Below are 72,089 nucleotides of genomic sequence, written 5' to 3'. Positions count from 1 at the left end.
AGGTCTTATCCCATACCGTGTCAAACCCCATGGGCGTGTCAAGTGAACCAGTGAGCTGACACGGCCATCCGTGTCAGTTGACACGGGTCGTGTCAGCCCAAACCCAAAAAATTTCCTTTTCATCGGGCTTTGGATTATCGGGCTTGTAGAGAGATTTTTGGACATATCCATCTATTGCTTGAAATTTTCACTATATAAGAGAACCTTCTACCAAAGAAAAGATCATCTTGGAACGAGGCGAACACAGTATTGTCAGAGAAAGAGGATTACATAGATCAAGGAATTCGGAGAGCGAAAGGTTTTCATGAGCGGAAGCGATTGAAGATCCACGTCATCCAATTACTTATAATGTGTATTTTTTATCTTGAATTTGTTTTGAACAACATGAGTAGCTAAAGCCCCCAATGCTAGGGGGGTTCCCTGATTTAGAATTGTAATGACTATGAGTTTACGATTGCATTTATAATATTATTCTTACGGTAACATTTTGATGTGTTTAATGCTTTCTCTTTCGGACCAATCGAGATTGTTTTGTGGTTATCAATTAGGCTGGACCATCATTGGTAAGTTTTTCACAAGGTTACTATGCAGTAGATATCACCTAGAACTAGGGATACCATGTATGAATCAGAGCATTCTTGATATAATAAAGCTTAACTTCATCCTAATTGCCTATGGACATAGAAATTAGGGTAGATTTATTAAAGGTTTTCTCACCAAGGACTTGGGAAAAAATACCCTTGAGAACTGGTAGTAATTGATATTTATTGATGCAGTAGTGACTCAGAGTTGTTACAGGGATAAACCATACACTTTCCCTGGCATTGTTCCTTTTTCCCTGTAAACCTTTATTTTCATCCTTATTTGCCTTTACCTTTATTTTTATATTGTTACATCTAAAAACTAAATTAATACATTTTTTTAATTGAATGATAATTTGAACTCGATATTGACGTGCAGTCCTTGAGATCGACATTCGGGGAATTTCCCCATTATTACTATAAAAGGTAAAATAGTACATTTGCTATTTTTCCGATCAAGTTTTTGGCGCCGTTGCCGGGGACTGCCAAAATATAGAGTTTAATTTTAAGTTCAATTAAAATTTTGTTGCTCTGCAATAAAATTATTTTTCTGTCATTTATATATTTTCATTCACTAATCTGTGTATGCGAGGAGAGCCCTCAGCAAAATTTATTTTTGATGCAGAAATTGAGAGAACCCTTCACCGGAGACATAGAAACTCTAGATTGGATTCCAAAGAAGAAGTTCCCTTTGATCACTCAGATTCAGAAAAAGAAACTATGGCTGAAATTCCTCCAGTTCCACCACTTCCACCTTCGGAAAGACTCATAGGTGACTATGGAGGTGCAAATGCGCTAGGTGGTAGATTGACCATTGTCAACCAACCGGTGAATGTGATGAACTTTCAACTGCATCCTAGCACAATCAATCAACTTGAGAGAAAATCTTTCACCGGAAAGGTTAATGAAGATGCCAACAAGCACCTGTAGAGATTTTTGACCATGAGTACTACTTTGAAAATTGATGGTCATACTGATGACGCAAAGAAGTTAAGAATGTTCCCGTTCACCTTATCTGAAGAGGCGGAAGAGTGGTTCTACTCTCTTCCAGCTGGCAGTATTACATCATGGGAAGAGATGGAAACAACTTTCTTAAATGAGTATTTTCCCGCATCAGTATTTCTGAGAAAAAGGTATGAAATCTTGAACTTCAAACAGAAAGATGGTGAGTCTTTGGGAGATACCTACAAAAGATTCAAAAGAGTCCTGATAGCATGCCCAACTCATAATATGGATCAGACTGAACAAATGCAGATGTTTGTGAATGGGCTGGAAAAAAAAGACAAAACAATTAATTGATACAGCAGCCGGTAGATCAACAAATTTCTCAACAACCACCGGTATTAAAAGGATCATTGAAGTGATAGCCGCAAATGAGCATCTGGAATTATATGATTGGTGTACAAGCAAACCTGAAGGAGTCATTGACCTGCAAGTAGAAGCAAATAAAATTCGTTTGGAAGATACAGTCGCTGCTGAAATGGAGAAGAAATTGAAAGCGATGAATATAGGTACTCAACAGGTAGCTCAAATTCAACCTGCTCAAACCATCACTTGTGAAATCTGTAATGGACCTTACCACACTATGTATTGCTTTGTAACCCCTCAACAAATTGAAGAGATAAAATTCTTACAGCAGAATAACCCCTACTCTAACACTTACAATCCAGGTTGAAAGAATCATCCAAACTTCTCCTGGAAAGATCAGAAAGGGAATGTTGCACATCATGGTCAAGGTCAATATCAGACTCAATATCAACAACAACAGCAACAACAAGCTCCAAGCAAATCAGACTGGAAGATTGCCATTGAAAACATGGCAGCTCAAAATAGGCAATTTGAAGAAGAGACGAGAAACAATCAGAAAAACACCACCGCCTCTCTAAAGAATCTTAAAGTTCAGCTGGGGCAGATAACACAACAACTAGCAAGTTCTCGAACACCTGGTTCCTTACCAAGTGAAATAGTTCAAAATCCAAGAGGTCAAGAAAATGTTAGTATTGTCACGACGAAAAAGAAAAAGGTTGCTAAAAAGAAAAATATTATATCACCGGGCGAGCCGACTGAAGAGGAAATTACAAAAGAGACTAAATCGATGATTAAGTTGCCCTACCCCCAGAGAGTGATAAATAAGGAACCAAGCGAGTCAGACTTGGAGAAATTCATGACAATGTTTAAAAAGGTTGAGGGTCATATGTCTTTGTTTGAAGCACTCGAAAGAATGCCCATGTACAAGAAATTCATGGAAGAGGTAATGGCCGAAAAGAAACCAACAACAGAAGAACAGGTAGCCTGGAAGGAAAAGTATAGTGCAAACTCACTAGGGCAGAAAATTCCTAACAAACAAAAGGATCCGGGAACGGTAACAGTACCATGCACAATTAAAGAAAGAACCTTAAAAAAGGTACTAATAGATTCTGGAGCTAGTGTGAGTCTAATGCCATTATCAATCTATCACAGGTTGGGTATTAAAAATGTCATTGATACAAAGACCAATCTGAATTTTGCGGATCACTCAAGAAAGGATGCATATGGTATAGCAAAAGACGTACTTGTAACAGTAGAGGACTTAATTTTTCCTATTGATTTTGTAATCCTAGACATACCCGAAGATGATGAGGCACTCGTCATTCTGGGTCGAACTTTCATGCAGACAAGTCGATGCAATCTCGACATGGATCAGGGCAAGTTAACCTTGAAAGTTCACGACAAAGAGATAACATTGAATGCTATTGAAGACTAGGAGCTAGAGGAAGATACAGAATCTCACTATCAAGTAGGTTTAATCAAGGCAGAGGAGAGAAGGCAAAATAACATGCCAACATCAGAGAAAGATGCAGGAAGGCCATCTCGACTCTCATCACTGCCATTAGCCACCCTGAATGGAAAGACTCCCATCTTAATTCCAAAAATCAAGAGAAAGAAAAGAAAACGAAAATAAGGTAAGGAAATGGAGGTTAAAGAGGACTTGTGGCACAAAGGAATCCATACTGATGAAAGAGACAACTTCCTAGTTTTGGACAAGAGGTGCAACAAGGTTTGGAGGCTGAAGTACCCCCCATAACAAAGGGAATGAACCGTCGAGCTATGCGACGTTAAACGAAGCGCTTAGTGGGAGACAACCCACATGTTACTAGTTCTAATTATTGTTTGTGTTTGTTTGTTATTTTAGGTTTGCACAGTGCCTTGCATAAAAGGGAGAAGATACTCACATGAAAAAAGTTGGAAAAATGAGCAGAACAACAGCCTGACACGGCCATCCGTGTTAGGCCTGCAGATTTGAAATTTGTTTGGAAAATTTGAATTTCGTGTGGGCATGTTGCACTTTCCGCCGTCAGCCTCCCCTCAGTGGGGTACTGTGAGTCACCCCTTTTCTATCTTGTTCTAAAACATTAGGGTCAATGTTTAGTTCAAGTGTGGGGGAGGTTTTCTATGCTTTTTGTCTTTATTTTTGTTTTGTTTTATGTTTTATTTTATTACCAATTTTTACCATTCACATTTGGTTTAGTTTTACTGTCGGGTATCATGTGTTACATATATTTCAGGTTCTTGGTATTATAGTCGGATGAGGTAATGATCAATAGCGGTAGTGGATGAAATGACCACTCCACTTATTATTTCTTGTTGTGAAGGATCTTCCCAGAAAGTCGATATTGCTGAAGAAAAGATCGGACGCAATTTCTAAAGCTCAACTAACGTAGGTTCCCTGTGCATTCCGAGTTAAGTAAGAAGCCGCACCATACTCGAAGTACTGTGGATGATGTCAAGCTTTACCTAACATGGGGAGTGCATAAAAAGCCAAACACATTTGTCATCATGAGTGATATTCAGGTATGTCTTTATCACTCTGACTTTGCGTAGGTTCTCTGGGAGTTTCACTTCATGTATACACACACTGAGGCACGTTGTTTGATTATAGCCCTGAGCCTTTCTAGCCATCTCGTTAATATTATCCTTTGTTAACCCCATTTGAGCTTGTACCCTTTGTTTGTCTAACCACATAAATGTAACCTGCGGCCCAAAACAATTCCTTACCCTGTTCAGAGTCAATGTGATGTCATTAAGCTGTGTTAAATTCTAAGCTTGGGGTAAACCCCATAAGTATCAAAAACCAAGGTGAGTATGAAAAAAAAAACGACCATAAAAAATTTGAGAAAACAAAATATAGTCGATGGTTCGAAAGAAGCACTCACCGAAGGAAGAACACTCAGTTGGAAAAAAAAAAGAGAATATCAAAGAAAAATTGAGCAATTGAAAAAGAAAAGAATAAAACACAGTGAAAATAATATGAACATTGGCTATGAACCCAAAACCACTTGTTTTCCTTTTTGTTTGTATTTACCACACCATAACCCAAGCTCCGTTACAACCTGAAAGACCTCAAAAAGTGTGTGTTGTGTGTAGTTGATATGAAATGAGAAACTATTCAAACTTATGAGTTGATATTGCATATTCTGCATTGGGAGTGAAAACACTTTAACCCCAAGAGACTTGGTGAGAGTGTGATGTAAGCTGACAAGTGAAGCGGTACCTCGATGAGGAAGTGCGACAGAAAACTCATTAGGAAAAGCAGGAAATATAAAAGGGAGAGTGAAGGCGTTGGCGAAAGATCTCAGCAGTATCACGGTAAGAATACAAATTTTGGGAAGTGACACTTTGTCATATAAGACATTACTTGAGGACAAGCAATGAGCTAAGTTTGGGATTGTGATCAGTCACCATTTTCACTATATTTCTGTTGCTTATCCAACAAGAAACCAAGGATTTTGAGACACTGTGTACGCATTATGGTACCTTTAAAGTTAATTTTCATTCCCGTAAGTTATTTAAGCAATTTTATTAATTGTCAGTTTTATTTTATATTTTCGTGATTTTACGCGTAGGATATATGTGTTTTTGTCCAACAGGTCCGGGTGGAAGAACCGAGGAACTCAGAGCGAGACAATGCGGAATTCCGACAAGCAAAGGAATAGAAAAATCCCAGTACAGGAGGCCTGACACGGCCACCCGTGTCACCAGACACGAGCCGTGTTAGGCAGAAGGAGAATGAAGCAAAAAACAGTAGCCTGACACGACCCGTGTCAGGCCTTATCCCATACTGTGTCAAGCCCCATGGGCGTGTCAAGTGAAGCAGTGAGCTGACACGGCCACCCGTGTTAGTTGACACGGGCCGTGTCATCCCAAACCCAAAATTTTCCCTTTTCATCGGGCTTACAGAGAGACTACCTCGAGATGGCTTGCCCCAAGTGTTTGAAACTTGTAATGGTCTGAACTTGACTAACCAAATGTTGGAATTGTAGACTCTTGATTGATTGTCCTTTGGATAGTTGGACTCATTGAGCTCTGAGGTGGCTTGCCCCGGTCTGAGTCTTGAAACAAATTACTCTTGGCGAGATGACCCTTAGGGTGATTAGCTCGAATTAACTGATGCTCAAAGTGATTTGCCCCTGACTAGACTTCTTTCACTTTATCAAGTTCCTCAAGTGTATTTGGAATTTCTTGATGCTAAGTGTTGATTCGCAAATAAGATTGTTCATTCAAAAGTGGTAATTTTAATTCAATGCTTATGCAAAAATTTGAAATCAAAATTTATTGATATGAATGAGTGAAATATAGTGAGCGGGTCAATGATAAGAGCACAATGGTGATCAAGTCATTCACAGTATGCAAGTCGGTGCCATCAAATGATTAACAAAAATCGTTTGGAGTCAAGTTAACACAACCTTGTTATAGTATGCTTTCAAAATAAACCCTGTCTCAATTAGGACTTTTAAGGGTTGTAACGTGGCCTGGTTCACGGTTTTTTGAAACAAAAGGATATGAGGCTCAAAATTTATTTTTACCCACCCCTTCTTCTTGATGATCTCCACATCCTACGTTCAGCTAATTCGATACACGCATTCGACTTCCAAGAGGGTTCGAAGGTGTGATGAGGATTCAAGACGAATTTTCTTGAAAAGGTAGTCACCTTATTTTGTTTTTGTTGAGGATTTAATTACCTCTTTTGATTGATTTTCCTTCATCCCTGATTTTGCCTGGACCGCTTCTTTGAAGCTTTCGGTCCATCGGGATGCCCTGACTTTTGCCTAAGTCATTTTGTGGTATTTGACTTAGGGAGATTTTTTCAAGCTTTTTTTTAAAGGTGTTGACTGCCATATTATTGGTGGATAAGGATCAACCAACACTAATTTTAGCTTTTCTTAACTTCTTCGACACTTCAACATGTGCGTGAAGGATAATGTCATACCCCAAAATTTGCCCATTAATATTTCAAGACATTTTTCAGGGCACTCCGACTCATTTTTATGACACTGATCTTAAAGGAACAAAGGCCCAGCTCACGAGTGGCCCAATCCAGAAAATGGCCCAAACTGGCCTGCTCGCTAGGCGAGCAAATCCTTTGCCTAGCGAACGTTCGCTGCACGCTCGCCTAGCGAACGTTCGCTACACGCTCGCCTAGCGAAGCTGGCAGATAACAGAAAATTCTGGGCTGCACTCTGAGCCCATTAGGTCATGAAAAAAAGGCATTATAAATACCACAACTCCAGTCAGAAAAAGGGAGGACGAAAGAGGACGAAAACGGAGAAAGGAGAGCCCTGGCAAGCAAACCCTGATACTCACTGGAGACAAACCCTGAAGGAAAAGCCGGCGGTAGCAAGGTCACTTCCGCTCAATTCGATCCGATCGGCCAATTCAAGGTTACAATTCGATTACAAACAGGTTGGCATTGCTATTACTACCTTATGTTCTTAATTTGCACATGGTATCATGATTGAATTTATGAAACTATCTTAAGTTTTACATATGAATTTAAGTATGCATGAACATCTGAATGTCTAACCACATAATCTCTGTAATGGATGCTATAAGGTGTGAAGCTTGCTGACATTATGCCGTTATCAAAACCAGAATCCGCAGCCGCTCGCTAGCACATCGCTAAGCGAGCATGCAGCGAGTATTCGCTAAGCCTTCGCTAGGCGAGGCAGCGGCGACCGGGACAGTCGCTGATTTCTCTGTTCTGTCCTTTGCTAACCTGTCATGTTTTTATCATAGCCATGCATTGTTTATCTGACCCTACTGCTGTTCTGGTTTCTTTTGCGGTGCAATCCTTGATTGCATCCTGACTTGGTACTCTAACCCGTTTGCTGAATTTTGTAAAGGTTCACCTTTCCCAGGAAAAGATTGTTGTCTAGGTCTTCCACTTTATTTGTGGGATACCCTTGTGGAGTTTCACCCTAAATTACCTAATTAATTTTAATGTATTAATTTTAATGTATTAATTTTAATGTGGAGATTCATCCTAATTACCTAATCGATTGTAAAATACGGCCTCTAAATATGTGATCTTGGACCTCTCTTTTGCCTTACGATATTACGATACCACGGTCATGTCCCGCGAATGTAGGGATACACTTAGTAATGGCCCTTCGATTAAATCATCATAAAATAAATCATAGTCCCTCGGATGTTGCCTTCGAATATATGATTTCGTCCCTCGATGACCCTTCGGTGTAGCCTACGGTTAAATGATGATCGTCCCTTCGAATGCTAAGGTATCCTTACAACTGTTGCCTTCAATGACCTATCGATGACCCTACAATGACCCTTTTACATCCAAAGGATAAAACTACTTACTTCTCAATAGTAAGGACAGTTTTACCCTCATAAGGATAGGAAATGCCCATAACGACCTTAGGAAGGTATAACTCTCAATTACTGGACCATAACCTAAAACATTTTCCACCCCTCACACTTTGCAAGTCCTAGAAAATCACCACTTGGTATACATTCATACTAGAATCATTACCAAGTTATATTTTTCTAAAACTGTTTTTCAAAATCAAACGAGATAAATACTTTATATACATTCATACGAGAATCATTACAAAGTTAAACTCTCTTTTCGAAACATTTTTAAACAATTCACCAACACTTTTCAGACAAAAATATAAGTGATCCAGCAATTAAGAGCCCATGGATAACCATGGATACAAAGGGTGCTAATACCTTCCCTTTGTATAATGTACCTCCCGAACCCAAAATCTATTGAGGTCTTTCCTGTTCTTTTCCACCTTTCCTTATTGGATAAAAGAAAAGTCGGTGGCGACTCTTGCTATCCGCGACATTGCGATAAAAAGCAAAATACCCCAAGTCAGTTCACCGTATGACAGAACTGGCGACTCTGCTGGGGATAAAGGAAGAGAGGTCACCTTAAAAATCATTTATGTTTTAAACTGTTCCTTCTTTCAAGGGTATTGTTGAGTGAAAGATCCTACACCCGGATCTAGTGTGCCTTAGGTAAGTAGCAATAGATCATCGCGACTATCCGGCGTATACTGGAATGGTTAAAATGATGGCTACGGTTAATGTGACACTTTGGATGTCCTGATGTTCCTCATGTTTACTTGAGGAAAAATTTGGCATTCGCGTGGTGTCATCAAAGCATTAACAAGACCTTTAGAACCCTAATTGACTCATCCTAGCCATTAGAAAGTAGTGAGATAACTGACTTCGGTTCCGACTGGGGTTGGTTGAGACTCGATACTACACTCTTTGAGATTGGACTTTAGGGAAGCTTTGGTCAACCACTTGGTGTTGCACTGAAGTGGACTTAAAGAAAGGTCGATGATCTGAGATCCTTCTAGAACCCGGTTACTATTCTAGGACAGGTTGAACCAACCAAACTTCAGTGGGGAGGGTACTTACCTATGGAACTCATGCAAGCCCTAAAACTTAGGAATGATTGTTGTGTGACTTGCTTGTGCTTGTTATTTACTTAACATCATAACATCATGACATCATGGCATTGTACTAACCATTTCGAGGACTTAGGGATTTAACTTTGCTCTATTTTGTAAAAAAAAAAAAAAAAAAAAAAAAAAAAAAAAGTTTCTTTTTTTGGTAGTTTGTGCAAAGTTAAATTCCAAAAGTCCTTGAAAACATTTCATACATTGCATAGCATAACATAACATTCCATAACAGGTACTCCAAAGGGATCAATGTTCTCACGGTTTTCCTGCAAACAGAAAAATGGACCTCGAACAAACTGTCAAAGATCTCCATGCTCAGAATGCTCAACTCCAGGAGATGATCTTGAACTTATCCAAGGGGCAGGAGGAACTGAAGGCTCTCTTGCTCGAAAAGAAGAAAGACAAGAAATCTGTGAGTTACATTAACCTGGGAAGAAGGCTTAGAGGACAGGTCGCAGGAGTCAAGATCAGAACGCCGAAGGATCAAGAAGAGGAAAATGATGATCTCTTCAGCCAGGAGGATGACGATGAAAATTATGAGAATGAGCAGTACTCTCCAAAAGGTGATAAGTATAAGTTACTGGAAGAACGTATGCTAGCTATGGAGGGTCAGAAGGCGCCCAGTCTGGATTTCGAAAGCTTGGGTCTGGTCTCTGATGTGATCATCCCCCGCAAATTCAAGGTCCCCGCTTTCACTAAGTATGATGGGGCATCTTGTCCTCAGATGCATCTGAGAGCTTGCGTGAGAAAGATTCAGCCGTATACCACTGATAGGAAACTATGGATCCATTTCTTCCAAGAGAGTCTGTCTGGCACATAGTTAGAATGGTACTATCAACTCGAGAGCTCTGACATCCACACCTGGACTGATTTAGCGACAGCTTTCTACAAGCACTACTAGTATAATTCTGAATTGGCACCTACTCGGTTACAGTTGCAGAATATGACTATGGGATCTAAAGAAAGCTTCAAAGAATATGCTCAGAAATGGAGAGATTTGGCTGGCAGAGTCAAACCCCCTATGACTGATCGAGAATTAGTGGACATGTTCATGAGCACACTGACTGGCCCGTTCTACAGCCATCTATTGAGGAGTTCTTCATCGGGTTTCACTGAACTCATACTGACAGGCGAATGTGTTGAAAGCGGCATTCGAAGTGGAAAGATACAGGCGGCTACCTCTGATCCTCCGGAGACTCCTAATGTCGTCACTGCTCCTCTGCCTAACCATGACGAGGCTGTCAATGCTGTGGAAGATGCTAATAACGCTCGTGACTTGGATAGCTGGATTTTCCCAACAATTGGTGACAGACTCAATAATTGGAAGGCTGAAGACACTATCCTGATTTCCTTTAGTCAGGAGTAATTGTTATTGCTATTTTAACATTCTAAAGCATTGTGTCTATACCCGGAGCACAATAGCTAATTTTTCAAGGGTTTTGTCATTTCATAAGCATATTCATATTCAATAAATCAATGGACCTTTTTGCATTCAAATATTGCGCTCTTTATCTTTCCTGTCATTTTTCAAATAAGCTATGTTTTTCTTGCACACACTCACGTAACAAATTGCGTATCCATATCCACTCTGGGTCCTGTTGATAATAGTTCTGCTACTGTTCATTATGACTTTGAAAATCCGATCTACCAAGCCGAGGATGGTAGTGACGAAGATTGTGAAGTCCCCGGAGAACTCGCCAGACTGTTACTGCAAGAAGAAAAGACCATACAGCCGCATGAGGAATCAATTGAAATTGTAAATCTGGGTACTGAAATGGACAAGAAAGAAGTTAGAGGTTTCTTGGGACACTTGAATTACATTGCCCGATTCATTCCACACTTGACTGCTACCTGCAAACCCATCTTCAAATTACTAAAAAAGAAAAAATCAAGAGATGGTATGGAATGATGAATGACAAAATCAAGAAACATCTCCAAGAACCTCCAATTCTGATGCTACCAGTTGAAGGAAGACCTCTAATCATGTATTTGACCGTGTTAGAAAATTCAATAGGGTGTGCTGGGGCAACATGACGAGTCTGGTCGAAAAGAGCATGTCATACACTGCCTTAGCAAAAGGTACCGACTGTGAAACAAGATACTCACAACTCGAGAAAGCTTGCTATGCTTTGGCTTGGGCTGCTCGCCGACTAAGACAGTATATGTTGAATCATACCACTTTATTGACTTCTAAGATGGATTCTATCAAATATCTATTTGAGAAGCCTGCTGTCTCCTGAAAGAGTTATCACTAATTTGAACAACAAGATGATTACTGAACTCTGCACGCAGTTCAAAATAAAACACCATAACTCTTCTCCGTACCGGCCAAAGATGAACGGTACCGTGGAGGCTGCTAATAAGAATATCAAGAAGATCATACAAAAGATGACGGTGACGTACAAAGACTGGCATGAGATGTTACCGTTTGCTCTTCACGGTTATCGCACTTCAGTACGCACTTCGACAGGAGCAACTCCTTTCTCTTTAGTCTACGGAATGGAAGCCGTTTTACCAGTGGAAGTCCAGATTCCCTCTCTAAGAATCATAAAAGAGGCGGGCTTAGATGAAGATGAATGGATTCAGACTCGACTCGATCAGATAAATTTGATTGATGAGAAGAGACTTGCGGCTGTTTGTCATGGGCAGATATATCAGAAGCGCATGACCCAGGCATTTAACAAAAGAGTCAAGAGGCAGGTGTATCAAATTGGCGACTTGGTGATCAAGCGTATCATTCTACCACAAGGTGATCCCAGGGGCAAATGGACTCCCACATACAAAGGGCCATTTGTAGTTAAGAAGGTATTCTCTGGTGGAGCCATGATGCTTGCTACGATGGATGGCGAAGACTTCCCACATCCGGTGAACGCGGATATAGTTAAAAAATACTACGCATAAAAGAGACCCGCTAGGTCGATGTATCTAGGCAAAAGTAAGGGCATCCCGGCGAACCAAAAAGGTTCGGGCAAAAATTAGGGATAAACATATAAAAATGTACACCCGGCAAGTCGAAAACCTGAAAAGGCGGCTTGGGAAAAAAAGGGTATCCTGGTGGACTGAAAACCTGAAAAGGCGGTCCAGGCAAAAATTAGGGATTAAAGCGTATGCTATGTCCCGTTCTCGGACAGCTTCATCCAACTTCGAGGGACTGAACAAGCCAATCACTTCTATCCGACAGCAGGAGATGAGATGCTTGAAGACATAATGACAGTAGTGGAGTTAAAATCAACAGGACTTTTTCCTCATAGCTTCTCTTTGTTCTCTTGACAATTTCCTCTTACTAGGATTTCTGTCTCCTTGTACTCAAATTGCCTATTTATAGGCCCTCTGTCAAAATCAATACAATTTCATTTCCAAAAAGATGCTTTTGTTTTACTTTCTCTGTTTTGTTTGCGTAAACGTCCATTGATTTAACTTGAATTGATATATGCATTTGAATATGATCAATGTTTATCAAAATACATGCATAAAATAACAATGGTAGTTACTAAAAGACTTCAGGATCGAGGATAAGGTCTAACCAGGCTTTCCAACAAGTCCGGTTACAAATCCATTCCCCAACAAAAACCAGTTATTTCCCAGAAGAGGTTGGCATCGCCAGACAGAATGGGTCATCTCTTCCACCCCCAGCCAGGCTTCTGTTGAACATTTCTACCATCAGACAGAAATCAAGCATCCCCGGCTAAGAAAGGGTCATCGATACCAGTATCTCCCAACCAGAAGATTGAGATTTGTTTTCCCCAGTAGAGTCCTCTGGAAGAACTTTTCAGATGCATAATTCATTCATTACATCATTTCACAGCATACGCATGCATACATCGTTCGCAGTTATTTTCGAAAGCATAAAACATCTCATGCATCATGACATGGCATGAAGCTAACTTTATTTTTCAGGTTAATTATTCCCCTGATACAGTCAAAACAAAGGTCCATTCAGACGGACATCCTCATCAATTACGTTCAGGATTCAACTACATCTTTCAGATATACTCCATGTCAACATTCATTCTGACATCCTCCTAACGATGGTATCTATAAGCCCATCCCAGACATTTATTGCAAATACAACATATACAAATACTATCAGATATAGCCTAGCGTACGGTTCATTCTGATTCAGCTCAACATATGACTCTTTCAACTCAGATGCGATCTAACGTACGATCCATTCCGACCTTCAACAACTCCAATACGGTCTAGCATACGACCCATTTGGACCTTCAAGGCCTCAAATGCTACCTAGCGTACGGTACATTCTGAAGTGTAGTCTGGCGTATGACTACCCCCTTCATCATCAGGTACAGCCTAATGGACGGCTCAGTCTACAACTCAGATACGATCTAGCATACGATCCATTCTGATCCTTCACCCCCAGTAACGATACAGCCTAACGGACGGCTCGTTCCGCAACTCAGATACGATCTAGCGTACGATCCATTCTGATCCTTTATCCCCAGCAGTGTATGACTCATTCGGATTCTTATCTCATTTTGATTCGGCACAACATATTACTCCTCCAACAATACGGTCTAGCGTACGACCCATTCGGATCTTCATTCCTCAGATACTACCTAGCGTACGGTACATCCCGAGGTGTAGTCTAGCGTACGACTACTTTTCGTCAGATACAGCCTACCAGACGACACATTCTGCAACTCAGATACGATCTAGCGTATGATCCATTCTGATCTGTTATTCCCAGCGGCGTATGACTCATTCTAACTCCCCAGTGAAGTCGACGGCCTAATGAATGACTCACTATACGGTCTAGCGTATGACCCAGTGACACCCATGACTTCAGATATCTTCTAACGTACGACGTACTCTGAAGCTCTCATCATCAAATTTCCTAGATGGCATCTTTAAACCCATCTCCATCAAGACTAACTAATTGACAAGTGCAAATTTTTGGGGCATCCTAAGTGTTCAATAATCTTCCACCTCCAGACCACGAATGGCGTACATACCATTCTGACTCTCTCGGTTCAAGAATATTGAACAGGGGCAGCTGTCATACCCCAAAATTTGCCCATTAATATTTCAAGACATTTTTCAGGGCACTCCGACTCATTTTTATGACACTGATCTTAAAGGAACAAAGGCCCAGCTCACGAGTGGCCCAATCCAGAAAATGGCCCAAACTGGCCTGCTCGCTAGGCGAGCAAATCCTTCGCCTAGCGAACGTTCGCTGCACGCTCGCCTAGCGAACGTTCGCTACACGCTCGCCTAGCGAAGCTGGCAGATAACAGAAAATTCTGGGCTGCACTCTGAGCCCATTAGGTCATGAAAAAAAGGCATTATAAATACCACAACTCCAGTCAGAAAAAGGGAGGACGAAAGAGGACGAAAACGGAGAAAGGAGAGCCCTGGCAAGCAAACCCTGATACTCACTGGAGACAAACCCTGAAGGAAAAGCCGGCGGTAGCAAGGTCACTTCCGCTCAATTCGATCCGATCGGCCAATTCAAGATTACAATTCGATTACAAACAGGTTGGCATTGCTATTACTACCTTATGTTCTTAATTTGCACATGGTATCATGATTGAATTTATGAAACTATCTTAAGTTTTACATATGAATTTAAGTATGCATGAACATCTGAATGTCTAACCACATAATCTCTGTAATGGATGCTATAAGGTGTGAAGCTTGCTGACATTATGCCGTTATCAAAACCAGAATCCGCAGCCGCTCGCTAGCACATCGCTAAGCGAGCATGCAGCGAGTATTCGCTAAGCCTTCGCTAGGCGAGGCAGCGGCGACCGGGACAGTCGCTGATTTCTCTGTTCTGTCCTTTGCTAACCTGTCATGTTTTTATCATAGCCATGCATTGTTTATCTGACCCTACTGCTGTTCTGGTTTCTTTTGCGGTGCAATCCTTGATTGCATCCTGACTTGGTACTCTAACCCGTTTGCTGAATTTTGTAAAGGTTCACCTTTCCCAGGAAAAGATTGCTGTCTAGGTCTTCCACTTTATTTGTGGGATACCCTTGTGGAGTTTCACCCTAAATTACCTAATTAAGTATTATTAGGTTTGATTGAGAAAGGGGTTTGAAGAAACCACATTGACAATTTTAGACGATGGCGAGAGCTAAGATAAGCAAGGCATCCACCTTGAATCTTAATCTCAGGAGTGCACGGTATACACCATGTTCCATTTCCATCTTTAGGGAAAAAGTGTTAAGGTAGAAATTAAGTATTTTTTTGAATTTTGAAAGACGAATACTTGATGAGAACGAGACATGAGCCTCAGGATCAATCACTCGGGGTTCCACTGGAATGCTAGATTCCAATGGTCCTTTTTCGTTTGAATTATTTAAGAAAATTATTTAACGGACAACGAACACTTGATGAGAATCAAATATTCAAAGGGTTACGCCAGGATGCTTAACCCCAACGGCCCTTTATTTTTGTCCAAGTTAATTGTTAAGTGTTTTAAGAATGAAAGAAAAGAATGAATGGTTAATCCGAAACGCGTGGCTCAGGACTGATTATTCGAGGGTTCCCACCGGAATGCAAGATTCGAATGGTCCTCTTCTTTCGCGTTTTAAAAAAAGAATTTAATCGGGTTGTAAAGATAGTTTAAAAATAAAATTATATTATAGGGATAAAATTAATTTTACAATTTTTATATGTATATCGAATTAATTTTATGTATATAATCAAGTTAATTTTATATATATAATCGAGTTAATTTTATATATATAAAATCGGGTTCCCACCAGAATGCTAGATTCTAATGGGAGGAAATGGAATTAAATGTCGAAACTTATGGAAAGTTAGTGAAATTTAAATTGAAAATTTAGCGAATTTGAAAGTGATTATTTATATGTGTAAAAGTATGAACATGGGTACCATTACCCTAACTAAATTAACTAGCACACAAAAATCGACTAATCGAATAAAAAACAATATCAGAAATTCAACCATTAATTAAATCTAAAAGGTAAACATTTAAAAATATAAACAACTAAATAACGATTAAATTAAATTGATAAAAATATAAAAGTAAAATAAATAGCAAGAAATTATGAAAAAAATTAAATGAAATAGTGAGCATAAAACAAATATGGAGATATGCTACTCCCAAGTATCGAACCCATCCCACTAAAGTAAATGAAACTGCTCTCTATCCACTAGGCCACTTATGGTCACTTGTTATCTTAATAATGACTTGAGTATATGAACCCGAATAGATTAAAATAAAAATTAAAATAAAAAAACTAAAATGATGTAGTCTGTTAATGAACGACTAATTAAAACAGTGGAAGAATCCCAAACGTGACCCTAGTCGCCTGGCTGTTGAGTTTGCAAAAAGATATTAATGGGTGGGGATACATAACACAGTATACTAACAGACTCTAATTAGTAAAAAGGTGCAATGGAAGACTAAATAATATTAAGTTTTAAATGCTTGGTTTTTCAAAATAAATAAATAAAAGAACAGGAAATGTGAGAGAGAAAGTAGCACAACCCAGAAACACATTCATCTTCCTCACGAAGAATCTCTCCAACTCTCGTTATCTTCCAATCTCGTCCCTCTCTCTCCCAATCGCGCATCCCTCAATCTCACTCACACTCATTCGACCTGTACCAAACTCATAATACCCTAATCCCACCCTAAGCGTAAAATCGTGACCCTCAAAGAATCAACAAAGGATGCTTACCTTTGTTGCTGGCTTCCAAGAACTCCCACGGTGGCTTTTCGGTGAAAAAAGGTTATTTCTTCCGCTACAGTTCCCTCTCCTCTTCTGGATTTTTCGCCGTCTCCAAAGATTGGTTTTTCGTTTGGAAATTTAGGGTTTGTTCGTGGCCGTCCCAATTTAGGGTTTTTTCTCCTCCCCTTCTTGCCTCCATTTCGTCCTTTTTTATATTCACCACCTTAGGGTTTCGGGTTGGCCTATGTAGATCAAAAGGGTTTCTGCAAAATCCCTTTAGGGTGCTCAAAATTTGGTCTGCCTCTTTGATGCTTGTTCTGGAAAGGTAACGTGAACCTACCCTTTCTCGCTCTAACTTTGTCTCAATTCTCTTTTGGGTATTTTTTGAATTTTTACTGCCCTTTGCTAATTACCTGTGTTTTACTGCAGTGAAAACTGGTGAAAATTAAAACTTCGGTTATTTGCAAAGCTTCGATTATGAACACGGGTTGAGTGAATTGCAGCATGGTCTCATTATGCAGGTTGTTCATGAGTTTCTGCAGCGGGTGATAATGTGAATTGCAAGACACCTGTGTCGTTTTCCATGTAACTGGTGTGTTCATATGGTGTTGCAGATCAGGGGTTATGGCAAGGAATGCATGAGGTCTGCTATTGTGCAAGCTAGGTATGCTTATTGCTGGAAAATTCTTCTGCAATCCTAGTTTGGACTGATGTAGGAGTTTTGATATGCATGATTCTAACTCGTCTCATGTGCTAATGGACTGTATGGATTGATGATAATGCCATTCTGTAGATGAGATTCACATTGTTTTGTACAGTCTGCAACATGTATGCGTGTCTGATGTCGAGCTTGCAAGGTTTTATTTCGGTTTGTGATGGTGAGCTCTTGGTTATTGCTGTAAGTTTACATGGTTCTATAGGCAATGCTTCACGCTGTGATTAATTGGCACAACCCTGATCATGATATGTGAATGTGCTTTGCTTCTAACTGCTCAATTGGACTTTGTATTACCATGTTGTTTGCTGTCTTGATTGGTTTGTGTGGCCTGAGTTAACTGCAGGCTTTTGCTCATTGCAGGTCTGGTTTGGGCATTGTGATGGACGTTGCAGAATGTGCAAGTAGATTCCTTCGTGGTTCATGTTCTTGTGAGGTGATCATGATTTGTAATTGCATAGCATTTTGGCATGGTCTGAACTTGGTTTAAGTAGCTTGTGTGTAGTAGCTACATGTCCATCTGCAATTCCGATCTGGCCATAAATTGTTTTGCTCGGGTCTTGGCTAACAGGGTTAACAGGCATTTGCTGCTTGCTGAGATGGTAGCTTGAATGCAGGTACACTCTAACTTTGGTTCAGCATGGTTTTGGCTCAGCTTGTAAGTCTCATTTGCCTTGATATGGTTCTGTGATATGTTTGTGGTTGCAGGTCATGGTTGGTTGGTTTTGTAGGTTTGGCGGACATGACCTTGAACATGGGCAATGTTGCTCGCAAATGAAGAAACGTGGTAAAAGAAAACCAACATGACTCTTGGATGATGTATCAAGGAAAGCTGGATGGGATTAGGTTTGGGATTTATGCGAAACATGGTTATATATTGGTTGTGATTTTGGATGAAATTTGGGAATTGGTTGTAGTGTAGAACATGTAGATTGAAAACTGAATTGGAAATATGAATCGATTCCCGTTAGCATAGTTATTATATGTTGAAATTGCTTATGGAGGTGAATGGTAGCTACTGAATGATAATGAATGTCAATGATCTATGATAATGATGAATGTCGTTGATTAGTAATACTGATGATGATGAACAATGGATGCCAATGTCATGGTTTTTTGAATGAAAAATCTTAAACTATGGTTCTCTTGGCTTATGCAGGTGCTTCATGTAAAGGGAACCAATTTGGGATGCACTATTCAAGGTTATTGGTTAGCTTGGGAATTTCGGCTTGGATGCGGCTACGAAGCGCATTGGATGGCGGGGCTGTTTTGGAATTCTGGATGATAAAATGCAATGGAGCTGTTTCGGACTTTGTCGCATTGGCTCATGTTGTATAATAGTAGAAATGTATGAGATTATTGAATTTGAAATGTGATGAAATGGTTGTAATGGTTATGTAGTTTATGAAATGTATGTGGTAATGTTACCTTGTAATCTTGGATTAGAAATTGTAGTGGCTGTATAATGGTATTGGTTTAGAAATGAACATGTAGTTAGGTTTTGGCTGTAATTTGAACTTGATTGAAGTGATTGTAAAGAATAAGAATGGTTGTTACTTGGTTTATGGAAATGGATATTTGGTTATAAAAATGGATATGGATTTTAGAAATAATCCAAGACTCATCTAAATGTCAATTTAAAATCAAAAACCAATAAAACCAATTAAAATCAAATTAATCTATAATTTGTTAAAATTAATTTGATATCAATTCTAACATTTATTTGAAAATTAAAATCAATTAGAGTTTGAATCATTAGTAAAAAAAACAATTAAGATTAAATTGAAATTTGAAATTAGACTTAATTTGAAATTAAAATCAAATTGAAAATTAAAAAGTCAAATAATTAAAATTAGAATTCATTTTGTAATTAAAAGCACCATGATCGAAAAGGCCTAGATAATGACCAATGTTTATCAAAATCGAGACAATATGGATTTGGGAATGGGCGGTTGACTTTGGTCAACAAATTGACCAGAAAGTCAATGATTGACCTCAGACGTGAATTAGGGTTTATATTAAAATGAATGCATGATGCATAGTGGATGAATGCAGATGGATCTAAAATCGGGGTATGACAGGTTGTATGAAATCATATTTTGATGATTAGTTCGGGAAGATTCTAGATGATAACCAGGTTAGGGAAGAGAGGATCATGGCAAGTATTGAAGGTGTTTCTAAGTAAGGTGAGGATAGTCGGGTGAAGCTAAAGGAATAGTTAAAGGTCGAGATGCAAGCTGGTGAAACTCGTGGCATTGCCAAGTGGGTTATGTGAGAGTTGTTATCGAGCATCTTGGTAGAACTACTCTCATATTCCATGTTGATTTTGATTCAGAATCTTCTAACCCCATTCTAGATACTACAACTGTTGCACCTCCTTCTGATGAAGCAAGTGATCTACCTTGATTTAGTTTTTACTTTCACGCATAATATATGCATCATGTCATTTTTTTATTGATATTTATGACATTTTGGGATTGACTGACGATTTTAACATTATTCACTATATTTTGGATTATGTCATCTATGTGATTCTCTTTTTGCTACCTCTATCTTGATCTTTTTATTGAAATTATGTGTTTGCGATAATTGGTATCGCATGCGATTTTTTTTGCTTTTGTTTAGTTCACAATTGCGACATTCTATTTTTGGCTTTTATATTATCTTGGATTAAATTGTTTTCATTTTTTTCTCTCGTTTTGATATTTGTTAAAGAGGGAGAATGTATTGAGATATTGTCGATATTTACGCGCATTAAGTGTTTAATGCAGGGGAAACTTTACAACTCAAGTGGACTGATATGCGCTCATTATATGTGCGTTAAAGAAATTCAATATATTCATTATATCGTCAAATTTTAAATAATGCTCAAAATAGTTGATCAATAATAATATCTCCAAATTTGCCAAACATAAAAAAATGGGAGACTAAAAGTGAAGTCAAGTTACCGTATGGCATAATTTACTTGTTTTGATATTTTTGCTAATTTTTGTGTATGTGTTATAGTTTGTTTGCATATTTATAATTTGCTCTAAATTTCATATTCACGTGTTTGTACTTTATTCAAATTTAAGTTGTATTGTAATCGCTTTGGCTATTAAGATTTTGTATCATTGAGACCCTTAATTACTCAATAAAATAAGAGTATTTAATCCCTAATAGTGTTTCTTTTTCAGTCTAGCAAATTTCATTTTTGTCGTTTCATCATACGTGACTTGAATCACAAGTAAGAACACTTAAATCAAGATGTTGAGTAACTTGATTCGAACCAAGTGTTAAGCATGATTCAAATCAGAAGCCTTTTGAAAATTGGGATTTTCCTTTGGATTAATTGGCTCGAATCACCAAATGAACCCGATTCCAATCACAACCTCATGTGACTTGAATCATGTGTTAATCCTAATTCAAATTAGATCTCTCTATGAAGCCAAATTTGGGCTCTGCTCAAATTGAATCGAATAAGCAATTTAACTTAATTTGAATCACAACACCTAGTGACTCGAATCATAGTTTCTTGAATACAATCAGGACTTCACAAAACCAATTTTCCATCTTAGATTTAAATAGTTGTTTCTTTGATGAAAGTGTGTAGGTGTGTGAAACATGTGCGTGAAACCCATAGAGACAAAAAAAGTCATTTTCTCTTCTCTCTTTTTGTGTGTCTATTCCTAGCACCATAAATATTTTTCTTGTTTTCTAGAATAACTTATTGAGTGTTAATTCATGCAGATACATTTCTTTTTGTTGCATCTTGTTCTTGTGCAATTTGTTGTTGTTTGAATGAATTAGAGAGAGTAAGTTGATCAATCTGGTAGTGATTCATGGTTGATCAAACTCATGATATCCATTAAGAACCAATACCCATTCATCCAGAAATTTGGGAGAACCTTATGTGTGTGTTCTTCATTTAACTACATCTAACTCATTGACTTACACCTTGTGAATTAGAATGTGTCTGAGATTCCTTGGCACTGTTCATCATCTCCATTCTTGGTCTATTTTCATTGCTAAGAATCTTGATCTCTAAAGATTGAGTGTTAAGGGAGACCAATGGTACATTAGGTTCAACCATCTTTGTGTCCATATTCTCATCCAACAAATTATTTTCGTTTACGTTAGTATTTTAGCGATTCTGCACTTTAGTTTTGAATCTTTTATCCAATTATCCTTCACCGTTATTATTTTCTACCCTATTTCTTTACATCTAACCATCAAATATCCAGACACAAACACGTTTTATCTAACTGTTTTTTACACAATATGTCCTAAGATTTTTTCGAGTTTAACTCTGCAAGTGAATTAAAACTTTTGATTGTTTACCAAAAACAACGGTAAACACCCACCAAACTCCTAAGTTTTAGAATTTCCATTGTAAGCTGATCTTTTGCATTTAATTCTTATTTTGTATTATCACCGGTTGTAGTCATACTTGTATCAACACCCTTTGTGATTTTTTTAATGAAAAAATTCATGTCTTTTGGTGGTTTGTTTATGGAATTTTTAGTGTTATGATTCTTCATTTATTTTTAGTTCTAAAGCTAGTCCTAAGGCGTGTTCCTCATTAGAAATTAGGGCAAGTGGATGTAATTCTTGGATTAATATTAAATGAGTAACCTATTTGAGACGACAATGATTTTTTTAGCAAGGTCAAACATAATAGTCTAATAAGGCAAAGATGATTCTTAATAAGGGACCAACATTATAGCTTAATAACGTGGAAAGGTTTCCTACATAACCTAATGAGAGAGTAAAGATCCCTAATAAGAGTCTAACAACATACTCCATCCGTTCTATAATGAGTGGCTCAATTGACTATTTTACACAAATTAAAAAAAAATGAATAAATGAAAGAGAAAATGATATTTTTCCTAAAGTATTCATCATGTATTGGGAATGATAAAAATAATATTAATTATAGAGTAAAATTGGAAAAAATGTATTGAAAATTGAAATTGATCATTCATTTAAAGACACTCTTTTATTCCAAATGGATCACTTATTATAGGATGGAGAGAATAGTCTAAAAAACGCCAATAATGTCTTGTAAAGACCCGTAAAATCTACAACATATAAACAATTGAAGACGCGATAAATTAAGAAAATAGGATGCCTTATTAAAAATTAAAAACCATGTTGAAAAGAACGCCACCGCACCCTACCTCTTTTATTCATTAGAAGAATCTTGATAATTATTAGGGATCATCTCCTCTTTCTTTACTTTATAAACGAAGAAAGTAATACTCACTCCATCTCTCAATGAGTGATTTAGTTGACAATTTCACACCGATTAAGAAAAATATAATAATGAAAGAGAGAATGATATTTTTACCAAAGTACCAATTATCCAGTATTGGGAGTGATGAAAATAGTACTGATTAAAGGGTAGAATTGAAAAAAAGAAATTAATTTACATTGTAAATTAAAATGAATCATACATTTTAGCACACTATTTTATTTCAAATGGATCATTGTGGGACGGAGGAAGTATTATATTTATCATATCAACTAAAAAAATATATTTAAAATAAATGAAATAAGAATATAATATATATTATTAATAAATGATAAAAATTATCTTCATGATCACATATCATTTTATTAATTAAATATTAAATTGAATCTTCTAATTATCAAATAATCAGCTACTCAATTTTTGTTATCGGATTATATCGCGACGGTGCAAAGGAAATGTATTACTCCATCCGTCCCAGAATGAGTGATCTATTTAAAATAAAATAGTGTCCTAAAATGAATGATCTATTTTAATTTTCAATGCATCTTTTCTAATTTTACCCTCTAATTAATATTATTTTCATCATTTCCAATATATGATAAGGATATTTTAGTAAAAATATCCTTCTCTCTTTTGTTTATTCATTTTTCATTGTGGGATGGAGGGAGTAAAAACTTCACATTACATGAGATGATAAATAGTTTAAATATATATTTATAAATAGAGAATATCAAGTTAATTTTGTAATAAATAGAAGAAATTATCATTATACAAACTAATTTTATAAGGATTAGATCCGGCAACTTAAGATAGTACTTATATATTGTCATATATTTATTTCAATTTATAGTTATCCAAGGTTGTGAAGCATGGGAACAAGGGCTGCATTTCAATACCTACCAATGCTTTACAAAACTTGAGATATGAAGACAGACACAGCTTATAGGCTTAAGGAATCAAGATAGAAACACAGAGCTATTGCAATGCAACAACAGTAATAGAATCGACAATTCAAATAAGGAATAATATGTATTATTTATAAGCTCTACAATGCAACAAAAATAAATAAATAGAGCAGAACAAAGCTCCTATCACAGAGAAACTATCCTAACAATCAAATCACCAAAAACATCCATGATTTTTTCACTCTCCTTGCTTCCCTCATATTCTCACTCACTAACAGAATTGAGTGGACTCTTCGCAATAGTTACTAACTTCCTATTCAACTTATCGGTTGGGCTTAGACACAAATCCAGAGTTCTATAATTGGGCATAACTCAACCCTACAAAACTGGTTTATAAGGTGATGATTACTCACACTTATAAAGACATGTTCAGACCAAATATTGTCCGATGTAAAACTCTTAACACATCCCTTATGTCAAGGACTAGACATTTGGAGCGTAGAAATAAATGATGGGTGATCCGATAGCGAAAACCTAATAGTAGGTGGCCCATCAGATCTTAAACGAGACTCTGATACCATATTAAGAAATGTGGTTGGATCTAACTCAACCCTCCAAAATCGACTTGTAGGGTGATGATTGTCCCCACCTATAAAGACATGTTCAGGCCATAATATAATATAATAAGACTTTAATAAAATGGCTAATAATATCATACACAAAGATGATAGTAACAACAAATGATACACAAACGTTTTTCTATATATAATAAAGATTATACAGAAATAAAAGACAAACAGACATTACTATTCATGTTTAGACTCTCTATAAAAGATGCCTCCGATGCTAAGATACCAAAAGTATCAAAGACAAAATGATACGAAAGCATGTTGATAAAAATAAATAATCCCAGCAATCACTTCTCAATAAGTTTCAAAATATTAAGAAGAAGCTTCTGATCTTATTGATGTTGTCCCACTTCCAATCTTAAAAAAGACTAGTTACTGAAATTAAAATGAGGTAACATAATCATACATTGAAAACCTGCAATTATAGTTTCATAAGTTGTTTCTATTAGCTCTCTCAAATAACCTTACAAGCACTTATATATCCTGTTCAAATAAGTTAGTCCAAAGATAGTCATAGTTTGAGAGCATCAACCTTTGCTGCAATGGAGGAAACAAACCCGCTACTGAGAAGCCTCTCCACATACTTCCCAAGAATATCAACTTCAAGATTCACCTTCTGACCAACTTTCTTCAAAGGAACAACAATCTTCTCCTGAGTATAAGCAACCAGCATGAAATTAAAACAAACTTCATCATCAAAAACATCAACCACAGTCAAACTAGTCCCATCCACGACAATAAATCCTTTGGGAACAATGTACTTCAGCAATTCCTTCTCAACCCTAACTTTCACCCACAGAGAATCCCCTTCAGGAACCATAGAAACAATCTCCCCCGTGCCATCCACGTGACCCTGCACGAAATGTCCGCCCATTCGAGTAACCGGAGTCACCGCCCTTTCGAGATTCACCTACGATCCGGCTTCCAATTCGGAAAGGGAAGTTTTTCGCAGCGTCTCCGGGGCTAAACCGACGGTGAAATCGGAAGCTTTCGTGTCGAATTCTGTCACGGTGAGACATGTGCCGTTGACGGCGATACTGTCGCCGAGATTGACGCCGTCGAGAACTGTCTTTGCGTTGACCTTTAAGTCGAAACCGCCGTCAGGGGACGCTCCGATTTGCTTGACGGTGCCGATTTCTTCGACGAGGCCGGTGAAGAGGCATTGGACTGAGACGGCGTTGGTACGGAGGCTAATTGGTTTGTGTGTGAAGTGAAGGAGGGTGCGAATAGGGGAAGGTTTGAATCGGAGATGCGTAATTTGGGAATTATGGGATTTTTGGTGGGTTGAAGAAGTGATTTTGGGGATTTTGGTGGTTAAGGTAACGGAAAATGAAGAAGCAGCCATTTCAGTTGGATTTTACTTTGCACTGTTGGAAGCTAGCAACAGTCAGAGTTCAAGTTTGAAAATTTTACCCTATACCCCTACAATTGTACCCATATCCCTACATTAAATTTTTTTTGACTAAAATACCCTCATTTCTGTAAAAAAAAAAAAAAAAAAATTAAAAAAAAAAAACGTACCGGAAGACTTTAGGAAAGACTTCCGGAACACACATAATGCATACCGGAACACTTCTCCAAAGAGTTCCGGTATGCAAATTTTTTTGAATTTTTTTTATCTGAACCGGAACTCTTTCCTTAAGTGTTCCGGAACACAAAAAAAGCAAACCGGAACACTTAAGGAAAGAGTTCCGGTTCAGATAAAAAAAAATTCAAAAAAATTTGCATACCGGAACTCTTTGGAGAAGTGTTCCGGTATGCATTATGTGTGTTCCGGAAGTCTTTCCTAAAGTCTTCCGGTACGTTTTTTTTTTAATTTTTTTTTTTTTTTTTTTTACAGAAATGAGGGTATTTTGGTCAAAAAAATTTTTAATGTAGGGGTATGGGTACAATTGTAGGGGTATAGGGTAAAATTTTCTTCAAGTTTTGGAATTCGAGAATCCAAATTCAAGTTTTGGAATTCGAGAATCCAAATTCCTTAGGTCTGCTTTTGGTAATTAACAAATGCATAATAATTTAACAAAAATATATTCATACACTTCATTAATATATTCATACACTTCATTCGTTTACCGAATAATATTATGAGTAATATTAGTTTGTGACCTTAAAAAAAATAAAAATAATGTTAGATTGAAAATCGTGAATTAATTTTAATAAAAATATAAAATTTATTTTTTAATTGTTTTTTTAATACAAACTTTTTATAAATAAATTTCTTATACTATGTCTGATGATATAATTTAAACACTACTCTACTCTTAACTCACATGTCAACCATTTATGCTAGCACTTTTTCACTTTCTTTTTTCTTCCTTATCGGTTTGTTTTACATAGAGAAACTCACTCATTCCTACTTATAGATATGTCAAATAGATATAGGAAAGGGCAATGGTGGATTTTGTTTTTTTTTTCATATCCAAATTCAAATTCTATTTTTTTATTCTAAACATAAAGGATAAACAATTAAATTCAAAATTTATCTATTTGAGTATCTTCATCTCGTCTTATTTCTGCATCATAATCAATTATTTAAATTAAAATAATTATTTTTATCAAATTAAAAATGAGATTAATTACTGTGCATTGTCAATGTAAAAAGATTTACACTGTCGGTTCATCATCACCACCCGTTTGCATTACTTTATAAGTTTTTAAAATAAAAGTCAAACTTATTTCAATATCGAACGTCTAGGATTAACTGACTGTGTTAAATTCCTTTACACTGTCAGTGTATTTCAATTAAATTTATTAAAAATTTGTATCGAACTCTAATAAATATTTTAAATAATAATTTAAACAATTGTGAAAAAATTCTAATAAAAAATTCAGATAATAAAACACAAACAAAAATATTAATTTATTAAAAAAATAATTAATATTATAAATTATCAAAATGAAATAGTCTTGTTCTAGGCCAGTTTAAAGGTCCAATAGTCGCGATCCAGAGAATGCATTGCTCCACTAAGTTTATTTGCAGAACAGGAGTGTCATCCTAGGTTAGAGCATATGCGATATGAATCAAATACCCATCCAACGAATCCCTGCATCATACGTTTGAAGATCAACAAACTATCATAATCGTTCAACTATATAACGAGGAAGCACGTCATTTTTCAGGTATAATTTAAATTCAAATCTCACTCATTTTTCTTATTCTCCTATTGACTTGAGTGTTGGTGCACTAACCTTGCAGATCAGCCATATTCTCATCGTACCTGAAGCTTAAGTCTACCATTGAAATCCTCAACTTTCGATCTCCAATCAACTCTGGTTCCTGTGCAGAAGAGTGGTGTTATCTATGGGAATCGACATTTGATTCTTGCAGTTTCAACATTTGAATATTCATCTCTCGATTAATTAAACTAAAGCTTCTTCAACCGATTAATTTAGATTCCATGAAAATCGAGCACTAGATGTAACGCCCCAAACGACTTTCAAGATTATCGACTGACCCCACAAATCAACACGAGTCTTTTCAACATGTTTTGTCCTCACTCACACATTTTTCGGGAAACTTCTCAGAAGGTCACCAATCCAAATATTACTTCAAGTCAAACACGTTTAACTATGGAGTTCTTATATGTTAGGCTACCAAAAAGAATATGCATCTTGTTGGTACCATGCAGTCTCATACCTTCCCAGCCTCAGGATCCCTCACATTCCGATATGAATTCGGTTGTCTCTAGAAGCTGCTAGGAGTGTCTCATTGTCATGTCTTGTGCACTGACAACCACTCCATCGCCCTTGGGTGTTACATGTAACCACTATCCACCCTCTTCGGTCTCAGGTGTTACATGCCCATCAGCTTCCGCTTGATTCATCCATGAACCATATAGTAGTGGGAGAGGTATGACTCTAATACCATTTGTAACGCATCAGACTGCCTGAACCACATCGTATTGGGAGAGGTCTGACTTTGATACCATTTGTAACGCCTTAGACTGCTTTTAAAATTATCGACTGACCCCACAAACCAACACGGGTCTTTTCAGCATGTTTTATCCTCACTCACACGCTTTCTGGGAAACTTCCTAGAATGTCACCCATCCAAATACTACTCCAAGTTAAGCACACTTTTAAGTTTATCGATTGACCCTGCAAACCAATATGGGTCTTTTCAGCATGTTTTATCCTCACTCACACGCTTTCCGGGAAACTTTCCAGAAGGTCGCCCATCTAAATACTACTTTAAGTCAAACACGCTTAACTATGGAGTTCTTATATGTTAGGATACAAAAAATAAGATGTATCTTGTTGGTATAGGTAGTACCAATTAATCCTTATAAGTCTTCCTTCAACCAGGCAGTCTCATACCTGCACGGTCTCAAGATCTCTCTTATTCCAATATGAATTCGGTTTTTCTCTAAAAGCTTATAAGAGTGTCTCATTGTCATGCCTTGTGCACTGATAACCATTATCTTCCTCTCAGGTGTTACATGTAACCACTCTCCACTCTATTCAGCCTCGGGTGTTACACCAGACCTTTGTTCTCGATCTACTTCGGTCAAAAATCAACCCTGATTATCAGTTTCTTAGTTCTCAGATTTCTAGATCTTTCAAAAATGATAGGTTCTAGAGCCATTCTCCTCGATGTGTTATGTGAGGCCATCGCAACTGCTTCACACAAGTGGCCGTGGAAGTGGGAGGCTCTGACGAGAGCCTTAAGTGTTGGATTTTTAGAACATCTAAAGTAGAATATCTCCTTCAAGGAGAAACTTAGGTGAAGGAAGCCCACAGTCTAAAAGAGCTGCTAAATAGGGCACAACACATTATTACTCTAGAAGAAAAACTTATCACCGGGGGAGACAACCAAACGACTATATATGCCAAAAACCAGAAATCTGAGAAGGAACTTAACTGATAAAAAGAGGAATCTGACTGCGAGACCCATGATTGGTATGATAAGTATCCCCCTTTAACACCTCTCGGGAGAAGATCTACCAAGAGTGTACTAACACTGAATCCCAAAAGGTCGGGATAAAAAAACCTTTTCCAATTAGACAATTCTCTCAGACAGATAAGACGAAGTACTTTCGCTTTCACCGAGAGCCAAAACCACACTACCAACGACTGCATCTATCTTAAGGATGTGATAGAGGGTTTGATAAAGAGAGTCCGCTTATCTAAATATACCAAATGTGGTAAGAGGGATCAAGAAGAGTTTTCGAAGAGCAAATCTTTAGCCAAGACGATTGATGTATCGACTAACGACAAATAGGCGAGCAATGAAGAAGAGGGGCACATAATGGGAAGCGTCGACACATTGGAGTCATTACACAAGGTTCCCCCTGAGCAAACACCCTCTCAAAAGGAACAATAAAGAAGAAGATATCATAGTTAATAGCCGTTAATAAAAAAAAGGCAGAAGCACCTCGGCCAAGAACTCGGATAGACTAATGCTTGGTTTTCGGAATAGTTAAAAAGTTAGGGGTATCCCAAATGATATCTTCCCTATAGTCATAACGGCCATCGTCGGCCACTTTGATGTGTTCTAGATACTGATTGATGGCATCATCTCTTGCGACAAAATGTATTTAGAGCTTTTCAAGAATGTTATTTCGTTTGATTTGATGCATTAGGTAAAACATCATTGGGTAAAACAAGATGCATTTTTGGTAAATATGCAACATATGAGACAAGATGTTCTAACATGTATGCAACACATAGCCTTAGTTTGTAGGTCAGGATTTATATGATCTTCTAAGCGAAATTCTATTTGATTCCTAGAATATCTGGTGTTTATGTTTTGTATCTTTCAGCAATATGTTATTCATTAAGATTTGCTAAAAGATTTAATAAAATCAAAGTCAATTAAGTGAATATTTAAATTGAACGAAGATCAAATAAAATCATATCTTTTTATGGATGTTTTTAAAGAAAATCAAGTTTGGTTGTTATAAAATCTAATGCCCATTGAAGAAAATCTCAGAAGATTGATTGGTATTTAAATAGACCCACTCTTCCCTTGAAGACACACACAAAGCAAACATTGAAGATTTAGTGTGTTAGAGTTTTTACTCTTTTGAGTATTTGTATTGTTGTTTGTTGTAAACCTCTAAAGTAGCCTAAACGGAATATTCAAGGCATATAGGTGTATTGTTTAGTTTAGTTGTAATTCAACATTATTAATCTTTTGTAAGCATTGATCACTAGGGTTGTGATAAAGATAAAGTGACAAGAGTTCTCATCTTAAGGGTGTAACGCCCCATATTTTCATCTAAGACATGACTTGGAAATTATTAAAAATACTTATTCAAATAAAATATGCGGGTTGTGAAATTAATCAAATTCCGTGACAATTCAATTTCACAAGCGAAAAATTACCATATTTCTAATTCATTCAAAGGAAAATAAATAAGTACTTAAAATATAATGCAATCAAGTTATAAACTACTGAAGTATTTTTTATTTATTGAAAACTCCTTCTTTCTCATGACCACCCTTCAATCACTTTGAAACCCCACATTTGTACCTAAATATTATTTTAAGGAGTCAGTTTCCATTAATCACAAACCATGTCAAACTAAACTAAACAAGAACTAAAATTCAGATAAATATAGATACACGTATGAGAATTGAATAGAAGAAAAATCCACTAAAGGTGTTAATATCGAATAGTGATCGATACATAATGCACATGAAGTTATTAACTCCATATTAAGAACAACAATGACCACAGACAATTATATACAAGCTATGCATACTCTTAAGTCTAAATGATCTAGATATAAACCACCACACAGACAATCCACCACAAAGGCAATCTGCCACAAAGAACCACACAAAGATCTTTAAACGCTACAAAGACAATCACATATAAATCTTTATCCGCCACTAAAGCAATCACACAAGATCTTTATCCGCCACTAAGACAAACATACAAAAATATGTATCTGCCATTAACGCAATCACACAATTCATATAACAAGCATGATGATCAACTAAAGTATAATCTCACCATTTAAGCAACTACAAAATAAACCAGTTATCTCCCATAAATTCAAGAACACAAATTATTCACTCTTAATTCATGAAATACTCCTTATTTATTTACTTTACAGAAACACAATATATAGGTGTATATGTTATATACTGAGACTAGTTCTCTCTATTTTTTATATATATCTAACAATCTCATATAACAAGTCCTATTATCTAAAAATAATTTGTTCTCTTTCCTTCCTATTATAACCACCCTATGATTCCAATTAAAAAAAGAATTAAATTTAAAATAAATTAAAAAAATTCTCTCTTTTTAATAGATGTTTTTAAGAATATGAATTTACGTGCGTTCCCATGTAAGTATTTCTCATGTCTAGCAACAATTGAATCTTTTAACATCACCTAAACTCCTAAACACAAAAACACGATCATAGTGTGGATCATAATAATAAGATGGAGAGGAAAACAAGCAATCACACATATCACCTAAACTCCAAACTTTATTTATTTCAAAGGAAAGAGAAAATATCGATAAAATCCGCTAAATCTAAGGTAAATGATCGTCGCAAGCAAATTCGGGTTCTGGAGTCGATTACGCAAGGGGAAGGTATTAACACCCCCCACGCCTGTTGTACTCAACGGGAACCTTTTAGTTAGATATGTGATTGAATGTTAGCTATACATTAATTGTTTTCTTCAACTTATTGAGCGAGAAAAAAGAAAAAAGGAATTTTTAGAGTTTTTTTTATTAATGTGTCTGACAAGATTTCAAAGTCCTGCTCCTATGTATCTTCAAGTGCGATGGAGAACTCAAAGCTACATAGTTCTTTGTAGAAAAGAATTGTTTGTTGGTTGCTTTTAAGAAGTGATATTTAGATCGCATTTGAGCGGTTAACCCTTTACTTGCTTCTCGCTCTTGGAGGCTAAAGTCTTTGTTTGTTTCGCGTTAAAATGGATAAAGCATACCCGTTTCTGGAAAAAAAATTGAAGTCACGCAAGGGCTGAAGTATGAGAAAACGCCTAACCTTGGCCTGATGTATGAGAAAACATCAGAGTATAGGCTCTCTGGATATTGTGATGCAGATTATACCGGAGACAGATTGGAACAAAAAAACACATCTGGAAACTGTCAGTTTTTGGGAAACAATCTTATATCTTGGGCCAGCAAAAGACAGTCAACCATTGCACTTTCTACTACAAAAGCAGAATATATCTCAACTTCAATATGCACTACTCAGATGCTCTGGATGAAAAAACAACTAGAAGATCTTCAGATATATGAGAGTAACGTTCCTATCTTCTATGATAATACTGTTGCCATATGTTTAAGTAAAAACCCTATTCTACATTCCAGAGCAAAACACATGGAAATAAAACATCATTTTATCAGAGACTATGTTCAGAAAGGGGTAATTTATTTAAAATTCATAAATACAAACCACCAATGGGCTGATATCTTCACAAAACTCCTTGTTGAAGATAGATTCTCATTCATTCTGAAACATTTAAAAATTGAAAATTGCCCAGAATGAATCAAACTTGTGCTTCTCTGAAATGGCAAAATAGGCTCTAAACTTAACATCTGGTGTCTAAATTAAATCTGACTATGATATTTCTACCAGTTAGAAGTTATCTGAATCAGAAATCCTCAGGATCCAATCTCTTGGTATTCCTGAAGATCAGATAGATCAACATGTGGTCTCATTTGTGTTTGACTTTGGATCTTCTAGACAACTATCTAGCACAAAACTCAAGAGACGGACCTTTGAGATTTCCTCGAGCAGTGTGCTGATTTGTGGATTAGACATCCATCATTATCTGTAATTAATTTCTCCCCTAGCGTGTCAACTCATTTTTTTGTGCCATCATTTATTTACTGTTTCTTATTCCCATCTAACATTGTCGTTTCACATGCCTAAACTTGTGTATTTATATTTGCCACACTTCACACTTTCACATTTTTCACTCACATCCTACACAAACCCTTGTTCTCTCAGTTTCAAGCATTCTCAAGCTCTTCAAGCGTTCTTCAGAAAACCTCATCTTCTTCATGGATTCCCAACGATAATCAGTTTACAACTATTCCCAACAAATGGAATCAACGGAACAACCTTCAAACTCTTCCCAGTAAACCACTACAACAACTGTTGTTATTTCTACTCCTATTTACAAGGAACCCCATATATTGGATCGTGAACCACACATAAATCTTGCCACTCCGTTTGATAAGCTAGAAGTTCTTTGTGAATCGTTGGTCGACTTTGAGAACATGAAGAGGAACGGGATTGACCTCAATGAAGAACTTAGAAAGCAAGGGTGGTAAAACTACTTTCAAAGGCTCTATGGTACTTTCAGACAACCACTACATTATTTCTTATGTTCTGGGGGTGAAGATCGTCATCACCGAGAAATCCATCACTACCCTTCTGAACATGGAGAAGACAGGGGGAAGAAGAATCTACAACATTAATCCTAGGGAAAAAATACATGTCCCAGGAGATTATCCCAACCATCTTCAAACAGAATGCTGAGGGTAACTCGTCCAAGAACAAGGAACTTCATCAGAACCTAAGAGTTTGGCTGAAGATCATTCTGGGGACTATTCATCACCGCCCAGTATCCAACTCGTCAGACTACATTAACACTGACCAGGAGTGCATCCTCTACTACCTTCACAAAGGGCTGAAGCTGAATCTGCCAGCTATGCTATTCAAATATTTGAGGGACTCTGTCAGAGACACCAGGAACAACATGAAGCCCATAACATACATTCCTCTGGGAAGGATGATATCTGATGTTCTGATAGAGAGCGACTTGGCGGATCATCTGATTCATCACAATCTGATAGAGGATGTGACAGTCGACACCGGAAGACCTTTGAACTCCATACACCTCAAGAGCATGGTAATCATAGAGAAGGTTCTGGTCAAGCCCTCCTTAGACACCTCCTGGGAAGCTCTGAAAGATCATAGGAAGATACCCAATGGTTTCTATCTCTTCTCAAAGATAGATCCCCCAGAAGTTGTTGCCCACTATCTGCAGGATCTGGCAAACTAAGGGGTAGATATCTCAGACTTCTCTGTGGACTGGCTACCTGAGCATCCACCTAACTTTATGAAGAGATAACGGAAGCTCTCTGAGAAGACGAAGAAAGCTAAGAGAGTAAAGCTGGGGAAACTTCTGTATCCAGACCGTATGTGCCTCTGGTCTCCTCCTCCTCTCCAAGTAAGTCTCTTCCTTCTGACTCTCTCTCTATTCATTTAAGGCAACTATATTCTTCCCTACCTCTACCCTCCCTAATTTAAACACCCTATGAACCTACACCCTCCACCACTAAGCCTTTTGAAACACCTACTTCTAACCCACAATCACCTCCCCTTCAAAAATTTAACCTCACCACCACAACTCTGCCCATATCTGAGGCTCAGATATTCAATGAACCCATATCACCACTTTCATCCTCACCTTACTATACCATCTCCTCTGACTCTGAGCCATCTACCCCTCAATCTCTCACTCTAGCTCAACTTCAGGCTCGTGCCCTTTCCGCCCACAACCAACATGAACCAGAAACAAACATTCCATCACCATGTGAATAACCACCAACACCTCCATCTGAACCACACATCGAAACTCCAACTGAAAACCACATCACCTATCACTCTAAACCTCCCATTGAAACCATCCCCTCACCATCAGCACCTACATCTCCCGTCTCTGAACCAGAACCCACCTTTCCCACCCTAGAAGAAGCAGTTACCTTATTTGCTGAGTCTTCAGTGGAGAATATCATATCACTATCTAAAAACTCTAGTATTAGTGATGATCCCGCTGCAGTGAGGATTCACTAGAACAGAGTGATCAGATGGATGACCTCTGAGGCTTTCAACCTGAAAGGCCTCTTTGAACAAGTCTAAAATGACTTCAGCAGAGAAGATGGAGAGAGGTAACAGGAACGTCTGGCCAGAGAGGCAGAAGAGAAGGCTAGAAAAGAATCTGAAGAGAAGGTTCATCTTGAAAAAGATCAGAGAGCAAGAGAGGTTGTAGAGAAGGTCGTTGCTGAAGCTGAAGCAAAAGCAAAGGCTGATGCTGAAGAAGCAGCACGCATAGCTGCATAAGAAGCTGCTAAGGCTAGAAATGATGCTCTGACTCAGGGGGAGCAATCTCATTCTGATTTCAATCATCTCGTATTGAAGATTCTGGAAGAGCTATAGAAAGAGCAGCAGATAGTGAGAGCAAGAATGGACCAACAGGACTCTGTCAACTCCAACATTCAGAACCTGCTTATTCAGTTGCTTTAGAGGATGACTCCACCTCTGAACCCTTAGGCACTTAGGAATTGTTTGTTGTTTTCTCTACTTGCTTATCTGAAATGTATTCTCTAAGTGTTTTTCTATCTGTTCTTCATAGCTTATCAACTTATATGTACTTCTTATTCATATATGAATCATCTTTTGCCTATCTTTTTTACCAAGTCTTTTTGAGTCTGACAAGAAGGGGGAGAATAAAAACAGCTCTGATGAAATAATATATAAGCCTCTTGCTGCACTGCGCACATTTAAAACTCTTAACCTATGCAGGAAGTATTTAATCCTAAGTTATGCAGGAAGTATCTAAGGTAAAAACATGCTACTACGCAAGAAGATGTGGTAAGAACATCTAAAAATTATCGTGATCCATCTCAGGGGGAGTCGTCACTCATCTGACTCTGAGATAACTATTTTAAAATTCTTGTTGAAGTATCTTTGTTTCATCATCTTTCTGAGGTTTTTGTCATCATAAAAAGGGGGAGATTGTAAGAACAAGATTATGTGTCTACAATTCATCTCTAAGATTTTGATGATAACAAAGGATGAAACAAAATTGGTACCCTAACAAATTTATCTAAGTGTGAAAGACTCTAGCCGAAAAAGGATTAGATAGACAAATATCTGATAATCACACAAGTCCAGCACAACAACTTAGGATACACTCAAGTAAAGGTTCTGACTCTGAAGAAAAGAAAAACACACAGAGTCTGACAGTAAGAAGACTCAAACACTCTGAATCTGAACAAGTGCACTCAACGAATATGATGTTTTACAATTTGAAGAAATCACCATCAGAGAGACATCAAGAACTTTTGAAGTTAATCTGCTCTCGGCAACTATCTGAAAGCATACACGCTGAACAAGAACTTCTGAGCTCCGCGTACTCTGATTCAAAGACATTCACAAAGACTTAGCTACGAAGCCTTCCGTTTTTGGCATGAATCTATTTTTGGAAGAGATTTAACATGCTCCAAAATTTCTATGGAAAGGACAAAGAGATTAATGATATTAAAAGTCCATTATTGCCAAGATATCCATGAATGCCTCAACTAACGGTCTCTTTATCAAATCTCTCTATAAAGGTTGGATCATTTTCATACAAGACAACGAAGCATACACAAATACTGCAACGAATTCATAATCTCTCCTATTCTTGTTCATTCTGTTCACACGAGTTATTGCTCTAAGTGTGAAATATTTTTGTTCTTATATTGTGTAACTACTACTTACCTAGAAGCACTAAACACTTCATTGTATCTTTCAAATAGTTATTGAATATTTCCTCAAGTGACTTATGAAGTTTGTAAACTTGAGAGGGATAAGATATTTTTATCTTCTCAGACGTTTTTCTGTGTAATCTTTCAAGATTAGTGGATTAAGTCCTTGTTAAAGGCGAAATCACCTTGGTCGGGTGGACTCGAGTAGCTTTGAATTTTAAGCGAACCAGGATAAACTTCTGTGTTGATAGCCTTATTTTTCGTGTGTGTTTTATTTGCAAAAAGTTTTTATTATCCGTGGAAACAATTCAAACCCCATTTCTTGTTTTTCTTTACCTTCATTAAGTACTTCTTGCCAATCAACTATTGTACTTTAGCTTTGAAAGTATTGCAGTCCTCAGTCGAGTGCCCTGCTGATCCGACGTGATATATGCATGTGACGCTTGGGTCATACTTAGGTGAGAATGGTTGTGACAGTGGCTTAAGAAATTTGAGAACACCAGTGACCTTTGAACCATATGTGGCAGAAGTTTCCTGTATGTCATAGGAATTGGGTCCAGATGAGCATTCCTTCTTTCTAGATTATTTTGAGGTTTGCGCTGGCTCTGATATTGATTCTGATATTTGCGGCCCTAGGCTTGTTGATTTGCATGAGGAACGACCCATGGCTGCTGGTATTAAGGACCGGGAAGTTGTGGTTGCTAGCATTAAATAGCCGCTGCATACAGATGTTGACCATGTGATACCTGAGATTGAGGCTGCGGAGCTTCCCGGATTATATCAGTTTTATCCTCCTCTTTCTCTTATGAATCGCTAGAAAATTCATTCCCACTAGTCCTACTACTCAAGGTGCCTTAGAGTTTTCCACTTTTTAGATCACTCTCGATGTACTCTTTGACTATCACTAGGTCAGAGAAGCCTGAAGAAATAATGCATATCATCCTTTCAAAGTATGGGTTATGCAAGGTGTCTATAAACATATCAATTAACTCTCTATCCTGCATTGGTGGTTGAATGCGAGCAACCAACTCTCTCCATCTTTAGGCATACTCCTTGAATGACTCGCTACTCTTTTGAGAAATTTTTTGCAACTGAGTACAACTAGGAGCCATATTAGTGTTGTATTGGTACTGCTTCATGAACACCATAGCCAAGTATTTCCAGGTGTGGAAATTGCTTCTTTCTAGTTACGTATACCAATGATGCCCCACTAAGACTATCTTGAAAATAATGGATGAGAAACTTGTCATCATGAGCACACGCATCCATATTTCAAATAAACATCGTCAAATGAGTTTTTGGAAAGCTAAACCCTTTGTAATTCTCAAAATTTGGCATCTTGAACTTTGGCAGGATTGTGATGTCTGACACTAAGCACATGTCAATAGCATCCATGACATAAGCATTTTTCCTTTTAGGGATCCTACTTTCTCACTCAAAAGATGACACATTTAAACAACTGTGGTATCCTTATGAGTTCTAACATTGATCACTGGATCTACCTCTCGAGGGTTTTCAATAGTGTGGTGAGGTGGGATATGCCTAGCTTGAATAATGGAGTGTCCTTGCACTGTAGAGATTTTATTGGATACAACATTATGCGTTGGCTGAGGTTGGATAGGATCATCCATTTGCGGAGGAGAATCGTACAATGGGTTATTCACCATAGTAAAGCCTGATGTAAGATCAACATTCTCTGTAATAGCATATTGGAAATTGTTCTTTGACAGAGTTAGCAAAGCCTCCAACATCTGGCCCACCTTATGGTTCATAGTGTCCATGTCTTCTCTCAGTGCAACTTGATTCGGTTCCAAACTCTCTATTATCCTTCAGTAGCTACCACGAGTTCACTATGGGTACCAGGGAATCAGCTAACTGGTTATGAACAAGAGGTGACATGAGTTTTTTTTTGTTTTTTGTGGAAGAAATATGTGTGCATGCTGATGAATGCGGATGCATGAAATTCTTCTATTTTCTTATGCAAAAATGATTTTTATGAAAATGCAATACATGTCTTGTATAGATGCACAAGAGCATGCATGGTTTGGATTTAGGATCATTATAACATTTTGAGTAGTTGTTCATGAAGAAAAGGCTTTAAGAATCAGTACTTCCCCATGGGTAGCCTCTAAGGGTTTAATCAGATTCCCAAAGTCATTAACCATATTTGAAAGTATTATCACCATAATGACTAATTGCAAGGTGGTACTACCTTCAAGAGGTTCTAATCTAGGTTTGGTCTACGTACCAACCCAACAAGTCCTAAGTCTTGCAGGTTAATACTAAACTACTACGGTGTCCAAGATTTTAGACACGGCCTCATAATCCTTGATCCTGCTTGAAAATATTATCGCTGGAACGGTTAATCGCAAGACAGTAATGTACTCAAGAGGGTCTACTATGAGTGAGGTATTTGCGTCGACCCAACGAGTCCTAAGTCTCGCAGGTCAATACTAAATAACCATCGGTCTTAGTAGTTATTGGAACAGGGTTATACAAAAGGTTCCCAGAATTAAGGGTCGAGGTTGAAAATATCACTGTCATAATGACTATTCGTAAGACAATAATACTTTTAAGGAATCTCATCTGAGTGGAGTTCTTGCATAAACCCAACGAGTCTGATGTCTCGCAAGCCAATAATACTCAATCGCCATTCTAACTTATGTTTTTTTCTCATAGCATTGGTATAAAGCTTTCCTCACAATATGCCCAAAACCATAAAGTTCAAATAATACCATACCAATGTACAACAGTTAAAATATACAGTTAATAAAAGCACATAAAGATGAAGAAGAAAGTAAGAAAATAAATGAAAACACACAAATACAAACACAAACCAGACTAGGGTGGACTCACTTAGGATCAAGTTCCCATCAGAGTTGCTAGTTATCGCGGCACGAAAAAATACCTGGTGCACGTCGCACGCTCGGAATGAACAATAGAGTCACCACCAAACTTTATTTATTCCAAAGGAAAGAGAAAATGTCGATAAAACCCACTAAATCTAAGGTAAATGGTCGTCGCAAGAAAATTCGGGTTATGGAGTCGATTACGCAAGGGGAAGGTATTAACACCCCTCACGTCTGTTGTACTCAACGGAAACCTTTAAGTTAAATATGTGATCGAATGTTAGCTATACATTAATTGCTTTCTTCAACTTATTGAGCGAGAAAAAAGAAAGAAGGAATTTTTAGATTTTTTTTATTAATGTGTCTGACAAGATTTCAAAGTCCTGCTCCTATGTATCTCCAAGCGCGATGGAGAATTCAAAGCTACGTAGATCCTTGTAGAAAAGAATTGTTTGTTGGTTGCTTTTAAGGAGTGATATTTAGATTGAATTTGAGCGGTTAAACCTTTACTTGCTGCTCGCTTTTGGAGGCTAAAGTCTTTGTTTGTTTCGCGTTAAAATGGATAAAGCATACCCGTTTCTGGAAAAAAAAATTGAAGTCACGCAAGGGCTGAAAACAAGTTTAATATGTTTGAATAATCTGAGTGATTGACGAATATTCAAACGGTAGGTTAAGTGTGGCCATCACATAAATATTCGGGAAAGCAGAATAAAACTACTTCCACCCCAATCTTTTTCAATTGATTAATTATGAAATTTGTGCGACGAATCAAGTCGTATTTCTTTAACGGGTGACGAGTATTCGAACGGTAGGCTAAGTGCGGCCATCACACGAATACTTGGGGAGAAGAGGAGAAAATTACTTCCACCCTAATCCTTTTTCGTCCAAGAAAGAATTAACTTGATTCGGTTATTTAAAAGTATTTTGATGTGATCGACGAATGTTGAAACGGTAGGCTAGGTGTGGTCATCACATGAATGTTCGGGAAACGAAGGAGAAAATTACTTCTACCCCAATCCCTTTTCAAACCATTATTTATTGCAAGAAAGAGTTTGAAAATTGACAACTTGACGTTAGATCAAGTGTTTCTAGTTGATTTACAAAAGAATTTGAATTAAGCAGAAAAGATACTCGACGTTGGTGAAATAGTTTGACTTGTGAAACTTGCTCGTTGTTAGTAATGATTATTTACATATGCAAAGGTATGAAAATATGCACAAATTTTTGTTTACGTGTTTGAAGATTTAATTGGATGAAGATTATGCACAAAATCCTAATTTAATCCTAATTAATTAACTAATCTAAGTTAACCAATTATTGAATTGAAAATAAATTAGATTAGCTGATTATTAAATTAATTTTGATTAAAATAATCTAATTTTAATTATTAACTAATTGAATTTCCCTAATACAATTAAATCAAAAATAAGTAAGATGATGTTAGAAAGAGCAAAGGGTACAATTAGAAAAAGCAGTTAGGCCCAAGAGTTCAATTGATCCAACCATTAAATGGACTCATAAATTTTAATAATAGAAAGAGAAAATAATTAATTTAAAGAAAACCTTCAGTAAAAAAAGGAAATAACCACACGTGAATGATATGAAAAACACAGAAAAGTGGTAAAGCTTTACAGTACAGCAAACTAAACGTGAATAATATGAAACAGAAGGAAAGGGAACTCTCTCTTCTCCACGGTTCGAGTGGCTTCTACCACGTACGGTTGAGCTCAACGGAGGAAACCACTACGCAACGCTCGATTCCGCGTCATTTTTTTGTTTCTCTTCAGACTTGCGTTCGTTCTTCGGTAGCACACAGATGCGACCGAGAATCCGGCCGGTTTGGTCGACGGCGATTGGTTGTTGTGTTGATGGTGTGTTGTTTAAATGAAGATAAGGTCTCATTGGTGATAGTGTGTTATGAAGTGTTCTACTGCTAGTGATGAGGAAGAGGAAGATGGTTAAATAGTTGTTGTCATGAAGAAAAGTGAATCTCAAAACTCATAGAGAATCAAGAGTCTCACGTGTTATCCACTCTTCTTTTGTATTCTTTTTGAAAATTTTTTAGTGCAAAAATGAGTTTAAAATGATTAAATAACTAAAATCAAACAAATTTAAATAATTAATATGAAATCGAAATGAAATCATAGATAATCATATTTATATTTTATTAACATGTTGATAAAAAAACAATAATAAAAGGGATTAAAATGAACAAAACTCGAGCGTAAAAATGCTCGAAAAATAAAAAAAAAAAACCAAAATTATCAGCGTAAAATATACTTTCGGAAAACAGACATGTTTTTATCAAATTTTGAAGTAAAAATTGTTCGGTTGAACATGCTCAAGTTGATCAAAATGCGATCGTAAAAGGACTCGAAAAATTGAAACGAGCATGTCAAGTTAAACTACGTGAACTGGAGATTAATAAAATTGACGTCTGCAAACTCGATTTCAAAAAATTTCGCTCGTTAATTTTACGTACATTTAAAAATTGATTCAACCGATTTATCTGGAGATCCAAAAATTTATTCGGGTGACTTTGGATTGACTTAAAATAATGCATGAGGCGATGAAAATGCATGCAATTAACTCAATTTTTGAATTTAAGACGAACTGAAAGTTGACTGCATGTTGATTTTTACCGAACTAATGAATGAGTGACTAAACTATGATGCAAATGCTTTTGGTGAAAGAATGTTTGGGAAAACTTGGGGTATGACAATGTGGTTCAGTATGCATTAGACAAACTTTAGGTTTGGATTTTCCAATTTTAGCTCTAGTCAACATGCAGTGATTGTTTACTAGTTGATTTGGGTCCTAATGTAGTGTGTGAAAAGATGACGATTGTGAGCATGTGGACTGGATGGCTATATTTTGTGACTAAGAGACATTAGTGGATGTGATGAGGACTTATTAGATTGAAGTTTAAGGATTGTCTGAGGTGAAACAGGCTCAAATATGACAAGGTTAGAACCAAGGTCTAGTGACTACCTGACTAATGTGACTAAAAAGTATTTGACACATGAGATAAATCATTGGAATTTCCATCCGATAAATTTGGAGTAGGTGATAGTTTAGATGGTAGAATTGGAGTAAGTGATGCAGGCATGACAATATCTTGTGGATCATTAATGAGATTGGTCGAATGAGATGTTTGTTCAGCAAGAATATTGGAGGCTAATGTGGAAATTGAGCCAGGTAAATTTAGAGGCACATTAGTGTGACTCGAGTGAATACCTGTGAGTTTGTGATCATATATGGTTGGAAAAAGCTTGCTAAAGGGAAACTCGATTTCATTGAATTTTACATCCTTGAATGAAAAAATTTCCTTCGGCATTAAGGCATTTATGACCTTTGTGTGTCGGAGACACACCTAGATACACACAATATTTTTTCTAAAGTGAAGTTTATGTTGGTTGTATGGCCTGAGAAAATGAGAACATAATAATCTAAACACCTTCAATGCCATGTACTCAGGATACTTGTTGTACAAGGCAGCATAAGGTGAGATGAACTTGGCCAAACCAAGTGTTGGCAGTATGTTGATCAGATAAATTGTTGTAGTAAAAGTTTGATCCCAGTATGTTATTGGCATTGAAACATGAGCAAGAAGAGTGAGCCCCATTTCCACTATTTCTATGTGCTTCCTCTCCACAGTTTCATTCTGATGTGAAGTGTGTTGACATGTGAGCTTATGGAAATGCCTAGTTCCTTGAGATAATTGTTGAATGGCCTAAATTCTCCTCCAAAGTCAGACTGAACAACTTTGATTATTGTGTTAAATTGTGTACTAACATACTTTTGGAAAAGTGTTTGAAGGCATTTAGAGTATCACCAACACCTCATACTTCTCTTGTAGTCAAGAGAGACGGAAGTGTGCACCCCTGTTATGGCTCATCGCAGTTAAGGTTCCTTCCCGTGTACCTCGCATATATGTATATGCACTCATGGAAGCTAAGCCAGTACTAATCAATGGATGGAATAAAAGGTATTTGGACAAGGGGAAATGGAACAAGCATGACTCATCATCCAACGTCATGGTCACCTCTTAGAATCGAAAATGGAATGAAGAAGTCACATTGTGCCACATTTACATAAAAGTAGAAATCAGTGGACTATCTAGCATGGTGATGAACAACTCACCAACTGTAGTAGACTAGCCTCACTAACAAGTCTAACAACCTCCTCATGCATCTCCACCCCATAGAATTTCTTATGCTTCGTACCATGTGCAGTACCTTCAATATCCCTTGATCATTTCCATTGGCGCAATGCTACATGAATAACATAACATGTCAGTACATACACGTCGAACGATCCTCCTAGAAACTCAACTCCCACCTTGTATCCATCCACACATTCTAGGTCGGCATGATTGTGCTGAAGTAGATGCTCAGGATCATAATCATTTGCCTTATCAATATGATCAAGCACTTCAACTTTTGTCTCAAATAAATCCTCATCCATATCAGTTGTGGAACGTCCCATACCGCCTCTACGACAAATATTCTTTGGTCCATAAACTTTTTCTATCCTCCTACGGTCCGAGCATGTAGAGACTAAATAACGCGCCCTAATTGAAATTTGACTAGGTCATGCATCATCAACATATGTCTCGTCAAGATGATGGGGTATGATAGGTCGCTAAATCATGCGATATTCGTCTCCTTCAAGACCAACCCAGTCAATCTCAAAACCTTGTTCTAATATAAAAAATGGGCTCAAATTAAAAAAAATGCAACTTAAATAATTTAAAAAGATTCATCAAGAATTAAACGCGCTACCCTTTAACAAATATCTTACCACAAATTTACTACCGCTCAACTAATTTACATGATAATTTTTCATTCCTTAATTTATTTAATATAATTTTAATATAAATTTTATTTTTTAATAAAAATAAAGCCCTCTAAATTTAGAGGCTCTACGCTAGGGTTTTCTTTCCCGACCGACCCTAGCTTCTTCACTCCTCATTTCAAATATGAAATTATAATTTAAACAATATTATCCTATATTTATTTTAAAAATTTAAAGAAAAGTACAATAGCAAACAATATCAAATTTATGCAATAAATTCAACATATTGCATTTTTTTTACAAATCCAATGTTATAAAAAAATATGGTACCATACTTTTTTTAAGAAAATGTAGTGAAGTTTATAATAAGAGTTGTCTTTGAGGGCGTGCAATACGGGTTACCTCGCATGGCTCAAAAGATTTTACGTTTGAATTATGGTTAAAAGGACCTCATAAATATTTGAGAATTTCTTAATGCATCATATGTGTTACTAGGACACCACGTGAAAATACAAAAATGCCTCTAAAATTTAAGATGCATCATGAGACGCACTCTAAGTCAATAGAAGTCTGACTTAATGTGGAAAAAAACTACGGAGTTGCATCTTCGTAAATATTACAGAGATGCATCTTCGGACGCTGCTTGTACATAACACGCCAGAATCTTTCTTCTTCCTCACTTGTTAAAAAGACAAGTTTTTCTCTAAAACTCTCTCAAAATCACATTGTCTCAAAATCAATCAAACAACATCAAAGCTTCTTTAATCATCGGGCGACATCAAAGAGCTCATTCAACTATATCAACTTCAAAGATTCCTCACTTCTTATAAGTTTTTTATTATTATAAACTTTTTTTTATTTTTATTTTATAAATTTGTAGAAATTCATGATTAGACAATGAAATACATAATTTATTAGGCGTGGCAAAACGGGCCGCCCGCCCCGTCCCGCCACACCTTAACCCCGCCAAAAAATAAGGCGAGGCGGACAAGCCCGCCAAATGAAGTTGCGCTTAAAAATATAGCTCGTCCCGTCAAGGTGGCGGGTTGACAGGCTTACCCGTCTATTTATCTATTTATCTATTTTTTATTTTTTTAATAGATTAATATGCTTATTTTTACATTTCAATTAGATTTTTCACTTATTTTTTAGAATAATTTTTTATAATGCATCTTTTTAACCAATTTTACTTAAAAAATATTGCATATATTCACAAATAAATATATAAAATAGAATCGTCAACAAGTATTCCAAAACTATAGTTCAAGCATTAACCTTGAACCAACGAAAATAAATATTTTGAGTGCTTGATAACGTAGGTTGACGGGTTGGCGGGTCAACCCGTCTCTTTTCTTGGCGGGCTTAAAGCGGGGCGAGCTTAAAGTGGGCGGACTGAGCGGGTAGGCAGCATAAAATCCCAACCCAACCCGTCATTTTTTACAGGTGCGCGGGCCGACCTGACGGGTCAAGACTTGTTTTGTCACCCCTATAATTTATGCATGTTTGATAGTTGATACATTGTGAGAAATATTTTTCATAGTTAAAAGTAACTATCAATGCGTTATTTTTAGAGGCTTGGTGGTATGCATTAACGTCATTGACGAAATAAAAGTTGCAGAAAATTTCAGAGGTGCATCTCCGTATTTTTTCAAAGTTTGGATTCTCAAAAATCGGAGATGCATCTTTGTATTTAATCAGTTTATATTTTTATTTTCTTTTATTGCTTGTAGATTGTTTGTAGGATTACTTGTAGTAATTGTGTGACACGTGTCTATTTTACTTATATGCATTATGATGGATAAAGACGGCATATTGAGGCACGACAGAATTGCACAACATGCATCTATCCGGAGGAAAAAGGGTCAGGTTTCACATGCTCTTGTTCCCTTTAGCCCGGTTGATGCGGAGACGTCCACTTTTAGAACTCATATATCTCCACCTTCTTCTTCCCGTAGGAGACGAATGTCACCTAGTGACGCGTCACTGCCTCCATCTTCCTGTAAGCAACAAGTTTCACCTATTCAGACTCCCAAGGCCCCCGAGGCATAGAGATATCTGAGTCACAATAGAATGTTTACAAATACTATCAACTACTGCGTATCATTTAACTAAGACTAACCTACACATGACCCCCCAAAATTTAAGATAATTATATTTATAATTAAATACCGCCCCCAAAATTTAAGATAATTATATTTATAATTAAATACCGCATTTTCAAATAAATGTCAGAGAACATTCGTAGTTAAATATCACATTTATAAAAAATACGGTAAACCACCAACAAAGCATGTCACAGATTACTAAAAACAATAATCATTTAGTATCAATTGTAGAATGGAAGTTTCACTACTTCTACAATTGTACTCATATCTCTATAATTTGCCACAAACTATAAGTTTTCCATAATATTTTTAGAAATTCATGTTCTTAAAAGAATTTGAAGAAGTCTCTCACTCCCTCTACTCCACCAAAACTTTTAGAATGCATCATTATTTTTTAAAGTTTTAGAACACTTCTTTTTCTAATAGTTTAATAGCAGAAATATTACTCCTTAGTCCTTACAAGTGAATAAGTAACATCTCAAGAGTTTGAATATTTGCATATCATATATTGTGGGTCAAATACTTTTTCTTTTGTACGAGAAAGTAGAGTGAAATTTCAAGGAAAATATGATATAATAAAGTAACAGCAGATATCCCAATACAAAATAACTGTACAAAAAATATCAAAGTATGGTCACTTAAATTGCCCTCTGTTTCTATACAGAGGACACAGCCCTAAAAAAAAGAAACAGCTAACTATCAGCAAGCTATATACACCCCCCAACAACTGTAGTCAGTGAAGACATAATAAGCTTTGTTCCCAAGTAAGTAACTTGATGTGACCAGCACTTCCTGTAACTCAATGAGATCATTGCCAGCAACTAGTTAACAGCCTTATCTACATTACTATCAATTACCCTAATAATTACATCTTCAAAATCCAATAATCCAGTCAAGAGATTGAAGTCATGAAAGGTGGAAAGATCCTTGACCCTCTGTAATGGCATACAAGAGCTTCTCTTTCATCTTTTCCTGAAATTCAATGAAGCATCAGACAATATTTAGATTTTTTTTTTAAATATTTGTTTTAATTGTTTAAGAGTTTAAAACAGAGGAAACTAATAAGGTACTTTTGACGAATAAGGAGGTAGCTTAAGGTAATTTGCACAGGTCATCACACTAGGTAGGTCTGTGTCTGCTTGGTTGCTACAATGCTGTTGAATACACAAGATTATAAGATGTTAGAAATAAAAAGGACATTTAAGTGTGTGAAAATCACAGTGGAAAATGAGTTTATCAATATAATCTGTACACCTTTCGGACAATAGTCAACTTTGGATTGAGAGATGCCAATCCTCCTGGAGGAAGCCGGGGTGTGCCGGTCACAAACTGGAGAAATGCTCGTCGCTGGCCATGGTCAAACTCACGAATAATTTCCAACAACTGAGCCGTCGATGACAGAGATTCAGTCAGAAAATAAAGTGATTCAGAACAAGATCAAAAGTTACAAGTATGCTTACATTAACAATGGGAGGACTGCTAGCAGTGTAACCATGATCGAACTTAATGTGATCTGACAGCTCATTGATCTGCTAACATGGAATTAGTACAATTAAACCCTTTTTTTAAACAAAAAGTTGTTTCCGTTCTGCTCTAATAGAAAAAGACATATACACAAATTTATTAAAGTTACACATACAGCCCAAGAATCATCCTCTCCACAAAGTATACGGTCAAGCTCTTCTTCATAGAAAATCTGAAGATGCTCAATGGGAAAAACCTACAAGTTTAAAAAATAAAATTGAATCCCAATGAAGATAGATAAAAAAATTAATGGACAGTCCTGTAAACAGTAAATGCCAAAGAAAACTTAATTTTCAGGACATTGATCTTGATGGCTTGTAAACAGTAAATGCCAAAGAAAACTTAATTTTCAAAACATTGATCTTGATGGCTAACATATAGACACAAATAAGAAATGACTTCGACAGTCAAGACAAACAATCCCAGTTCTGATAAATATATTAAACAGATTTTGCATTGAAGCATTCCAGCGCAGAAAACGTATCTATCATACTACAGACAAGTACCCTTTCTCTCTCTCCCATTTTTCCCCGAGGTACAGAAGCCCGGTTCCTATGTTAATCTATTTTAGCATTTAATTAAAAACATAATAAAAATAAGGGCACAAAATGAAGAACTGGGAAAGGTCGATGCCAACATCAGACACAAAGATGAGCAATAAACTTTAGCAACTATGTGCAATGACTTTAGGAACATGGGCAAAAATTATAAAGCCAGTAATGGTCTTAATTCTGAACACCAAAACAGCTGCTCATAGACCTCAAATTCTAAACAAGACCACAAAATGAAGGAACTCTAAACAACAGCAGATAACACATTGCAGTAAAAGATAACAAGGGTTTGTGGATTTTAGCCTTCTATCAAGTCAAACTATTCAAATGGACAAAACAGTTTCTTATATATAGTTTCTTAGATATAGGAGTTAGCTTGAGCTCATATTCATTTTGTTTCTCACGTACTCCCTTTGTCTCATAATAACTGTGACGTTTGCAAAAACAACTGTCCCAAAACAATTGCCATTTTCAATTTAACTTTATTCATTTCTTTCCATTTATAGCCTCTAATTAATACTATGTGCATAACTCCCAAGCAATTGTTCTTTACTTTGCATTTATGATAACAAGAATCAACCAATAGTTAATGAGGTTAATTTAGTTAAATTGTTATTCTCTTTCATTAATATATAACTTCTCCTTAATTTGTGTGAAGTGGCCCACTATGACAACTTTTGTGGGACGGCAGTCTGTAAACCCCAACTTTTTGGGATTTTCTGTTCTCTTCAGATGCAATTCTATCCAACTTCTATAGTGACAGTGAATATAACACAATCGAAAAGGTTCTTGTGTTAAAATATTTCAACTATTATCAAGACAAAGTAAGAGACCTGGTTAAAGCCGGATTTAAAAGCTTCCACTTGTCTTGAAATTCCAGACTTCACGGTTGCATCGACAATGAGTGAAACATAATCATCCAGGTTTCTCATATTTACCTGCCAAAAGGATGGAAATATTGAAGTTTTATACTCTAGCAACAAAAGGGTTAAAACAAAAAATATTGCAATGCAAAATATCAAGCAATATTTTACCATGGTGTGATCAGACCCTGAAGCAAGAACGATATCAGGATACCCAGGAAGAGTAAAATCAAGACAAAGATCCTCAATTCTGGAATCTCGAAAGCTTAGTCGTTGTTCCAACTCAGAATTCCCTTCATAGACCGATTCCAAATTTTTTTTCCTGTTAACTAGAGCTTGAAACTCATGCAGCACCCTACCAAGCTCAGGATCAAGTGATTGTATGTCGTAGACATAAAGTTCCTAGAAAGAAAGATTATAAGCAAATAAAGAGACTAAGTCAGTTATAGTGGCCCTCTCATTATACATCTTACTACACTTGCAAGTTCGTGTGAAGTTCATTAATTGCACACAAACCAATTACCTTTCCAAGAATAAGTTTATAGAAGGCTTTAGAAAAGTGGAGATCTAAGACCCTTCCATCTTGAAGTGCTTTAGCAACAACTTGACCTAAAAGGACAAATTTCTCTGTTACTTCAGAGAACTGTATGCCACCAGATGCATCTTGCATTGACAACCATGGGCGAGGAAATAGTCCATACAAAGAATAAATTCCTGTTTCCTCAGCCTGCAAGCTTGTCTTGAGTGTATGTGAAGAAGCATCCTCTCTCCACATGCCTGAACCAGACTTTTGCAACTCCTGACACACCAAGGTATAAAATTCCAAAGTTGGTCCAAGACCAGTTCCCACTTCTTCATCATATTCCACTTCAAGAACCACTTTATGACTGGCATGTAGTTTCATCATTTGTGCAGCAGACTCCAAGATTCGGTCGCGGTAAACTAAGAACTTCTTTCGAGGCAATACACCATGGCCCAGTCGCCTGTCACTTACAGCTTCAGAGTTATGGTAAGATACGTGAGATGGTAGTCGTGGCTGACCAAATGCTGCCAGTTTGAAGTATTTGCATCTTGCTTCAAAACTGAATAGGAAAGGACAAGACGTCATTAGCTGATTACACCACAGAGGCATACTGCCAATGCAGACTGCCAAAGAGTCCCTCATTTGTTGCTCCAGCTTCTCTGTCAACTTACTGCTCACAAACTCATTTAGTTGGACAGTAGGAACTGTTATTTTTAGGCTATCTAGATTATCAACTTTACCTTCAGCAAAAGCACAAATTCTTTCACGTGACATAAGATGAAATATAAATCTATTCATGCCTTCCAAGCTTTTAAGAAGAAACAGAATATCATAAGTTGGACTTGACTTCTCCAAATCAGAAACAAGTTCACAATAGAACATGCCTGATAAAAAAGGTTTATGCTGATAAAATGCTAAAACTTTATCACGAGAGAAATCTTGAGATGAAGAATGACAATCTGAAGGCATTATATCCTCAGGTTTCAAATCTGTTTTATATGTTAACGTATGCACATGACTCCACAGTTTTGCACCGATTCCACTATCATTTTGTTTTATTATTTGGCGAAGAATTGCTTGATATAGTGTCAATTTATGATCTAGAGGTTGTCCTTCAAGGTAAAAAATAAGTTTACGAGCAGCTTTGTTGCTACAAGATGAAAGATGCTCTTTTTCTAGTTTTGAGTCTGGTTCTGCAACAAAATGCATTTCTTCTTCTGCAACCTGTTAGATAAGACACAATTTCAAATATATGCAAAAGTGTAACATTACTATAAATGCACTTTGACACAAATAACATGCAAGAATGTTCTGCATTATAATCTAAACTAGAAACAAGAGTAAAACCTGAATTCCAGAAGAAGATGATTCCCCGGCATTCAAATTGACTGCTTGAATTTCATCAAGGCAGGAACTTGTATTTGATGGCAGTTGAAGCGGTGGACTTTCTGGTTGCAACACTACTTGACTGGACGGTAAGCTTCCATGCTCTTCATTTTTCTTGCTGACCTTTTGCCACAGATATCTTTCAATGGAGTGCAAAGATGAAAAAGGGTCGACAGTAAAAAAATCCTCAGAACAGTCGCTCAAGTAAGTTTCTTTCTCCCCCTTGACAAACCGGACTTTCAGACAAGGATAAGGAATACAGCATCCATTAGGAACAGTAGCAAATGAATTTCTCATTTTTTGTACATTGCTCAGAACAATAGGGAAAGCTTCCAATGAAGTCAGCGCACTCAGCAGATTCCTGGTTAATACAGAAAGGGGTGTGTCGCCGGATAGAGGCTGAAAGGTACGTAAGCATACACTAGCAAAAGCCTCAAATCGTTTTTCTATGAGAGCATTATGACCACAAACACCATGCACCCTCTTGTTTTCCCCCATATAATGGCCAAGAGATAAATAATTAACAAGTGCTTTTGCAACTCCACTCTCAATAAATTCAAAAGTAGAAACTTCTTCCTTGCCAATAAGCTTGTCCATAATTTGATCTAGTACCTTATTGATTTTCTCTTCATGCACAGCAAGAGCACCTTCATCAGTAGACATGCTCAACAAATCATTAGACAGTGCTCTGAGATTCTTCAAAATATCAGTCAATCCTTTCTCAGAATCATATAATTCTGGTGCTAGGTATTTTGCTTTAATATGCTCTGCCAGATTATGAACAGAGTCTTTGTCGAGTTTGCACTTTCTGGCTTCTGATGATGTAGGAGATTGGGCAGATGAAAATGTGTAACATAGGCACTTGAGAACCTCTTTAGAAGCGGACCTTTGACCAGAGTCTAACGACATCTGAATGCCACTAAATACTGGGTACACCAATTGTGATGATCTTTCTGGTTTTAAGAGCGCCTCAATGGCAAAAAAGACACCCTCCTTTATAAATAACTTTAAGAAAATATCAGAAAAATTTTGAAGGATTATCTCAGCAATCTGTAAGGCTAACAATAGCATATGATGATCCTTCCGAGTGAATACTCCAGCCAAAAAACTGACGCATCAACAAGATAAAGTCAAAACCTTTAACAAAAGATAAATAATATCACAGCTCAAAGGATAAGAAGGCCTGCTTCACCTTGAAATACTGGCATTCCTAAGCAGCTCCACAAGCATGTCAGATTTGGTCAAACAAACAAACTTGTACATGATGAATAGACATCCATGGCAAACATATAAACTTGCACCAGAATTAAACACCTGTGTAAAGATGAGACAGACATTTAATTATAATAAAAATGGAAGAGTATTGGGTTAACTATAAGAAAATCAACTAACCTGGATTAACATGGGAAACACATCCATCCCAAGCTTCTGCAGGAGATCTGGATGATTAGCTAGGAAGGATTCTTTGTCCAAAGCTTGTTGGTTACTCTGATCTTTATCCAGGCCAGGAAGAAGTTCATTCAGCAATTTGAGTACTTCATATACCTAGCAAGTCCATAAACAACAGGAAAACCTTTCACAATCCACAATACAAGAAATCTCACAAATCACACAAACAAGAACCAATTAGAAGAAAAACATTTCCTTGTTTCAGACTGGCACTGCTAGATAAAAACTAAGATCAAAACTCAACAATTGTTACCAAAATAGTCATTTTAACTCCAAACGCTTTTATTGCACAGGTAGAATATAACTTGTACCACAAGAATTTTCAAATTAATAGAACATGTATATTCCACAAAATTACAGAAGCCTAGTCAGAAATTTATATATTAAAACTGTCCACATATGAAACTGGCCAGTGATAAAAGTGAATCGTTCAACCCACCAAATCAATTAGAATTAAAAATGTGTGATGAAGTTCTGGAATGCTGATAATCAAATATAGTGTGTAGTTTGTGTCATAAATTAAAAACATTCAATAAATTTGAAACAGAGCAATTCGGCAAGAACTATATTTCAACGAGTCTTTGAAGCCTTCTAGATACATTTTTCAGTCAATTTCCTTATAATAATGTCAAGTTGGACCATAAAGACTTCCCAACTTAATACACTGTTCCAAATGACTTTGATGGACATTCATCTGTGCTTTTAAGTATAAGGCACACTGGTGGTGCAAGCAGATGGGTCGGCGAGTTTAGGTGACCGGGTGAAGGACCAAAACTCAGATATCCAATGCCAATCAAGCTGCAAAAGCTTATTGACACTGTGTACTCTTTTCCCTAAATTACTTTTTTTGCTGCCAAGTGAAATTTAACTCTTAAAAAAGTAAGGTAAGACTTCCTACAACAGACTCACAATGAATCAGGTCCTTAGTTAGACCCTGTCATGACGAATCTTACTGTATCAAGTTACTAAGAATGCGAAGAGAAAGGATACTTCTAGGGGCTACGTAGGATATTGGCTTAAATTCTCAAAAATGAACATGTAATTGTGGGTTTGCATTATTATTACAACTAGTTAAAATATAAAATACGAAAAAATTGCCATTTGCCAATTACTAGACTCAGTGACTCATCACAATTAAATGGCTATACTAATATATTCCACTTTATAATCAGGAAACTTATGAAACTCTATAACTGCACACCAGTAGAAGACAATAACAGAGACAAATTGAAATCTCATACCCGATTACAGTGTCCACCAACAAGTTGTGACGTTGATACACCGTGTGAAAGGTCAAATGCAGATAATATCTCTCTCAATATGCTGCTTATATTTAGCTCATATAAAGTCCTGAAGGCTACGACTGATCCCGATGAAAGTTTGACAAGTAATCCTATCAATCCCTGTCAAAGCAAAATAATAGATTCATAATTTCATAACATCAAAGTTCACGCATAATAAAAATGGAGAATGTTAGAGATAGTTGGTAAACTATCAGATTGTAATTTCTATTCTAAAGCTGTAACTAACTTGCTGAGCTGTATATAGAGAGAGAGATCTAGAGTATTCTTATCATCAATGAATACACAATATGAAATTATGATCTAAGCATAACAGAATTCCATCACTGTTTTTCTATTATTCTATCATGGTATCTAGAGCTTCTTTCTCGATCCGTTAACCTGCTTCCATGGAGAATTCACCTCCGTTCATCAATGAGGGTTCGTTTCCCTCTTCTCATGTCAAACTTTCGCATCTCATCTCTGTTAAACTTGATGACAAGAACTTCAAGCAGTGGAAACAACAAATTGATGGAGTAATTCGAGGTCACAAGCTTCAGAGATTCATCACGGCGCCTGTGATTCCTCAGCGCTTTCTCCCCGGAGCTGATCCTGTTGCCGGCGGTGCTAATCCTGCGTCTTGACTGGGAGCAACAAGATGCACTCATTTGCACCTGGCTTCTTTCTACCATCTCCGATTCGCTTCTTCCGAAGCTCGTTGATTGTACGTATTCATGGCAGGTGTGGTCAGAGGTTCATCGGTACTTCAACACCTTGCTTACAACCAAGGCGCGACAACTTCGATCCGAATTGCGAAGTCTTACGAAAGGTTCGCGCACGATAGAGGATTTTGTTGTTCGAGTTCTTAAAATCAGTGAGTCTCTGATTTCAGTTGGCGATCCCGTACCTCTTCGTAACCTAACTGAAATAGTCCTTGATGCGCTTCCTGAGGAATATGTTCCGATTGTTACTGCTGTTAACAGTAAAGAGGATCTTTGTTCGCTTGATGAAATCGAATCTTGTTTACTTGCACGTGAATCACGCCTTGAGAAGAATAGGAAATCTGTTCTTACTAAACCTGTGTCTGTGAATCTTACGCATCTATTGCTTCCCCTAGCCCTCCCAGTCCTATGTTTAGTTCTGATTCACCAAGTACCTCTCAGCCTACCTCTCCCTCACCAGCTCCTGCTTTCTCTGATCTAGCTGAAGCTAGTACTATGTCACCTTCATCCTCCACTGACCATCTCTCAGTTGTCAGTCCTGCCCCCACTCCTCCTCCTCCCTCTGCACCTTTAATCAACCCTCTCTATGTTCATGCCATGCAAACTAGGGCCAAAAGTGGGATCATTCAACCTAGACTACATCCAACTCTTCTTACTCACATGGAACCTACCTCTGTTAGTCAAGCTTTGGTTGCACCTCATTGGTTTCAGGCTATGCAAGATGAGTATCAGGCCTTTTTGAAGAATCAGACCTGGACTTTGGTGTCACCATCTGCCACTAAGAAGCCCATTGGCTGCAAATGTGTGTTTAAGGTGAAGGAGAATCCTGATGGCTCTATCAACAAGTACAAAGCCAGACTTGTTGCCAAAGGGTTTCATCAGCAGGCTGGTAGTGATTTTACTGAAACTTTCTCCCCTGTTGTAAAGCCTGTCACGGTCAGAACTGCTCTGACACTTGCAGTCACAAACAGGTGGACAATTCAGCAAATTGATTTGAGGCCTTTGATAAAACTCTTGTTTGCAGGCTCAACAAAGCCTTATATGGGCTTAAACAGACACCTAGGGCCTGGTTTGACAAACTCAAAGGGTCCTTGTTGCAGTATGGGTTTCAGGCTAGCAAGTGTGACCCAAGTTTGTTTCTAATGCATACAAGCAGTCTCACTATTATGATTTTGGTCTATGTTAATGATATAATCATCACTGGGAATTCCTCATCCTTTATCAAGAATCTTAATGCTAAGTTTGCTCTCAAAGAGCTGGGCACCTTAGACTATTTCTTAGGGATTGAAATCACTCATTTACCAAATGGCTCCCTTGTTTCTCTCACAAACCAAATCTGTGAGTGATTTACTTGCTAAAGTAAATATGTCTACTGCCAAGGGGATGCCTACTCCAATGCTTTCTAGAAGCAAACTTTCCAGAATTTGATCTGATACAGTCTCTGATCCCACTCAGTTTCGCTCAATTGTTTGAGCTCTTTAGTATGCTACTTTAACTAAGCCTGAAATATCTTTCTCTGTTTTTTATCTAATCCCTTGGAGGAACATTGGAAAGCAGTGAAAAGAATACTCAAGTATTTCAACGACACTCTACACTATGGGCTTCTCATTCAACCTGCTTCCATTCATCAACACCTCTGTCACTTACTGCGCATCATATCCTGATGACACAACCTCAGGAGCATGTGTGTTTTTAGGTCCCAACATTATATCTTGGTGGTCCAAGAAGTAGCCATTGGCGGCAAGATCCAGTGCAGAGGCAGAGTATAGAAGCATGGCTCAACTTGGTGCAGAGATGCTTTGGGTTCAGTCTCTTCTCAATGAACTTCGCCACAAGTTTCAGACCCCACAGATTCTATGTGACAACCTCAGCACAGTGGCTCATGTGCCTGCTCAGGATCAGTGGGCCGATGCCCTGATGCCCTGACTACACCTCTTCCTCTTCGTGACAAGCTTAGGGTATTTAATAAAAAGAGCTTGCTTAGCACACCCTCGGCTTCTAAGGGGAGATGTTAGAGATAGTTAGTAAACTATCATATTGTAATTTCTATTCTAAAGTTGTAACTAACTTGCTGAGCTATAAATCAGTTAGTTACTCAAAGACTCTATATATAGAGATCTCTAGAGCATTCTTATCGTCAATGAATACACAATATGAAATTCTGATCTAAACATGATAGAATTCCCTAACTTTTTTCTATTATTCTATCAGAGAAATATAGGATATGAAAATAGCATAGAAAAAATTGCTTACATTATAAATTAATTGGGATAGGCTCGCTCGGCCATTTATACTTAAAAGATGTGTGACCTGTTGAATCAATCCATGCTTACAAAGCTCATCCAACATTTCTGAGGAAGGAGAAACTCGATCAACAATTTTGATTAAGCAGGTAGCAACGTTTTCAACAAGCTGTGAAAGTACATTTTCACTTCAGTAAACAATACAAAGAAGGAATTTAAACACATTAAAAATACAAAATAATATCTAAAGTTTATTCATCGGCACCTGTCGATCCTCATATAGAAGAAGATTGCATAATATTGGCACAGCCTCCATGAAAGGTGTGGGGCTTTCAGAAGGAAGCTTCTTGCATATGTTCACCACAGTAGAAAGAGCAACTCTCTGAGGGAAAAGAGAGATTAGTAAAATGAGAGTTGTTTTTCACTTCTCTAATAAACCATCAATACTTCTGAAAGATGATGCCTTTGTATTAGATGCTTACCTGTATGCTTGTTGAGAAGAAATCAATATAATTTAAAACAGCCATAATTGCTCCGGCCTGTAAGCAAGCAAGTGGTTGTTCTCGCGATATTTTCTCCAATGCTTGAAGACACTGTATACATACAATATCAATAACTTATATTCCTTTCAGCCTTATAAAAAACAATACAAGAAAAACATATCTTACAAACAAAGAAGTACCAATTACCTGTTCAGCCACGTCTTGATACTCGATCGTCAGTAACCTTTGACATAAAGCAGAAACAGCATCATGACGAACAAGAAAACCAGCTGACCGAGGATACAGATCACATATATAAGTAATAGCCCTTATAGAAAACAACATTATATCCGGGTTACTCTCATGCTTTGCCAGCTTTACAAGTAGTGGTGATAACAAGTCTGAAGTCATGCTGGAGAGCGAACCCTCTGTACAAAACGACAAAACTTCACAGAGCTCGGTAAGTACAGCCAACTGACCAGAAGGTTCAGTCTGTCCACTCAAGCTTGATATAATGTTCTTAAATTTTCCATGATCACTAGATAGTCTCCGCCTATGATATTCGTGGAGACTGCTATGATAGTGTTCCATGTCATCTGAATCACATGATCCATAAGCTGAATCCTTCTCTGGCTCCCCTTCTGATCGGCTTGAAGCCGAAGCAGACGAGGAAGTATCCATGTCATTATCATGGGGCTCCACCTCCGAGTGTGTTGAATTCATATCGGTTTGAACCGAGGCAGTTGAAGAACTAGGTCTAAAATCGAACGAACTGCACGCCCTCTTATCAGCAGGCAGTTCATCTACCATTTCTGGACGCTTTTGACCTCTACTTCCCATTAATTTCTTCTACTCCCCAATTGGAAATCGAACCCTGCGCAGTTAAAAATCACATCATTTACCTACATTAATATAATATAATTCCTAATCAAACAAAGCCCAAATAAGCCAGAATTCCAAACCAAAAACCCACGTCGTTTTCGTTCTTTTTAGGAAGGAAAATAAAAAGGAAAGTTTACAACTCCAATCCGAAACAACCAAACACTTCAATCAATCAAAGCTTTCCTCAAATATAAACAGCACAAGTAACAATTTTTCATGATTTTCAAGTTAATCAGTCATTAATCTCCATAACTCGCCATGAAAAAAAAAACATACTACAACCAAGTGTGTTGATGATGCATTCTCATAACATCATAATAACATTACAAACCACATTAGAATCCAACTATGTAGCACCGACACTTCTCGAAAAAAGCGTGTCCGTGTCCATGTCTATGTCTATGTCGCACACCTGCACCGACACTTGTGATTAAGTTTAATTTATTCATTATTTAAAATATGTACCGGTGTCGCCGTGTTAGTGTCGGGGTCGTGTTCGGGGTCTTCGTGCTTCATAGGAATCCAAAGACTAAATCAGATTAAACCTGAGTCTCAGACTAAACAAATCAAACACAACAGGTTCCATCATTGACTTTAACAATATTAGTGCATCACAATACACGATTAAAAACATCACAAACTAGAAAAACAAAAAGGAACAAAAACAATCACAATAACAAAAACATAATAAACAGAAACAGAAACACATAATGAGATTAAAAAAAAGGAACAGAATCAGTGAAAAACAGAACATAAAGACACAATCAAAGGAAGCATAAAACTTCAAACAAAACAGATGAAATACCTAGTTATAGTTCTTAATCGGTCTTCGAGAAAGTCGAAGACCAATTCTATGTATCAACAAGTAAACGATTTTATGATGAATTTAAGAAAACGCTTTCCTTCTTCGTTTCACTTTATCATCATCATCGCCAAATTGTTTTTCTGCGATATAGAAAAAAAATACAATAAGCGATTGAATTGATGTGTGTATATTCAAAAGGAAAATCGATAATCAATGATAAATAAATAAAAAAAGAGAATAAGAAATTGAAGAAAACCAGAGAGAGAGGATGATTGCACAAGGAAGAAAACTTGATAGATACAATACAAAAGGGTGGTGGTGATAGTGTAAATATTTATGTGGGTGATTAATTTGGTTAATTACCAATTAGTGTCCTTGATAATTCTTGTTACTTGGAATGATGTGGTGCTTATGAGGTGTGTCAAGCTTGATGCAATCCCTCAATCAATAATAAATCCTTGTTTTTGTGATCGTGGATATGATTTAGAGGTTACTTAGGTGTTGTTGCTTTATATTAGGTTACCACAAGCTTAACAAGGAAGCAAGAGTTTAATAAGGTAAAATAACTTTGTAATGTTATTACTAAAATGTGGGTAAATTAACTTTATAATGTTATTAATAAATTAAAATATATAAGTTGTTAGTCGAAATCAATGTGCGAATGACGTTAGGATAACTTAAATTCTAGCCGAAAATAACCTCTGAATGACGTTAGGATAACTTAAATTCTGGATAGTTAAATATACGTTTCGTTGAAACGGGAATAGATAGAGTTGATATAATCGACTTTTTTGTAATTTCTGAAGGTTTCAAGATAGTCAAATGTGTCATAATGGGTCAAACTTGTGGTTGACAGATAACTCGGCATCAATTGTTTCCTTTCTATCTTAAAGTGAAAAGATGACAAATACAAATAAAATATATGAAGTGTTGTTAGAGAGAAGTTGCGTGAAATGGTATACAAATGAGTTGTATAACATGAAAGATAAACGTGAGGCAAGTGTCGTTGCATATACGGATGAAGGGTCATATTTTCACACTGGTTCACGCGAGTGTAACCAAATAACGACAATAAGTGTGCAATCTTGGTTGGCCATAATTATAATACTCCAAGGAGTTAAATGTATGGATTTTTCAATTTGGGCATTAACAATTGGTATTGAATACATGAAACTAGCATACCTAATATATAACTTGTAACTACATAACATTGTATGAGATAAATTAGCTGTAGAAGTTTACAACGAAGTAATAATTCACTCTAAAATGCAAAGTATATAACATAACAACTATAGGACATCCACTTTAAACAACTTTCTCATTGTCTTTGTGTGTTACTTGCTCATCTGAAAAAGAATAACTTGTGGGGTGAGATATATAAATCTCAGTGGACTCCTAACTAAAATCTCGAAGCACTCTGAGATTTGACTAATCGGTACGAAGTACGAGTTGATGCAAAATAGCATTGGATGTCTCATATACCAACCTATAAGTACCAGAAAAAATCACACATTCCCTAACTGGATCCATCGGGCAAATCACATACTCACAAAGTCAGATTTTTAGAGTAAATCTCATACCCTATAACTCAATCACTAGGATAAATCACATATCAATTGGGTTGATTCCTCGAATAAATCACATATCCTACAATGGAATCCCGAGGGATAAATCAGATATCCTCTAGTTACATCACAAAGATAAATCTCACATCCTCTAATTGAATTACCAAGATATTATTTGCCTTCACTAACTCACTATTACAAAATCATGAGGTGTATTCGTATCACTGACTACTCCCACATATTACATTCATCATAGTAAGAAATTTATCTTTCAAACCAAGGTATGCCTGCATAGCCTAAGACAACACACATTATAATGATGACCCTTACTTAACTGAGGTATTATGAATCCTTATCTTGCTACACAAGTCACCCTTTGATCTTGGATCAAAACCTATGGATCATGAATTCCACCATGAGTTAATTAATTCCTTTATCAATGACTACTAGTTTCCAAGCCATTTGCCATGGTATTATTGTCCATAGTCATATTGCCCACTTCAAGTGTCATAAACTAACTTAATTTAGGTTGTGGAATATAATTGTGGTTTTGGTTCGTTTTGGGGGTCTTGAACAGATTCTAGATCCATCATGAGTCGATTCCTACAAACAGAATGGAAATTCCTTTTTTCTTGAATCAAAACAATCCCTATTTGATTTGATTCAAAAGTTTGTTTTTCCATTTTTAATTGTTTGAAAGGCATGATGATCTGATTCAAATAGCTCATTGAATCGATTTACGGTCTGGATTATCTAATTCTAATATTGTAAAACTCCTTTGACTCATTTCAAACTCTCCCCGAATCAATTCATGCAAACTAAAAACCATAAACTCAACCCTAAACACCATAGTCCATCACACAACCTACAAGGGTCATCCATTATCTTTGATCCGTTTTAAATTCAACCAAAGTAGTGAAAACTCATAATTTCACAACACAACTTAACATATCAGTTTACAACCTAATTAATAACATGCATTCATCATATACACTATTAGTTCTATTTCTATCAGATGTAAAGTTCCTAAGTTAGGTCAACTAGATCATAACTTAAACTTAGGAACCCACATTGTGTCTTGTTTCTGATTTCAAGACAAGGAAAATGTTAAGTGTAGGAGAAGAAGTTGAAGCTTTAAGATTTACACTTGTTCTTCCAAGTTCTCTTTCAAAATCTTGAACTTTGATCACCTTCCTTCTTTTATTCTTCAATAGTTCATGACATTTTTCTCTCTATTCCATAGAAAAATGGAAGAATATACTAATGTATGCATTTTATACCTCCAAGTGAAAAGTCAATGTTGTCCTTCTTAATTGCCTTTATTCCAAAGTGTCACTCGATGTCCATAATTTACCTAACAAGACATTCTAAGGTTTAATGAGTTATTAGTTAACAAAATTATGGGGCTATTCCAATGATCATTGTAACAACCCAAATTTTAGTATTTATTTATTATACTATTATTACTAGATTTTATTTTATTTATGTGGAGTGTTAATTAATTAATGGGTTGTTCGGTAGTATAATAATCGATTATATTAATTAATTTGGTGTGTTAATTAATTATTTAGTTGATAGGAGATATCATGAATAATTGAATTAATTAACTTGGTGGATATATGGTGTTAGTTTAATTTATTTGAATTAAATAGAGATATTTAAATATTAGGTCTTATTGGGCCTATTAATTAAATTAAAAGTATAATGACTTAAGCCCAAAGAGAATACTAATATAAATAGTAAGAGGTGAGGAGAGTGAGAATTAGGATTCATTTGATCATTGAAGGCAATAGAGAAAGAGGAGGGGAAAAGTAAAGAGAAGAGCTAGGGTTTCCAGAAAATTGAAGAGGTAAGGGGGGAATCCTTATTATTATGGGTTAGTATGATTGGGTCAATGGGTAGATGTATGTTTAGGTTAAAATCCCTAATTTTGTATGGTTGTTTGGAATTGTTCGGTTTTGATGAGTATGCTTGATTGTGGTGATTGATTGTGTTAAACTGTAAATTAATGTTATATACTTAGAGTATTGTATGAATCATAATTTTCTGAATGTTTGACTTTTTACGGAATTGAAATCGGAGGTCCGGAAGTCCTCCAACGATGAAAAACGCAGAAAAATTTGCATGTTGTCCGTCACAATCGCGGCCTTTTTATGTTTTTCGGTCGGAATCGTTTTGGTCATAACTTTTGATCCGTAAGTCCAAATCGAGTGCCGTTTGAAGCGTTGGATAGCTGAAACAGAAGGCTATAACTTTGTTTCAGGAATAAAATAATTTTGGAGATTATTTCATGGACGTTTTGGGGTTGAAGAAGATGAAAATTATGTTGGAAAATTTAGAAAACAACAACTTTTTAGTAACGCCTTCGTACATGGTTTTATTCATAACTTTTAACTCGTGAATCATTTTGGGTTGGGGTTTAAAGCATTAGAAAGGTGACTCTAATAGATATTATGTGAATGATGTATTTGTTATGAATGTTAAGATGGTAGAGATGATCTTAATTGCATATTATGTGAATGGTTTATTTGTTATGAATGTGTATATGTACCATTAGTGGATTGTGAATGATATATTGTTATGAATGTTGTAATACCCAAAAATTTACCCTTCATTTTTCTTGAGAAAAAAAAAAAAACGAAAAAAAAATAATAATAAAAAAAAAACGAAAAAAAAATAAAATAAAATAAATAAATAAAAAATAATAATTTAATTAATCAATTAATTAATTAATTAATTAAATAAATAAAATATAACAAATTATTTTGGACTTGGGTCTCCCTCATTTGAGCCCATTACCCACGAAAATCAGTCTATAAATACTGAAGTTTCAGTAGAGGAAAACACACTTGGAGTTACACTTGGAGTTACACTGGGAGATTCACTTGAGAAAAAGGGAGAGAAGCAAAAGTACTCTGAGGTTTCCTTAGAACAAAACCACGAGGAAAAAGATAGTGAGAGAAGGAAACCTAGGAACTACTCTGCAGCAACCTCCAGGCAACTCTGAAAGGTTCATTCTGACTCACAGACTTTCAGCTCAAGCAAACCCTGCCATTTGATTTTTCTTCTCCAATCAGGTTTGCCCTATATCCATCATCTTTATGCCTTTAATTTGAATGCTCTAAATATATGAGGTATTATGGGTGAATTTGATACCCTTTTGATGCATGTGTTTGACAAGAGGTTTAGGCCTCCTACCCTTTATTGCTTTTTGTGAATTGAAAGGGCATGATTCATGTGGTTACATTTTGATTTGAGGGCAACTCTTGGTTACCCTATTTTGTTTCACTAACCCTTTTGTTGAGTTTTTGTGAAGGCACATGACTTTTGCAGGGATAACTTGCGTGGTTTCCCACTTTATTTGTGGGATACCCCTAGAGGTTTCATTCCGATTACCTGTACTGACTCACTTTCTTTGATGGTGTTTAGCTTGGAAGGATCCCTGGGTTTCCCATTCCTTTAATTACTGTAACTTCGGATCTTTATCCGTGTGGTAATTTTTTCCCTTTCTCATACTTTATCGCTTTCTTAGCTGGAAGACCTCGATAGGAGGCAATGTTTGAGCCCCTTGGTGGCATTTTACTTTGAGATACATGTTTTGTGTTTTGTATTCATATCCCTACAAGTAGCGCGGTTCCTTCGTCAAGGACTGCCTTTTTGCCCTCGAGCATCCCAAACCCTAAAACCCAAAGCAACACGTTTACTCCTTCTACTACAGGCGAGTAAGTCTCCAAAGGTCGAGCATCCGGTAGATTGCGTAGTAACGTTGTTCGTCCAAAACCCAATCCATAACCCCGTAGTTAGCCGAACTACGGCTTGCTCTGATTCTCATTCCAGATGAGATACGTAGGCATAAGACGCGATGTCTTAGCGAGCACACATCCCCCCAACTCATAGGTCAGCCGAGCTACGAAGACTCTGATTCTCATATTCAGATGAGATACGTATGCAGTGGATGCGACATCCGCGCGAGTCATTTCTCTTAACCTTTTTAGTAAATAAACACGTTAGGTAAACCCACACCCTTTAGACAAAAACTACAAAAGTGGATCCCGTAGAGTAAAACGGATGCGTAGGGGTGCTAATACCTTTCCTTCGCATAACCGACTCCCGAACCCAAGATTTGGTTGCGAGACCCCGTCTTGTCCTTTCCTTTTTCAGGTTTACTTCGAGCGTTTCCTTTCCCTCCTTTGGGATGAATAACGCACGGTGGCGACTCTTCTGTCATTCTCTTTCGCCGGTTGTTTTTTTCGCACACTGTATTTTTCAGGTTGCGACAGCTGGCGACTCTGCTGGGAATTTTAAGAAGTTGACCTCTTGCTGGTCCATCTTCCCTAAGCGAGTCCCTCCTAGCTTTTGTAGTTTGTTTGTTTATTGGGTGTTCATGCTTTTGTACAGTTATTTATTTACCTGCTTTACCTTATTACATTGTGTACATATCATTGTTGTATCTGTTTCTGTTGGCTGGCTGCTTGGTGATCTTTGTGAGATGAGTTCTATACCCGAACTCGAGTGCACTTAAGATAGGAGAATGGCATAGTCCTGTCAACTTGTGTGGAGTATTCCTTAGCGAGTTGACTTGCAAGCCCATTCACTTGGTGGAGGTCATGTTGAGATCAATAATGTCACATAAGTAAGTTGTGGTTAGACATTACTTGTTCCAATATAGACCTAAGAAGCCAAGGACCTTAGTTTACCTAACCCATCTTGGCCTATTCGTAGGACGTAGTGCGAAAGTCGTTCAAATGTAAGATTTGATACGATTGTTACGCGATACTACACTCATAAGAGTCTCTCTTGAGAATATTGTTGGAATACGAGTAGTCGTTCCTCTAATAATATCCGAAAGATGGGATTATGACTATGGGAACCTTTTGTAGAACATGTTTGGCAGGTTTAAACCTTAGTACACTCCTTTTGGGTGGTTCTTAACCTAAACTCCATGCTCGTGACTTGCGACAAACCCTTCATTCATGGTTGATCCGATCAGGTATCCTTAATATCAATGAAACTCGGGTATTGATAAGGTGTAAACCATAATCCGCCAAAATGGGTGGTTGATATTAAGGATAACATGATCCATCCCATGACCTTTGTTTGGTGTGCTCTTAATTTCTCTCCAGACAGTACAACCTGACAGATGTTCAAGCAGATACAGCAATCCTGATTGACATGCCACTGCATTGCATTCACACCATCACATCATTTTGCATTCATAATCATTCACACATGTTTATCCATTTCTGTGGGGTTTATATCTTCCACTTGATTCTAGTTGGAATTTTCTTGGTTCTCATCAACGGCTTAGTCTTTTCTTACACTGTTTATCAAATGTGAGACTGGAATCAAGGGGGTAGAATACCTTTGGAATTGATAAACATGTCATTGCATTTGCATATTCATTAGCATGTCTTGCATAACAGGTACTGCCGCAGGGGTGACCATTCCAGCTGCAGCACCACTACAACAACAACAATCACAACGTCAACCAGCTCAGTATCAACAGCAGCAACAACCGGGTAACAGACCCGCTTATCAACAGAGGCAAAGGATGATGGACCGGCGTTTCGACACCCTTCCAATGTCGTACACTCAGATGCTTTCTAGTCTTCAACAACTACAGCTTGTGCAACTGCGCACTCTGGCTCCTCCTGTTGGTAGACTTCCGGTGGGTTACGACGCCAACGCTAGGTGTAGCTTCCACTCTGGGGCACCTGGCCACAACATTGAGAACTGCAAAGCTTTTAAGCACGTAGTTCAGGATCTCATAGATTCAAAGGCCATCGACCTTGCACCAGCTCCGAATGTCGTCAACAATCCCATGCCCCAGCATGGTGGTGCGAACGTTAATTTGGTAGAGGGAGAAGCCAAGTCCATTAAGGATGTGTTGAAGTTGAAGACTCCATTGTTGGATATCAAAGGATGCTTGCTGAAGGCCGATGTCTTCCCCGGTTGTGGGAAGGGTTGTTTGGATTGTGCTACTCAGGGCGGAGGTTGTTTGAAGCTACAGCAGGGTATCCAGGCCTTGCTCGACAAAGGTATCCTCCAGGTTGAAGATTTGTCTGTCCAAGAGTCTGTGGAAGAGGTTAAGACGGGTGCCTCTATCTCATCCTTTAAGCAGGCACGAGCCGTGGTGGATTCAGGTATTGCTCCCGGTTGGGGGCGTCTGTTGGAATTACCAGTGAAAGAAGATAAGTTCGGGATTGGGTATCAGCCAGCTCTAACTTCTACAACTTCAACACTTCAGACTCATCAGGGGCCGATCACTTTCTCCAGTGCTGGCATCATTCAGTATGGTCAAGTCTCTGCAGTCAACGAAGAAGAGGGGGATAGTGATTGTGACATTGACAATTGGGTGCGTCCGAAGATCCCGGGTGAAGTCATCAACAATTGGTCTTCTGAAGAGATTATCCAAGTCACTCTTCTTGAAGAGTAATTTTCTTTGTTTATTCATGCATATCCAAGTCTTACGTTCCGCCCAGGGCGTAATGACTCATTGTAGGGCCCATCTATGTGACAATTGCATTTTTATCATAAATAAAGGACGCCTTTTTGCATTCAAATATTTCGTTCCCTGTCTTTCTATTTTTGCAGTTTTTCAAAATAAAAAAATGGCAATGTTTTGTTTAGTTTTCACTTCTTGTTCACACTCATAAGCACATACCATCACTCATGCAGATGCACAACACCGGATCCTATTGATAACGGTTCTGCTATGGCTCGTTTCGACTTTGAAAATCCAATCTTTCAAGCTGAAGAAGAGGGTGATGAAGACTGTGAACTCCCTGAAGAGCTTACCAGGTTATTAAAACAAGAGGAAAGGGTTATTCAACCGCATCAAGAGTCTGTTGAAGTGATTAATCTCGGCACCGAGGACGCCAAGAGAGAAATCAAGATAGGGGCTGCTTTAGAAGACAATGTGAAGAAAGGGCTGATTGAATTGCTGCAAGAATACGTTGACATCTTCGCCTGGTCTTATCAGGACATGCCTGGGCTGGACACAGACATCGTGGTGCACTGCTTGCCTCTCAAAGAAGGTTGTCCTCCGGTCAAGCAGAAGCTCAGAAGAACAAGACCAGAGATGGCTGTCAAGATAAAGGAAGAAGTGCAAAAGCAGTTGGATGCAGGGTTTCTAGCAGTCACCAATTATCCGCCATGGGTTGCAAACATCGTCCCAGTACCTAAGAAGGACGGAAAGGTACGGATGTGTGTCGACTACCGGGATCTGAACAGAGCTAGCCCTAAAGATGATTTCCCATTACCTCACATCGACGTTTTGGTGGATAATACAGCTCAGTTCTCGGTATTCTCCTTCATGGATGGCTTTTCTGGCTATAACCAAATCAAGATGGCACCAGAAGACATGGAAAAGACAACTTTCATAACCCCATGGGGCACCTTCTGCTACAAGGTGATGCCGTTTGGTCTGAAAAATGCCGGAGCAACATATCAGCGAGCAATGGTGACTCTGTTCCATGATATGATTCATCATGAAATCGAGGTTTATGTGGACGATATGATTGCCAAATCTCAGACAGAAGAAGAACATTTGTTGAATTTGCAGATACTGTTTGAGCGTTTGAGGAAATTCAAACTGAGACTTAATCCGAATAAGTTCACTTTCGGGGTGAGATCGGGAAAATTGCTGGGTTTTATTGTTAGCGGAAAAGGGATTGAGGTGGATCCTGACAAAGTAAAAGCAATACAGGAAATGTCTGAGCCAAGAACAGAGAAGCAAGTCCGTAGTTTCTTAGGGAGGTTGAACTACATTGCAAGGTTCATCTCTCACCTAACAACCACGTGTGAGCCAATTTTCAAATTGCTGAGGAAGGATCAGGCTATCAGGTGGAATGAAGATTGTCAAAGGGCTTTCGAGAAGATAAAAGAGTATCTACAGAAACCTCCGATCCTTATACCTCCAGTTCCTGGGAGACCTCTGATAATGTACCTATCAGTGACCGAGAACTCGATGGGGTGTGTATTGGGACAGCATGACGAGTCTGGTCGAAAAGAGCATGCCATATACTACCTTAGCAAAAAGTTTACCGACTGTGAAATCAAATATTCGCAGCCTGAGAAAACTTGTTGTGCTTTGGCCTGGGCTGCTCGCCGACTGAGACAGTATATGTTGAACCATACTACCTTGTTGATTTCTAAGATGGATCCAGTGAAATACATATTCGAGAAGCCAGCTCTCACCGGAAGGGTCGCTCGTTGGCAAATGATTTTAACAGAGTATGATATTCAGTACACGTCACAGAAGGCCATCAAAGGGAGTATTCTGTCAGACTACCTTGCCGAGCAACCGATTGATGATTATGAGCCAATGAAGTTTGAATTCCCTGATGAAGACATCATGTTCCTCAAGATGAAAGACTGTGAAGAGCCAGTTGTTGAGGAGGGACCTGATCCAAACGAAAAGTGGACTTTGTTGTTTGATGGGGCTGTCAATGCTAGAGGTAGTGGAATTGGCGCTGTCATTACTACTCCGAAGGGTGCCCACATGCCTTTCACCGCTCGTTTGACTTTTGAGTGCACAAATAATGAAGCTGAGTACGAGGCCTGTATCTTGGGTATTGAGCAAGCCATTGATCTGAGAATCAAGACTCTGGACATCTTCGGAGATTCAGCTCTGGTGATCAATCAAGTGAATGGTGATTGGAATACTCTCCAGCCCACTCTGGTCCCCTACAGAGATTACACGAGAAGACTTTTGACTTTCTTCACAACGGTAAAATTGTATCATATACCTCGTGATGAGAACCAGATGGCAGACGCACTTGCTACTCTATCCTCCATGATCAAGGTAATTCGTTGGAACCATGCTCCCAGGATCGATGTGATGCGCCTTGACAGGGCCGCGTATGTGTTTGCTGCTGAACTGGTAGTCGATGACAAGCCCTGGTATCACGATATCAAGTGCTTTCTGAAGAATCAAGAGTACCCTGCAGGGGCATCCAACAATGACAGAAAGACTTTGAGAAGATTGGCAGGCAGTTTCTTCTTGAACAAAGACGATGTGCTGTATAAGAGAAACTTCGACATGGTTTTGCTCAGATGCGTGGACAGACACGAGGCGGACATGTTAATGCAGGAAGTTCATGAAGGTTCCTTCGATACTCATGCCGGTGGACATGCAATGGCTAAGAAATTGTTGAGAGCGGGTTATTATTGGATGGCCATGGAATCAGATTGTTTCAAGTATGCTCGGAAGTGTCATAAGTGCCAGATTTATGCTGATAAGGTGCATGTACCGCCGAATCCTCTGAATGTGATGTCTTCGCCGTGGCCGTTTGCCATGTGGGGTATTGACATGATTGGAAAGATTGAGCCGACTGCTTCCAATGGGCATCGCTTCATCCTTGTTGCCATCGACTATTTCACCAAGTGGGTCGAGGCAGCGTCGTTCGCAAATGTCACCAGACATGTGGTTGCCCGTTTCATCAAGAAAGAAATCATTTGTCGCTACGGGATTCCCGAAAGAATCATTACTGATAATGGTTCTAATCTCAACAACAAAATGATGAAGGAGTTGTGTCAGAACTTCAACATTCAGCATCACAATTCTTCCCCTTACCGCCCTAAGATGAACGGCGCTGTTGAGGCGACAAATAAGAACATAAAGAAGATTGTGCAGAAGATGGTCGTCACGTACAGAGATTGGCATGAGATGCTACCTTTCGCCTTGCATGGGTACCGTACTTCAGTACGTACATCGACCGGGGCAACCCCCTACTCCCTTGTGTATGGTATGGAAGCAGTCCTACCTGTTGAAGTGGAGATTCCTTCCCTAAGAGTCTTGTTGGATGTCAAGCTAGACGAAGCTGAATGGATTCGGACAAGGTTCAATGAGTTGAGTCTTATCGAAGAGAAGCGAATGGCAGCCATTTGTCATGGGCAGTTGTATCAGAGTCGGATGAAGAGAGCCTTTGATCAGAAAGTGCGTCCTCGTTGTTTCCAAGTCGGAGATTTAGTGTTGAAAAGGATCCTTCCTCCTCAGACAGATCGCAGGGGCAAGTGGACTCCTAACTATGATGGACCGTATATCGTCACCAAGGTTTTTGATGGTGGGGCTTTAATGCTTGCAACTATGGATGGTGAAAACTTCACTTCCCCTGTGAACTCAGACGCAGTTAAAAAATACTTCGCATAAAATAGACCCGCTGGACAGTAAAAAGAGTAGTCCAGGCAAAAATGGGCATCCCGACGAACCAAGAAAATGAAAAGGTTCAGGCAAAAATTAGGGATTAAAAATGAAAAGATCGTACACCCGGTAAGTTGAAAACCTGAAAAGGCAACTTAGGCAAAAATGGGTATCCCGGTGGATTGAAAACCCGAAAAGGGCGATCCAGGCAAAAGTTAGGGATTAAGCGAATGATTGCGTTCTGAGTAGTTCTGAATCTCATCTCGTGCCAATGACTGGAAATTTTTGAAGGATAGGAAACAGTCCAATCACTCTTTCAGAAAGCTGATCATCTGGAGGACCTTGAAGACGGGCAAGTCATAGCAGAATTGGAACCCAATAGAAATCCATTTCACATTGCCATTAGATTAATTTATGTTTTTATCTATTGTGCGATTACCTCTTTCCAGGGATTGCTTCCTAATGTAAATGCCTATTCAGAGGCCATTCAATCAGTAAAATCATGTTATTCAGTATATCTCTGTTTTCATTTTCATTTTACTGTTTTGTTTGCAAAAATGACGTCCGAATTTTTGATAAACATTGCATCATGACACATAAGGGCTTTACAGGTACATGCTTAATAAACATTTAAAATTACTGTAAATTTTAAGTGCTTTGGATCGTCTATTCAGAACAGATACCCTCGGGGCATTTCCTTAAAATTCCCTGCAGATGATCGTGAATATCTTCCCCAGTGAAGTCACCAACAGACAAATTCAGTGTCTTGACCCTGCAGAGCTGATCAGAGTGTTGGATTCTTCAATCCCCAGCAGTTTCTCACCACCGTACTTCCCCAAGCGGTTGTTTCAAGACATACACTCCCCAGTAGAGTTGACAGTGTCAGACTATATATCCCCAGCGGAGTTGACAGTGCCAGACTGTATCTTCCCAGCAGAAGTGGCTGCTCCTTAGAGTTCGATGCCAGATCGAT

General features: G+C 37.6%; 3 protein-coding genes across 5 annotated transcripts; all 3 read right to left on the bottom strand.

Annotated features, from left to right (window-relative positions):
* Positions 1-24,784: 24,784 nt before the first annotated feature.
* On the bottom strand, positions 24,785-25,819 carry LOC127096318 (riboflavin synthase). Its single transcript, XM_051034902.1, has one exon. It carries the CDS (start codon positions 25,817-25,819, stop codon positions 25,385-25,387), a length of 435 nt encoding a protein of 144 aa, XP_050890859.1. The 3' UTR covers positions 24,785-25,384.
* LOC127094225 (riboflavin synthase-like) lies at positions 24,986-25,348 on the bottom strand. The gene has a single exon (XM_051033084.1). It carries the CDS (start codon positions 25,346-25,348, stop codon positions 24,986-24,988), a length of 363 nt encoding a protein of 120 aa, XP_050889041.1.
* A 21,427-nt stretch (positions 25,820-47,246) lies between the features above and the next one.
* Positions 47,247-59,930, bottom strand: LOC127098151 (E3 ubiquitin-protein ligase UPL4). 3 transcript variants are annotated; one of them, XM_051036660.1, is made up of 19 exons: positions 59,664-59,818; positions 59,408-59,547; positions 59,068-59,159; positions 57,928-58,594; positions 57,721-57,831; positions 57,504-57,620; positions 57,249-57,407; positions 54,235-54,396; positions 52,937-53,089; positions 52,737-52,858; positions 51,506-52,652; positions 50,159-51,382; positions 49,807-50,037; positions 49,606-49,710; positions 48,337-48,417; positions 48,158-48,226; positions 47,952-48,080; positions 47,768-47,851; positions 47,247-47,669 (listed from the first exon to the last, which is right to left on the bottom strand). In XM_051036660.1, the coding sequence occupies exons 4-19, from the start codon at positions 58,558-58,560 to the stop codon at positions 47,604-47,606; spliced, it is 4,593 nt and encodes a 1,530-aa protein (XP_050892617.1). In that variant the 5' UTR covers positions 58,561-58,594; positions 59,068-59,159; positions 59,408-59,547; positions 59,664-59,818; the 3' UTR covers positions 47,247-47,603. The 3 variants fall into 3 exon arrangements, with proteins under 3 accessions (XP_050892617.1, XP_050892616.1, XP_050892615.1); XM_051036659.1 differs by lacking the exon at positions 59,068-59,159 and having other exon boundaries at positions 59,771-59,930; XM_051036658.1 differs by lacking the exon at positions 59,068-59,159.
* Between the last annotated feature and the right edge of the window lie 12,159 nt (positions 59,931-72,089).

Source organism: Lathyrus oleraceus, chromosome 6, assembly GCF_024323335.1.
Source record: "Lathyrus oleraceus cultivar Zhongwan6 chromosome 6, CAAS_Psat_ZW6_1.0, whole genome shotgun sequence".
Taxonomy (NCBI): Eukaryota; Viridiplantae; Streptophyta; class Magnoliopsida; order Fabales; family Fabaceae; genus Lathyrus; species Lathyrus oleraceus.
This window is presented reverse-complemented; position numbering and strand designations above follow the sequence as displayed.

Excerpts from the sequence above, each read along its gene's own strand:
- LOC127094225 (XM_051033084.1), bottom strand. The coding sequence starts at position 25,348 with ATGGGCGGACATTTCGTGCAGGGTCACGTGGATGGCACGGGGGAGATT.
- LOC127096318 (XM_051034902.1), bottom strand. The coding sequence starts at position 25,819 with ATGGCTGCTTCTTCATTTTCCGTTACCTTAACCACCAAAATCCCCAAA.
- LOC127098151 (XM_051036659.1), bottom strand. The coding sequence starts at position 58,560 with ATGGGAAGTAGAGGTCAAAAGCGTCCAGAAATGGTAGATGAACTGCCT. Across the intron at positions 51,383-51,505 it reads CATCTTCTTCTGGAATTCAG|GTTGCAGAAGAAGAAATGCA; the intron begins GTTTTACTCTTG and ends CTTATCTAACAG. Across the intron at positions 49,711-49,806 it reads CAGGGTCTGATCACACCATG|GTAAATATGAGAAACCTGGA; the intron begins GTAAAATATTGC and ends TCCTTTTGGCAG.